Genomic DNA, 72,089 nt, shown 5'->3' on the forward strand with positions numbered 1-72,089 from the left:
CACCGCTAGGAAAGTCAACTTACTTCTTCTACATATTACAAAGTAGAAAATTACAACGCCTGACGTCTAATTCTAAGCACAACGCTAGAGGAATACCACTCGTATCAACTATCTAAGTCGGTTATCGGAATTATCGAACATTCACTTCCTCTATTAAGTATTCTCTAGTGCTACGTCTACTCACCTAGTAAATTCAACTCTAAGAGCCTTGCTGTATTGTGCATATCTATCTTATCTTCGTGCGACAAGTTGTTATCGACGATTTATACCTACTCAACAGTGTAACTTAAGTGTTGGAAATATATATTTTATAATTCTGTGAATCACAGTGTTATACAAACTGAATCGCTCCTATTATCTTAACGGAAATCAGGGGATCGATCAACTCGTGGTGTCGATTAGTATAATCGTAACGGGAATTTACGACTCCCGTTGACGTCTCTCCTCGCGATTGCGTCTCCCCGCGAATGGTCGAAATTACAACATAAGTTATAACGAAATATTATAACACAAAGAAAAGATACCGTTTACTTCGATAAAATGTTAATACTTTAATTTTCTTATCTCGAAACACGAAATTAATAAATAGAATTTTATTAACCAAAATCATAATGTTTCTTATTTTCGCCTGCAGCATAGTAAATTAAGTCTCACAAATAATTTACGTATCTAAATATTCTGATATTTAATTATAAACATAGAACATGGGGTGCGGGTTAATGCACGCGGAACTATAGTGAATCTCGGCACACGGATGCATGTATAGATATTATGATCCGGGCACCCCTGTATTTCGATACACGTGCACCCGTGTATTAAAAAGTACACGAATTAAAACACGGATATATTAACTACACGTGTACATGTATACTTTAGATACACGAGAAATCGATACCGTTAGTTTATACCAGCCGAATGACCAAGGAAATTGCATCACGTGCAATTTTTTATATTTTACTTACTTTTATTAATATTTTTTTATTATAATTTGTATCTGTCTTTTACTATTACTAAAGTAAGTATTTTTATTAAGTTACCTAATAAATTTAATTTCCTTTTACAAATAAAAATTATAATTAAACTTTGATTAGAATTCCTCGCACGAAAGTTAGAAAAACTGATAGAGACAGAAAAAATACATCAATAGATAAAACTGCTTATGATAATATTATGCATTATATTATGCATAATAATGCATTATATTAATATTATGCATTAAGGTAAAATACATAATGAGAGCTGCCAAAGTATATTGCGAGCTTCGTCCAAAAGAAATAAGGATATTCGCATATGAGCTTGCACAGAAATATAAATCTGCTATGCCATTATGTCAATGGGAAAAAAGCAAAATGGCCAGTAAAGACTGGTTCTCTAACTGTATGAGAAGACGCTCAACAATTATTGTGTATTCGACGTCCAGAGCCCACCAGTCTATCTCGTGTACTAGCTTCAATGAAATAAACGTTGATGCTTTTGAGAATTTAAAAAAGGTTCTTGATGATTTCCAAATTCGAGGCGAAAAGTATTTATAATGTTCATAAAACTGGTATCACCTTAGTAGAAAAGCCAAACAAGGTGTTTGCGAAGAAAGGAACAAAGCAAATTGGGGTATTAACATGTGTTGAGTGGGAAGCTTGGTCACTCCAACTTGTGCCATTACTGCCATCGGTAATTTCATACCGCAATTTCGTAACAACGCGATTTATATGTTTGCAATAATTGTGAAACGAAATAATTTATAAGCAGATAAAAGCTCCGGGACAGGGGATGGTTGTAATACTTTCTCCGGTTTCTACTTTATATTCTTCTTCTTATCTTGAAGACAGTTACAATTACGATGACTTATTTATAAAAATGATATCGAAATAAACTGATATTTATAGAAAGGTATCGAGATAAAATGATGTTTCAAGGTTTAGTTCCAGTATGTAACAATCCGAAATCGAAAATAAAACAGATGACCAGGTTAACGATGTTAGAAACACAATTTACTGATGCTCTTAAGAAAATTAATATTAAAGATGTTATTCATATGTTGGCACCTGCATTTGAAAAAATTGCGGCGTCGGCATATTTAAGATCATGGAAGAAACTATGGCCTGATGGCGAAAAATTCACCGAGTAAAACGATTGCTCAATGATTTCAATCATTTACTCGGATGAAAAAATTTAGTACACGATGCCGCTGACTGGCTTATAAATGATAACATTTTAGAGAATGAAATATTACATGATGAAATTATCGAGACTATTAGACAAGCAGACTTGATGAACAATGAAGAATTAAATAATTCAAAAGCTTTGAATGAAGAAGGATTGAGTTGTGAACGAAGAAATTAGTCATGCAGAAAGAAAAATTGCACTTGAAACTGCGATGAGATACATTGAACAGCAAGAGAATTCATCTGTAAGTGATATCTTATTCTTTTAAAAGTGGTATGATATTGAATGCAATAAACGAAATTAAATCAAAGAAGTAAAAAAGATTATCGATTTTTCTGTACAAAATAATATTTAATAAACGTATGTATGTACTGGGTAAGTGCAATAAACATTATTTTATACATTTTGATTATATATTTTTGTTCGGTACATACCTAGAAATGATAACTGATAAAGGTCCGGTGCACGGACCACGCAGCCGGTTAAGCGAGAGTTTACTGTATTGTTTCCTACGAAAATCTTTAAAATGGAGGAGAAAATTATTTTTTTGAGGACTCGAGATGTGTGTGATTAACTCATACATATTGTATCGAATATTAGAAAAAACAAACAATGAAACACTTATGACGTATTACAAATTTATTAAGCTCCTGATCGATCATTTCAAATGTGACTTTCGAAGACCACAAATACGGCTTTCAAAATCATCGGAAAACAGATTAAACAATAAACTTCACATTCTTGATGTTAAAGGGAAAAAACGGGACTGCATTGTCTACTCACTTAGAGAAATACCAAGTGGTAGACGCCAAGCAAATTACTTTTATTCAACGTGTATCAAGGAGCTTGCGATGCATATCGGTACACGTTACTACTCGTTAAAAAAATGTAAGATACAAAACTAATTTTTGTATTATAAATATGTTTCTTAATATCTAATAAACCAGATATGAGAATAAATTACTAGATTGTGAAGTTAAACTATTTGAATATGACACGATTCCTGTTCGCACACTTTCCTAGAAAGACATCGACGAGTTACTGGCAGATAAGCCGGGAAATGGTTCCGGTGCGAAGGGTCAATAGAAAGTAGTAAAAACGTATCCATTTTTTAAATAACAATTAATTGTCATTCGTTAGCACTTATTTTAACAATAATGAATAATGAAAACAGCTAATGTCAATTTTATTATTGCGTTTGCATAACCCTATATATAGTCATAGAAACATCTAAAAGAAGAAATGTGTGAATTTCGAGCTTTGAGAGTCGTGAATTCATAAAAAAAAAAGAAAATGTTTTTAAATTGAAATTGTGAAATTTAATTTTGGTCACGAATTAACGCTTTACAACGGTCGATACGACTTGTGATATACGCGCCAGCGAAGCTATTTTCGAGAAAGCTGTTTTTTTTTTATCCGTTGCTGCAATTAGAGACACATTCATGTATCTTTTCTTGCGAAGTTTTCGTGTCAGCGTCAACAGCATTCACAAAAATCCCGATTTTCTGTAGGGCTCAATTGACAAACGGCTAGCGACCCCCTGGGTCACGCAAACCTCGGCTTAGCATGAGATAACCTCGTGAGCGATTTTTCAGAAGTATAGGAAAATATAATTGTTCTTCACCTCACCACCTAGTCCTCCTTACCTCCATGTATTGACAGTTATGCTACTATTTCTGTATGTCAGTTGTCAGTTTATAAACTTGTTACGTTTAACAATCAAAATAGTAACATAAAAAGAATAAACAATAAATACACAGTTAGTATTAGTTATAAGTTAAAGTATATGCATCACGTCTTTAAGAAAAATTATAATTTAGTTATCAAAAACTTCATTCCAATGTTCTATATGCTGTTCTATATTTGCTGTTCTATAGTTTCGTTATTTGCAAAATGCAAGTTTGCCAATAGCAATTCAAAACGATTACGGGACATTCTGCTGCGTGGAAATGAAAAATTGTAAAGACGGCTCGTTGACCAACATGTAACAGGCGGTGTCTGTACTCATCTGTAGACATCCAAACCATTAGTTCGATAAATTTTATAATTTCTTTGGAAGTGGTGGGTTTCCACTTCCTATGTCAAGTTTGACCGGTCACTTCATATTGATGTAATTTTTGCTCTGCATATCTATTAGTCTCTGTGACTAAAAGGCTTATCACTTTTTCATCAACGAATAACGAAAAGATTTCACTTGCGCTAATGTCAGACGGCAAATCCATCAAAAGTCCGCTTTTTCCGGTGAACGGAAATGTCTGTTGCATTGAATATTGTTCAATGAATTATCAATATAGTCGAATTTCTCTTCTTCGTCTATGGCAAGTTCTTCCAACGTGTCTTTGAGGTCTTCGCTTGCACATGTGTCCTCAATATCCGAGTCCGAACTCGATGAAATTCTATTTATAACTTTTTTTCTAAAATTCACTACTTCGTCATCACTACTCTCCTCGCGTTCAAATATATTTTCACGCTGTTTACTGTGAACATTTTGAGGATGAAAAAATCACTGATATACGTGGCACAAGTATGCTTCTCGACTAAATGAAAGATCTGAGATATCTGCCATGAGATCCCTCGGAATACTCTAGCTGGAAAACTTATCGCTTTCTCCATTTCAAAACTAAATAAACTTTTCTTTAGAATGAATCGAAGGCGATAAACAATGAATTCCCACTTAGCGCTCTATTTACGTTCTGCGTACCGGCGGTCGGATTTCGGCCCCGCAGGAAACAGCCGAATCACGCTGGGCGACGAACGTGTTAAGCGTAATTCGCGTCAAACTCAGCCATACAGAGAAACAGCCCCGTGCAAAATTCAGCCGTAACAAAGAGATTAATAATTTACTTTAATAATTAATAATACAATTGAGTGTGATATATTTTAAAGCACGGTATGACACATAGACCCACGTCACAATCTTCACACTCATAGCGCGATCTTCGTCTTACATCATTCTTTGAACATATGATACAGTTTCGTAACGCTTTTTTAGATTTTGTGGACCTACAGTACGATGGAAAATGTTTTCCGCTTAGTCTGAAGGGATGATCTGCGATAGATTTGTTAGAGCTAATGTTATTATTCGTATAACCGAATTTTTCGAAAATTTCTTTAAGTAATCTAAGGTGGAACGCTCGCATTGTTACTTTTTCTTTCTCTTGAAGCTTATATAAACAATACGCGTTCCAGATTGCCACATCAAGCAGATGGAAAAAATATATTTTATACCATTTGACACCTTTTCGGACTGATTGTACACTTGATATTACTTTGTCCCTATTGTTAACCACACCCATATTGGCAATGTAATCAACAATACAAGACGGTTTTTGAATAATTTCTCCAGTCTGATAGTTTATTTTTTTAGTATTTATATAATCCGCGGAGTGGGAAGTTGACAACATATATACCTCCCGTTTGTCTTGCCACTTGAGAGCGAGCATATTAGACGATGATCGGAAGCATATTTCACCCTTGTTTAGTTTTTCCTTCATTACAGGCATTTCTCTTCTTCGCGGCTTTACGGTGCCGCACGCGTTAGTTTTATTATCATGTAAATAACTGAATAAGGTCGGGCTGGTATACCAGTTGTCAACAAACAATGTGTGCCCCTTTCCTAAATATGAATTCAATAATGTGAGTACAACCTCAGCCGATTTTCCTAGATATTTTTCGTTCATTTTTGTTATTTCGGAATCGCTGTCGGCATATGCAACAAAATTTAGTACGAATCCCGTTTTGCAGTCGCACAATACAAAAGACTTGATATCAAACATATTCCGTTTGGACGGGACATACTGCTGGAATGATAACCGTCCCTTTAACAATAAACTTTCATCCACGCATAAATAGCGGAATGGAATAAAACAATTTTGAAAGGAACGACAAAGCTTATTACAAAATTCTCTAATTTTTATCAGTCTATCGGAATTAACTAACTCAATTTTACTGAAGTAAAGAATGCGTAATAGGAAAACGTATCTGTCTCTATTCATAATTTTGCCAAAAACATCGGTTCGCAAAAATTTATCCTTTGTCCAATATTCGGAAAAATGTAATTTCTTTACTCGCGACATTAGTAAACGAATTACAAAGAAATTGTATATTTCACTCAATGTTGTTTCTCTTTCGTGAGGTTTTAGGAAAGAGCGCTTAGAATTGTCCATCATGAATTTGCGGTATTCATTTGTTTTTTCCACAATAAATGACACTAATTCTTCACAGAAAAATAGTTGGAAGTAATCGATCGGAGTTGCAGATCGATTAAGCTGGATTGTCATGCCAGAATTGTGGGAATCAAATTTATGCACTTGCGGTTTCAAATTTTCATATGACCAGATTATTTTTCCGCATGTTGTCTCTTCGTGAACATCGGAATCTTCTGATTCGGACGAATTTAGTGTTCTCAATTTTTTTCCATTCTTCCTATCACGTTTGTTTTTGGTTAAGTCATTTTCGACTTCCGAGTCTGTTTCTGAATTATAGCAAATTGCTCTTCGTTTCCTATTTTGAAGTGACATTTTGAGGTTGAAGATTCTAAAAAATTAGAAGGATATGAATCGGCATGTTAAAAAGAGCATCTAATAATGGTATATTTATTTTAACAAAAAGCAACAATTGATACTTCACACTGACATATCAAAAGCAAAGACTATATATTACATCTACATATTGTTAACACTCTCAGGAAACGTTGTGAGGGCAAAAGAAGTGTGAAGCAAGACAAATGAAACAGATCATTTACTTCAAACGGTGAATGAGTCAGTAGAGTGAGCCACTATAGTGGCGCTTCATACCTAACAGGTTAAAAATAAACGAAGGTATATTTGACCATCATACATTTCAGATACTTCCTGAACATGGTATTTTTAATACATACCATGAAAAGATAAATAAAGAAACGACCAGTAAATGCTAGGGTTGTGGTGAAGAATCGGAGGATGCACAGTATGCTCTTGAAAACCATGCAGAAAAAACGCTGACTCCTAGAAATCTCACTGATATAGTCGCTGAGAGTGAACAGCTCTGGAAACATTTTAATGAAATCTGTAGGACGATTATGAAGAATAGACAAGAGAAAGAAAAAGAACATGAATTCTCTAGAAGAAGCAAACGCAGCAGGAGTGCATAGAATATTCCTTAATAAAAATCCTTAATTTTATAGCTACCGGACACTATCACACGATGTGGAAACAATATTACTATACTCACTACAGAAGCTATTTTACCTTCGATGGAACTTTGTACTTGATGGAACATTAAGAGTCCAAATAACCTCGATGCATGTGGTAGTAGATAGATGATCCGCCATTTCATGTATAACACTGGATAACTTCCCACAACAGGATGATTCCAGCATGGAATAAATACAATTTTAGTATATTAACGAAGAAATTTTAGTATTAATGTTAATATAAATTAAAAAATAGTAACACACGGATGCGAGGTTAGGTTGCTAACGGAGATAACACGTGGTAATATTCCTGTGTTGTCAATGCTGTCGATGAAACGTGAGACACAATTATTCCACAGTCACTCACTGCATGATGAACCTGCACAGGTGTACATTAATTATATTGCTAGAAGAAAGAAACATCATAAGAGAAACTGTCAATCACGTGCCGAATAAACGATTAAGCTATTAAGTTAAGCATTGCAACACTATGTAGTTATGTATTACGGTAAACGCACAAAAGGCGAATCCACTACTTTGCTCAAAAATTTAATTAATTTTAGCTATATAATTAATTGGTTATAGTAACACTTGAACACATTAGTACACGTGTTGATAGTTGCGGCTATATTAGACAGAACGAACATAGCACAGAACTAGCAGCGCTTGAATGAGATGCAGCAGGTTGTCGAACTATGATACAGTACGGTCGATAAGGTAGTTGAGAGCAAGACTTATTAAATAAATAAAATTTATTAACAAATTATAGCGTCAAAAGGGACAAGATGCCACTATGTAATATACAAACACACTAGTACAAATTAAAATAAAACAAAACTACACTATAGTACGCTGTAAATATTAATAAAAAAACCGTTAATTAGTTGATTATTTGCAATATAATCAAGATTTTCATATTTTATGAACACTAGAGTTATGATTTATCATTCTAAATCCTATGAACAATAAGATCGAGATGATAAGAATATAAGAATATAAATATTTCAAAGTATATACAAAGTCACAATCTAACTTCTTACGTGAATGAGTTCTATAAAATATGAAAATAAACAAGGGGGAAAAATTAGAACTCACTGGTATACATTAAATTGGTGCAAATTAAAAGCACTCGTAATATAAATAACTGTAACCATCCACGCATACAGGAATTTTAATCTCTATCAATGAAAGAATGCACTATCATAAAGCGTTATTTACACTACTTACAAAGCAATAATACACGATGCCTATGCATGAGATAAGCTCAAATCATAAAATAATAATTTACTATATAGGACAATAATATTACTGATAAACACATTGATATTTCACATGTAGAGTAAGAGGTTTAAACGTAATCAATACTAAATGCACCGTAAAAATACACTGAGCGGTACGACATACATAACGATCCCACTTAGTGACATAACAAATAGTTAATAATACTAAGACTCTGGAATTTTAGTGAAATAATACGATATTTCGATTGAACTTGAAGCACGTGTTGACACTTGGGACAGAAGACGGCCATCTTGATACGACTGTGCAAGGTGGCTAATTAATAATTAACACAAGAAAATTATAAATTATTATATCATTCTACGTAAAATATGTAAATAACATGAAGAAGAAACTATCTCAATGAAATTATGTTGTATATACTAACAACAAATAACCAAGACATACATAATATGAGAACGAATAAATATGAATACACATGCATGACAAATAAACTACAATAATATATATGTCGGGTTTACATTAGAATTAGGGTTAGGAGCGTGAAACGAATCTTCATTAGGATTACACATTGTTGTTATGCAATAGAGAAGACATTGACTAGTGCAAATATGATTATTAATACAAGTGTGTATATTCTAGAATTGGTAAGTAACCGCGGTGATTAGACACTAATGACAATAGTCTTAGGATCGGAAACGAATCCGCGGTCAACGGGATAACAAATGTACTTTCTTCCAAAGTCTAAGTTGGACTCGATTTACTTGTCTACGATACAAGTATTACTAAACTAGCTCTTTGTTAAAACGTAAAATATTCACCGAGCGTAAAGACGCTATGTAACTCGCTAGTGAGACCTCACGAGAGAATGACTTTCCGTCGCGATGTTAATTGGTCAATTTCCATGTTGGTGGATAGAAAAGGATGCTAGCCGTCCTTGAGGGAAGGTTGCTAGCGGGAAGCGTCGTTCGTTGGGACAAACACTGTTTGTCTGTTTGAAGGACCTTAGGTAACTAGATCTTAATGTTTATAACAGCCCTCAGGCTAGCTGAACATGTACTGTGGAGATGCGTCGGCATCTGGTAACCATCATACCCGAAGAATAGGGTCTGCGTGTGGCGAGCCACAGGGCAGAAACCGTTGGAATGTTTACTGTCGCGTGCCGCTACAAATATTTCTTTTAAGGAGAGCTATAGAATTACTCCATACCTTTGTTAGACAAAGCGTTCATCCCGTGACCGCGGCTACGTTCGGCGACTGGCTGTCGCCTCGAGCCCAAGTTCACTATCACAAATCTCGAACAAATACAATCGGATCGAATGACGACAATTGTTTAATTACGCCTATAGTAGAATCTAGATTATGGTGTTAAGGGATTTTCCCGAAGTTCCAAAGGAAAAGCTCCGATTTCCTTTCATCTCCGACATATAAATCCAACAGAGTGACGGTTCAAAATGTTACAACAGAATAATGTCTTGAGCGCTAATTTAGGAGAGTTTTATATTGAGGTTTTAGTCCCTTTGGAAGGGTTATCGTCGAACGTGTCTCAGAGGCGGCTATTCCGTTACCGTCCGGCTACTATTTCGATAGTTGTGGTATGCAGGACGTTTCGTCTACCTGGTTACTTTTTCCGAGCGAATGGCCTTCTTGAGCGTGTGATACCAGTTTCTGTTGGGAATGTTGCGGTTGTAGCATCTAACTATTTAACCATGAGCAGTCTATTGGTTACATATGATTTTAAGATGGAGTAGTAGGTGTGTAGTAGGATTTTCTTTAGTTTGAACAAAAGCCTTTCATGCTCTTCAATGTTGACGCTTTCTCTTTCCCATAGCCTAAGGTAACGAAGGACAGGTGATCACCCCGGGTGTTCGACTTCGCATTTTCTTACATTTATAGATCACACTTAAATATGGTATTCGTACGTTGTGCATGACGAATTTTCACTGTACTTCAGTAATTTTCGTTTCTCAAAATAATATCCAAATTCATACAGCATTTAATCAGATTTTCTTCTTCTATACTTCTTAGTGCTCTTATGTTATATAAAAATCTAAATATTGAAGGACGGTGGCCAATTTATTTGAATCTAATAAGCCATCTATGAGAAAAATAGTATCGGGATTATGTGAATGTGAATCTTTTGCTTCATATGCATAAAAACGTTTCTGCTTCCTTGATATGACTTCTTTAAAATTTAATGAAAAATCGTTATCGTTAGACTTGCAAGTTTTTTTATTTAGTAAAATCATTTACTCGATAATTTATAAAGAAATCTTTTAACCCTTTTAAGAGAGATATTTTAAGAGCTAAACTCTAATCAGCTTTGATTTTCTATGGATTTTTGCTAATATTAGAGATAACAAATAGCAATTCGTAACGAATAATTGTTGACAATACATATTGAAAATTAATTTGATTCTGAAACAAAGCCTGCGAATCACTTTTAATTTGAGGATCATCTGCTGCTTCACTTGATTCTTCTAATGCATCTTGTATCTTATCTAAGTTATATGTAACTGTTTTAATAAAGTCCAATCAACATTCCCGTCACGTTTGTGAAAGTATTTTCAAAGTAAAAATTTCGCAGTGCTTTTTTAAAATATTTCACCTTTGGGACGATTCAGAAAATATTACGTACAATCTTTGAATTGTTCCAACATAGGACATTCCTGTTAGAACAGCCAAAACCACATTACCTGATATTTACCCTATATTTAACCTATATACTATATCAATTAAACTATTATTAATATAATATTAATTAAACCTATATACGGTGTATGGTACAAAGAAGGCTTTAGAATTTTCTGATAAAATACTAGTATGGACGCTATTTTCTTTACATCTATCATATTGGCTTCGCTATTATGAGATTATCCTCAATAATCTTTTCAATTCAATATTTAAATTTCAAAGTTCGTTTGCTTAAGATATTACAATTATATTCATCTATTTATTATCAAACGTGGAAACAAATAACAATAAGTGCATGGCTCGGGACAAGTGATCCACTTGCCCGGTCTTAAGAACGATATTGTTTATAATATATCAGTCGTGTATTTTGGGAATGTCGGAACTAAAATAATTCAGTCTTGTTGTTCGAAAAACATCAAAACTGTTAAAAGACGATTTCAAGGATTAAGGATGGAAAATTACGAAAACAATATTCGCGATCATTGTTCCTTAGACTCTACTCTTTTTTCCAACATTTTTCAACAGAAGCTGTTGAAACCTGCTAGCCTTGGTCTATGGCATAGTATAGAAGAGAACTTGATTTATTGCATCCTCAAGTGCTTTCGCTTGCTCTGTCCAGAATCCATGGTGACGAAGGCGAGTATTTTATGAAATTAGACACAAAAGAGGAAAAAGGAACAAAGGCACGTTTCGTCACCAAAGTCTGCGAGCAAAATATAGGATGAGATTTAAACGAATATTAAAATGAATTTTATCATCTACAAACTTATGCTTCAGGATACTCTTGTAATTTTGCCATCGCAAAAAGATCGACGTTGTTCATAGTATATAAGAAAACGGAAAATCACGCTTCGCGGACGGAATAGACTATAAACCGAAAGTCGCTAAATGTCAGTACAGTAAGATCAGGCTAGAGTATTTGAAGATACCACCGCTAGGTGGTTTTTTCAAGGTGCCGTTTCTCGCTGGAAAATTTACGAGATAGAGATGTTATATTCGTAGACAAAGTTGAAACTGTTATCGCTTCTCGGCCTTATGGCTAAGATCAAAGTGTAGTATCTGTTCTTATCAGCTTAATATCTGATACACTTCCCATTGGGAAGTCAGAATATTAAACTGATTTTTGGAATCTGACGGAGGATAGGAGCTTGCTTCGCCTCTGTCGTGAGTCGACCTAGCCTTGCAGTACCGCTAGGATTGGCTCGATAATGCATATATAAACATATAACAAACGGTTTTTTAATTTATTATTAACATTATTTTGAGATTGGTCATAACTAAATACTGTATCACTGCGACGTTATTGTACCTGAATATTGCCTAGTCTTAGTTCTACTTAATTAAGTGAGTAAGAAATAAACAATTACAATCAAGTGTATTAATAGTTTGTGCAAATATTTTGTTTTTATGCAGAATATATTTTTAACTTTTTACATGTTACATGATGCACTTTATGATGTATTATAGTTTTAATATCTTTATTTGTTTCAATATAGAAGAACGCTGTACAGTTGAAAACTACTACAGAGTTCAAATAAAAGTACAGTATAATGATTTAACCCTTTCGCTGCGAACATCGCCTTTAGACGTTTAGCCACATAATATATTTCTCTGTGCATCGTGCCATCCGCGCGACCGATCTCCCACTATTACGTCGGCTGCTCAGAGAGAGCAATTCGTTTCTGTGCGCTCCGCAGCGAAAGGGTTAATCATACTAAAGATAGTCCTCATCGAGCCACCAATATCTATCAACATTTAATTTATGAGAATTAGAAAAATCATTAAGTCAGGTTGGACATTGCTTAGGTCAGCCCAATAATAATCACCCAGAGTATAGATATGTTTTCGTCATAAACAGACCTGTAATAATGATAAATGGTGAGTATTGACAACTCGAAATATTGATCATCGTGAAAACTAAAGTAGGGAATGAGGGAATTAAAGAGAACATTTCTTATGGAATTCCAGTAATTACGGGCCAATCTCATCATAAACAAATCTATTTTCAACATTGCTGTAGAATTATAAAGCATAGTGTCACTCATATACTTCCTAATCGAAGACGTGAATCTGCGGTAAAGGCACAAACTTGCTCTAAAGTACCTGCTTTCAAAGCATCTAATCTGTGCGACGAGACTGGGAGAGATCACACGGGAAATGCATAGAAAATAACAAGCTGAATTAAAATCTTATAACAAACGAGTTCCACTTTTGTATTAGGCTTTTTGATATAGCAAATATATATACCTTATTAATTAAGAAAGCTCTATTAGCTTTTCCTAATTGCATCTTAATGCGATCATCGATCGCAGCGTTGAACCTGAAGTTAATATCAACTTCTAGGTATTTAAAATAGCTCTTATGGAATATCAGCATCTTGGCAATAAAAGTGAGATCATAAAGTTTCAATTTGTGTGAGTATTCAGTAATATTATAATTGGGCTTATGTCATTTAGATATGCACGATCTAAATAATACCGTTTCAGACTTGTCAACGTGTCCTCAGCTTCCAATTTGCAAAATATATTTGAACTTTGTTAAATAAATCTTTTAGCCTTTTGTTAATAAGTGCAAATAATTGATAATAATCGTTAATAAAATAAAATTGTTAATAAAAAAATTTGTAATAATTGAGTGTTTCTCATGACTAATGTTTATAACAAAACCGTCTGCGAATGCAATCTCGTTTTTATACGGATAATTATTAAAGTCAAACAACAATACATCATTAAAGTAAGAAGAGAATAGTATAAGTGAACCTTGCATTGTATTGATATTGCACCTTGTTGGAGACGGTTAGAAATATTAAATTCCAAATTGGGATCCATACCGTCCGGAAAGGACATAGAATCATATTAATAATCATATGAATTAGACATTTGGGAAAGTTTTTGCCAATTAGCTTAAGCTAAAAGAGATAATGTACATCTATTAACGACCTTCCTAAACATTTTGCTAATACTAGGCTAATACTGAGGTAAGAGTTAAGTAGGTCTAAAATTGACAGAGTTGGTACTATCTTTTTCTTTTCTTAGGAAAGGAATTATCTTTACTTTTCTTCAGACATGTAAAAAATATGCTAAATCAAAACAATTGCTTAATATATCTATTATTTTAATAATCTTGTTATAGCTTAGTAACCTAATATATCTTAATAAATCTAAACAAAAAGGTGTAATCTGTGATGTAAAGTAGGAAAATATGCTTAAAACCGATGCTACAGGGAATACTACTGCAATTATAGGAACTTTTAGCCTTTATATTTTTAAATATGGACTTTAATTTTTTGTAAAAAACAAAATAAGATTGGAATGATAAATCATTGAGGATTATCCACAGGATTGATTTCAGATAAAGTACATGAAATTCATAAAAGTAAATAAAAGTATATCTATTTCAAAATAACAATTAATATTGCGGTTACAGCGTCGGTCGACGACATCAAGAGTATACTATATCGGAAGACGTGTCGTAGACTCTAGCGCGAGATATAATTTTGTCTATAACAAATATTACAATATTTTGATGTTCTATAATGCAATAGTTATTAACGCAATTAGTTTCACCAAAAATTTCATAATTTTGTCTTCGCAACCCTATATCTAATCGCAGAATCATCTGAGAAAAAAGATGTGTATCTTGAACAGGACGAAAAAGAGCTGTTTATCGGTTTTAGAAGCAGAACACGGACATGTGTGATTGCATAATTTTAGAGCATAAACATTTATTGCACCAAATCACGATTACAATAAGCACGTACGAATAAAATAATAAACTACATACAATACGATAGAGCACGGTAAAACGTATACAATGTTTAATTTCTCATAACTACTGTTTACACAATCTTGACGCAACTAATCTTTACTTCAGAGCAGAACTGTTCACGTTAGGGCGGTTCGCTATAATCTAACGATAAAACAATCTAACGATCTAGCGCTTGCCAACCAAAAAGATTGCCTTCAGTCGTACAGCCCGGTGTACGATCCGCAGACAATCGTCACAACAATATGTGTAGATTTCTAAGATTTAAAGTTGTGAAATTTGATTTTGGCCACGAATTGCCGCTTTCCGGAGCATTCTGCAACATTTGGTATAATTTATAACAAAACTATTTTTGAGAAAGTTGTTTTTATCCATTGCTGTAATTAGAGACTCAGGCATGTATTTTTTCTTTAAAAGTATTCTTGCCAACTTCAATAACGCTTTGCGACAGTCATAAATTTCGAGTGTTGAAAAAGCTCGCTTATCGGAGGTTTAGCAACATCTCACATCAAATATCTCAAGCTAGAAAGAAATCCCACTACCTTTAGTATACTATTCTTTATCAAATGAAGAAATTGTAAGTGGCAAAGCCGGAATCAGTGTTTGAGGTGGATGTAACACACTAAAATTTACTTCGGATATTATTAGAAGAAGATGGCGATGACGAAATTCTTTTAGCACTTTTTATGAGAAAAAATAAATGTACAAAATTTGAGATAGAGGGATTTATGATATATATCAATAAGGAACCATTTGGCTGAATAACGAAAAAACATACAAAGAGTTCTTTAGATTATGCGACGCGGTCAAAATCAAATTTCACGAATTGAATTTAAAAACATTTTGTTCCTATGAATTCACAACCTCCCAAAGCTTCGAAATCCACACATATTTCTTCTTTCAGACGATCCTGTGATTACATTAGGGTTGTGAAGACATATTTTAAGTGAAACTAATTGTTTTAACTCGTAATTATTGTTAAAATAAGAATATTTAATGACAATTAATTGTTATTAAAAAATGTATAGGTTTCACTAATTGCTATTAATTTTTACTAACTAAAAATATATTTTTAGCATAAGAATATTTAATAACAAGTAATTTTTAATAATAATTATTGGGTAAAAATTAACTCTTAAAATAAAAGTATTTAATAAAAATTAATAGTTACTAATTCGGCTGCTATGGTCGGATCGCAAAATAGCTTCCAAGCCAGTCAGATGCGTATGTCACGTCGAAGACAGAAGAAATCACGAAACCGATAGATCGGCAGTTCGAACGTTTCACGAATAAGGTGAAGGAATTGAACTTCATATAAGATGATGGAAATTTTATTGTATAAATCCAACGGAGTGACGGTTCAAAGTGTTACAACAGAATAATGTGTTGAGCTCTAATTTAGGAGGGTTTTTATATGGAGGTTTTAGTCCCTTTGGAGGGGTTATCATCGGATGTATAACAGAGGCGGCTATTCAGTTGCTGTTTTGTTATTATTTCGATAGCTGTGGCATGCAGGATGTTTCGTCTACTTCATTACTGTTTCTGAGCGGGTGGACATTCTTGAGCGAGTGACACGTGTATCAGACGCAATGCAATACTTGAAACTTGCTTGTTGAAAAATAGAAGCAGTGCTGTCCATGATATTAACGCTGTGGTACATGTGTCAACACAAACATGGCATACATATATTGGAACTAGTGCGGCTATGGACATCGCCCATGTGATTCGAGTTTTAACAAACGTAGCCGCATATGGCGCGGGGGTACCGGAAGAAATCCGTCCTTAATTAAAGCCTTAATTAAAGCTTACCGTCACGCCGACGAATATTTTTTCGTCAATTCTGAAGTTTCATAAGGCTGCTTTCTAAAATATTGTAACAAACTAAAAAGAAAACACTGTTTGCAAAAATTTTATCATTTCTTTAATTTTTGTAGTAATAACTCCTAAATTCATAATAAAACTAGTAGATGATAAGTAATATAGACGCAATGGGAAGGTTATCAATTCTTCACCGGTAGTGTGTATTTTACAAAACAATGAGTATAAGTATTTTCTTACACCATTAGAATATGTAATACCACCAGAAAACGGCGGTATAATATACATACGTACATTGGCAGTTCGAATGAAAATAGGAAAACGTTTGAGAGGCGTTCCCTACATACTAAACAAGATAATAATCAATATTGACACTTAAAAATAGCAGAAAATATTCTAAGGCTCGATAAAGTTTTTGAACTAATGCATGATCCATTTTTTAATATTACTCGTACTTTATTCATACAAATTGTTATGTATTCTATGGCTTCTTCCAACATATATATATGTCGAAGATGAAAGGACATCGGAGCCTTCCCTTTGGAACTTCGGGAAAATCCCTTAACACCGTAATCTAGATTCTATTATAGGCATAATTAAACAATTGTCGTCATTCGATCCGATTGTATTTGTTCGAGATTTGTGATAATGAGCTTGGGCTCGAGGCGACAACCAGTCGCCGAACGTAACCGCGGTCACGGGATGGACGCTTTGTCTAACAAAGGTATGGAGTAATTCTATAGCTCTCCTTAAAAGAAATATTTGTAACGGCACGCGACAGTAAACATTCCAACGGTTTCTGTCCCGTGGCTCGCCACACGCAGACCCTATTCTTCGAGTAAGATGACTGCCAGATGTCGATGCGTCTTCGCAGTACATGTTCGGCTAGCCTGAGGGCCCGTTATAAATCTTAAGATTTAGTTGGCTAAAGTCCTTCAGACAGACAAACAATCTTCGTCCCAGCTACGGGAAGATAGGAGAGACCTATTTTTCAACGAACGGCGTCTTCCACTAGCAACTTTCCCTCGAGGGCGGCTAGCATCTTTTTCTAACCACCGATATGGAGATTGACCAATTAGCAGCAACGCCAATTTCCCTCACCTTCCGAACGAAGGCTATCCTCGACGAATCCAAGGATCTCGTGTCCTTAGACACACCCCATCATAGTTTTCCTGTGCAGCATCATCGTGACGAAAAGTCATTCTCTCGCGAGGTCGTATTAGCGAGTTACTTAGCGTCTGTGCGCTCGGTAGATATTCCACGTTTTAACAAAGAGTCCGACTTAGATTTTGTGAGCATGTTCATCCATCATCCCGTTGACCGCGGATTCGTTATTGAACCTAGGATCATTGTCATTAGTTTCTCGAGTATCTAATTACTACGGTTACTTGTCCAATCCTATAATAATCGTATTTGCACTAGTCAATGTCTTTTCTATTGCATTACGACACTGTGTAATCAAAACGAAGATTCGTTTCACGCCCCTAACTCTAAATTCCAACCTTCTCCGACATATATATGTATATATAGTTTCATAGTTTTATACGTACGACAATAAATATGTCAACCCTATAATTCATTATTATAAAAGTATATCAGATTTGCCGGCGAAACTGTGTTTAATATTTTTTTTTTTACTATTAAATGATTCAATATTAGATACGTTAATATTACCCGAATATTTACATATTACATTTTCAAATATTATATCGCTTCCGTTCTTGTCCCAGTAAGGTTTTGTCACGTTATCGGAAGAAGGAAACATTACAAATAAAAGAGACCGAAAAATTTCTTTGGAAATCGTTTCATAAGTAAACAGATTAGGGATATATGTGTTTCCAGGACGAGATTTATTAATTCATTCGTACTTCAGTTAACGATAATATCGTTAATATATTAAAAATTTATTCCTGATTTACTGTGCGAGATTTACTTTAATTCTATTTCTCCATTTTCATTCTTTCACAATCAATCTTTACAACTTTGCCTTCACAAAGGCTTGAGAGAACTATATTCATCAAATTATTTCTTGACGTCCATATCCATCACATGAGATTTTGATAAAGTTTTTCTTAAGACATGTCACTGAAAAGCATCCGTAAAAAAGATTCAAAAAATTTTTCACCTGCTCTACATAAACTTCAGCTTGTTATAACTTGCAGATCTATTAGGCTAATCCTTCTTTCCAATTTTTTTTATGTGTTTGTTAGATAAATAAGCCTGCTGGAAGAATCTGGCAAATAAAATGAAATAGCTGAGGTACATCAGCATAGCAAGTTTGATGTTCAAAGGCGTAACGTGACATTCAACTTGGGCACTGTGTACATAGTAGTAAGCTGATGCAGTTAAAATGCAACCCACAACCATTTGTGATAGCTGTAGCGTAGTAACAAACATGGCGACCCATTTTGGTATATTGAACCGCATTGCTTTCAGTGCATAATAGGAGTACATCCAGGCATGAACGAAAGAGTTTACCAAGCCAAACCACTTGCCATTTCCTGTGGCCTCTGCATAAGAGAACCAGGTATAGAGAAGGACTGTTACGTGATGGTACCAATGTAGAAAAATCAACGGTTGCTTTCGTAACACAATGAAGGCTGTGTCGCCAAATTCTACTAGCTTCGATAGGGCAAATGTCCACGACCAAAAACCGAAAACTGGATCTTGAGTAAGATGGCTGGAAAGAATATAATTACATTTCTATTATGATATAATATTTTGGAAATATTGTTATATGTTATGAACATGATATATAAATTGAAGTTATATAGTATGTTTCTTAATATCTGTCTGATGTTGCGTATTCTTCATATTACAAACAATTTACTTTTATGTTGGAAGTGGCTGAATTTATTTCAAGTACAGTACAATAATAACAAATGCAGTTATTTTTGTTATATAATAATATCAAAAATAAAAATTCCCATTTATCCATATTTTATACATTTCTTTGAAGTTTCTCAATTTTCCAGAGCATCGAACAACATTTTGCAATAAAAGTTAACAAAAAGACGCGAATTTCCAGTATTAAAGAATATTTACAGATAAAATTAAATTACAGATTAAAACTGTTTAGCTGAATTCCTTGCTTGAAGACAACTGCTACGTTTAAACTATCTTTCTAAACGTAATAATTTCTGGGATATTCCGTAAAATATGTTTTCAATCTCAATTTTGCAGGATATTTTTGCTCCTTCGACATGGATTTTCCCGTGTAAAGATAATATGTGTCAAATATATTACGAATCCCCTGTTAGATACGTATGCTATCGCAAGGCGGATTGAGCATGTACAGATACTTTTAGCATAAAATTAAATTCTGTATGCATTTACATTTAAAAAGTTTCGGGCTAATATTATTAGAAAAAAAAAACAGTTTTTAATGTAAATGAAGTTTTATTATCTATTATTCAACACACATCCCTTCCTTGTCACATATTTCTGAATTGCTTCTACAGTATCCAAACTCTACCCTTTCCGTGGCATCATCAATGGAAACGGGAAAATAATCCCAGGCAGCCCATCAAACAACTGAAGGGCATTCTAGATGTGCGACCGATGAAAATGAGGGTCACAAAGTCAAAAGCGTAAATAATGTCGATCGCATTTTTTTATTCAAGAGGATTGATTCACTGTGAATTTGTACCCCCCCCCCCTCCCTCGCCTCAGCCAGACTACAACTAGATCATTTTACATTAAAGTACTTGATCACCTTTAGGAAAGAAAGAGAAAGAAAAAAAGTCAGGCGAAACATATATCAATTACGAGAATGGTTTTTCCTGTACCACACATTTTTGCTTGAAAATCGATCATGGCAAAGCTGAAGGTGATACTGAAAGGACAGCATTTTGGCGATATAGAATCATTTCAGACGAATGTGACAGTTACTCTGAATATAATTTCAAAAAGACACTACATATATGCCTTCCAACCTTTCGGTTGAATGACCGATCTGAAATGTATATAGAGAGGGAAGGAATATACGTTAAGTAATAATAAAATTTCATTTATCTTAAAAGTTGTAGTTTTTAATAACATTAGTTTCGTAACTTTTTGTGTGCACTGTATAAAAAGGCCTCAATCAATTTTTTTGTTCAGGGTGAGTCAAAATTATCTGTTAGGATCACCACACCGTGATTCTACATTCTCGGTTTAATGGTAGTTGACGTAAAAAAGTTACCGCAGTTTTGATCTTCATTTTGATCACAGACAAGTCGAGGTCAAAAGTCAATTTTTTTTTATTACGGAGGCTAGCCTTGCAAAAGTGCCAATGTCGCAAATCAACCGTTCTCTTGAAAAATGATAAAGTTCTATTGGCTACTACATTGGCCACATTATGTCTACATTTCATTCATATTACAGTTAGGGAGGAAGTAAATAACGTGATATCGAGGAAACAGGGAGTTATTATTACTTAGCACGTGAGATAGCGCATCATAAATACAACAAAGTCAACTTTATGATTTCGCATTATTCTAAAATTACTTACTGCATGAGAAAATCTCTTCATACAGCAGTTACATGACGCCGAATAAGGCACCACTTGGTGTTATTAGTATTTTGCAGTAGAACACGTATAGTACACATGAAGATCAAATATGTTTTTTTTTTTTTACAAAATTAAATTTCCTTATACGTTGGTCGATATACCACGTTATTTATTATACGGAAATATTAACTTGCTCATGCCACGAAGCGATTAGTTCAAGACATATTTTAATAAATTACACTTTCCAAACTGTTACGTCGCCTAAAACATCGGCGCTGCAGCTCTCGCGACCGAGCAGCCGATGGCCTGCGTAACGTCATTTCGACCCTCAATAAACCTAAGGACCAACCATAACTGTTCTCTTTCATTGTGTACACATGTGTCTTCATTCAATCCGTTGTCCTGAAAGATTTCTTAAGGCTAAAAATATTTTCGACGCACATCTGGTTTTTAGAGAGGTCCTTGGGTTTATTAGGCGCAATTAAAAACACGGAGAAAGCGGGTACGAACCCATTAGGAAAAACCGAATAGCTATCTAATAGAACAGGCTGGGTTTTCCCATGCACAAGGTCACTCACGAACCACGTTGGTAGGAGGCTTCCTACTCATCACTTCTCCTACGACTCTAGGAAGGTCAAGTCGAAGACTTCTCCTGCTACATCAGGAGGGTCAAGTCAACTTATTTCGTCAACACCGCTAGGTCAAGTCAACTTACTTCTTCTACATACTACAACGTCGAAGTCTAGCATCAAAATCTAACGTCTATCAAGTATCCTCGAGTGCTACGTCCACTAACATACGAAATTCGACTGTACGAACCTTGCTCTACTATTCATATCTATCTCATCTTCGTGCGACAAGTTGTTATCGACGATTTATATTTACTCAACAGTGTAGTTTAAGTGTTGGAAATATATATATTTTTATAATTCTGTGAATCACAGTGTTATATAAACTTAATCACCCCTATTATCCTAACGGAAATCAGGGGATCGATCAACTCGTGGTGTCGATTAGTATAATCGTAACGGAAATTTACGACTCCCGTTGACGTCTCTCCTCGCGATTGCGTCTCCCCGAGATTGGTCGAAATTACACAAACAAAGTGACAAATGTAATGTATATCTGCTGTAATGCATCGATTAATGCATAAATTTTAAAGAAACGTAAAGAAACGTAACAATAATTTTAAAGAAACGTAATTAACCTTCATGTGGCCTTTACGTGATTTCTAGCAAAATAACAATATGAAATCATACCCTCTTCTGCACCATTCATCTCTCGTTTGAAAGGCATGAAAATGCTGTAATTTTAGAATAATGTGAAACCATGAAGTTAGTTGCTACCTTAAATTCCAGTTTCCTCATTAATAAACATATTGTTAATAATGCCAGTAAGAGCAAGTAGAACAGCATCATTCTTCAAATGAACGATTAAAATGCGACTATGCTTATTTTTAAAGTTCAACGTCGTGACGAGTAAAATAGGACGCAAGCAAAAAATATTTGTCCTTTTGAGCATGAATTTCAAAGTCTAGGTTAATTTTGTGGCAACTTTCTTGCGTCAATCTTCGCCAAACCGAGAGAGTAGAATCTCGCTGTGGTGTTCATGACATACAATTATCATTGTCTTGAAGTCTGGACCCACCTACATAATTTGCTACATTTTGCGTATGTAAATACGATTAAACTCTAATAATTGCATCATTCTGGTATGAGAATTTAATAACGAAAATAAACTCAATCGAATGATGAATTAATAGATGCAAGTTACATTCTTTAAAACTTTTTTTTATAAATTCATTTCATGCATAATGCTTTGAATAAATATCCAAAATTTAATTTTTATTTGGATAATGTTTTCAAATATGAGAATTTATATTTACATAATTTATATTTCATAGATAATATTTGATTAATAAATAATTTACAAGATATTACATATTCTGTTGAAAATATTTTAAGAAGTAGAATATAAAACTGATATTACCTAGGTATACAGATGCTGTGGTAAAATCCATGATGCCTTAATACATGAAACATACCCGGCATGCTTCTAAGAAACCCAAAAATGGAGTATATTGCAAGCAGTGCACTCCACAAAATAAGCATGGCTCTCAATTCGTATTTTGGCCTATTTGACATGTAATGTTTCCCGGCAAAAATTAGGGCGACATAGATACCACAATAATAAAAACAGTTCGGAAACTGGTTCTTAAACCACATTTGAGTATCCCAGAAATCGAAGTTTTTTTCGAAGTCGAAGATATACGAGTAATTTGGTACAGTGAGCGGCGTATGACCCAGGTTGTTCATATTGGAATATTTTTTCTACTTGCTGATTATCAAAAGCTTAGGGAAGAAGATACAGTCTTCGTCTTTGTTGCCAATTTACTGAAAAGAAAGAAAAACAATTACTGACATTGCTTTTTCAAATGCAGGAAATTAAATATTTTCAAAAAAATATGCGGAAGATAATATACAATTTTAACAGAGCAAGTGATTAATTAAATGATTAAACAACAGTATCGAAATATTATTGCACGTTCGAAAAAATTCTTATAAATCACTGAGAATATATAAGTACCGAAATAATTGCAGCTAATGCGATTATAGCGCTGTGCCTTAATGTATGCATATGCATATATGTAGTATCGTGGAAAGATTATCTAAGAAAGACCCGACGAAATATATACAATGTTGCGAGAAAGCGTGTTCGACCGACAAGCCGAAAGGATCGAAAAACTTTAATGGGCCTAATGGATCATCAATATATCCTCAGTGCTTCGGTTAAATAGTTACTTGGAAGAAAGCGTAAGTGACCACGATCGCGGGCGGTTACGGAACGCATGCGTGCTGGGGCTATGAAAATACGACAAAGGATGCTTGAGGGAGAAGAACGATTAATCGTCAATTGTTAATTGAGAGTCTAGTTGCGAGGAGTTAGTTAGTTGCAAGTCGTCAGTTGAGTCGAGAAAGTTGAGTCGAGAGAGAGTTGCGTGCGAGTTGTGAATTGGTTAATTATTAGTTGCCGAGTTATTATGGGTTGTTAATTATTGTGAGTTTGGCTGTCGTAGTTATATTATATTACTGCGTTAAGTTCATATTAGATAATCATCGTTTTCTGTTTAAACCATTGTAAATAGGTTCATCTATCAATAAATTTATCATATAGGATAGAAATCATCGGAAATTCTAATTTCTAGTAATTCTGATGATCATTCTATATTATATATGTCTATATGTTTGTGTGTTTGTGCCCCTACAACTTAAACACAACTTAACCGATTGTGGTTTCAAATTCGATCTACAGTTCTCAAGAGATTCGTACCTGTCACGGAAGTGTTGTAGGTTATACAGCACATTGAGGAAAACAAAATGACAGGCGATATTTCTGATCTCCGGGAGGGAAAGTGTTCATTTTCTTTTTCATTATAACAGATTCACCCATAGGTTTTCGAAGGTATTAAGAAGGATTAAATAAAATAAATATTAAAATAAAATGATATCCGACTACGCAAAACTAAAAAAATGATAAAAAAAAGAGACAAGATATATGTGTTTCACTCACTCAGGTATATGAAGCACACATTGAAATAGGTTGAAGTAACTGACAATTTTTAATCAGATCGAATGCCCGACTACGGCATTTCTAAATGTTATTTATTTGCAAATTTGGTAACTATATCAATTACCTAAAAATATCTGAATGTCTACCTTATATTTCTGAGTAAAGCGCATGTATCCGGTTTTTTTATTTCTTTCAGTTTTGCATAGTCCGGTATCATTTTTTAAAAATGTACAGTAACTCGCGAAGGTATTTAAACGCTTTTCAAAACAGAATAATTTTTTGAAATTGGGCTAAATGATTTGAATTTTTTTTGAGAGATCAGAAGGATTACTTAACTGGAGACTTGCGAAAAAGTTATGAATAAATTGCAGTTGTTCCGAATCAGAAAAGAAATTTGTTAGAATTTTTTTATCTGGCTCTCTAGTGAAAATTAAACAACAAATTTTAAATTGAAAATTTAATCGTTTGTAGCAACATTAACCAACTTCGATGAATTTTTCGACAAATGACATAACTCTTTAGAACGTGTTGTTTAAATTCTCATTACAAGCCCAGATAAAAAATTTGTAAAAAGTGTTTTTTACTTTTTTCTCCGCAATTTTGTTCGATTACATTCTTTTTCAACATTTTTTTCTATACGTCACCCAATCAACAAACCTCTCTCAAAAAAAAAAAAAAAAAAAAAAAAATTCAGATCATTTGGTTCGTTTTTAAAAAAGTTATTCTATTTTGAAGGGTGTTCGAACACTTTCGTAAGCCACTGTGTATATTTTATTCTTATTAGTTGATTTTAGCTTGATACGTGCACTACGTTCGAGCGATATGCGATCACTACTTTTCAGTTTTGTGGATAAATTATTTCTTAATGAATTAAATCCTATCAAAAAAGCTGGAATTTCGGTCGGAAATTGGTAAAATAAATACTTGCACATTTTAGTGTTGAATTCCTCCAAAAATCCATTGTCCATTCGTCCCCTTCGACAATTTTGTTATTACCATGCACAAAGTGTTTTTCTACCCATAAAGTAAACTATTCACTAGAAAGGTTCTCCCAATCGGTAAATGTATTTGTGGCAAAACATAATTCGTTTATTATGATTTTTGTGGAGGTGGTCGAACCATTGCTTTGTGTTGGAATACGTGTATTATGGAACGATTGGAAGATGTACATTATGAAACTAAGTATCCTTATAAGTATTAATTTTTAGATAACACTTGTCTTTATGTTTCCTATTTCGACTTTTGGTATAATGTGTATTATAACATCTAAACATTAACTTTTCTCGATCAAATTTCACTTCATTCTTGCATTTAATACAATTCAAGATGTCATGAATTATTTTCCGGCAAATCAAAAAATCTACTATTTTTCATAGTCGCTACTTTATGTATATCTCAGAATTCATATAACTTCATAGCAAGGAGATCGGTGAGCAATAAAATGAGTTTGGTTTTGATACAATATCGAATTTTGTTTGAAACCAATGAGGAAAATGGAGTGGAAGAAGAATACCTGTGTTTACGTAGCCGTGGTCAAATCAAATGGTTTAACCCAAACCTAACCCTAACATGGTCTGCAAAATATGAATTACAGGGTGGTTGGTAACTGATGGTACAAGCGGAAAGGGGGTGATTCTACGCAAAAAAAAGAAGTCGAAGAAGAAATTTTTCTTTTTTTTTTTAATTTTTCCATCCAGACAACGATCTACAGTGAGATCCGTTATAACGAGACGAGAAGTGCACGCGTACCGAGCGAAAATTCAAAGTCGATTTTCTCGAAAACAAAGCCTCAAACGAAAAATTTGTATTCTATATTTTCGACTTCTTTTCAAATATTTCATTCAAATAATGGCAAAACCTTAACCCAACAATACGTACCATTAATTCAATAAAATGCTGCACATTTCTAGTTTTTAACGTATTTTCAAGATTCGAATCCCATAGTTCATAAGAAAATGATTTATACGATATAATGCAAACACATTAAATCTTTGCTATGGCAATACCGAGTGATTAATCAACGAACCATTTGTGTGAGCGAATTAGATTATTTTCAAATTTTTGTAGGATGTTAAAGATGGTCATTATTTCTGATATTGACATAATATATTATAATAAAACTTAAGAGTGAAATAATTCCAAGAAAAATGATGTACTTATTCAAGCAAATTAGAGTGCATAGTTATATCAAAATATCTTCTATTGTTGTACAACCTCGTTTCAAAATAGTCTAGCCAAATTTATATTTGGGAGTAACATTGTAATTAAATTAAAAATTGGTCGTTTCTAATTTTCAATATACTTCTGACATTTGAATCTGAGATAAGATATTTAATGAAGGAAAAAATTTAATGAGCTTCACATAGTCGGGGTCAATTAAACATGGAAATCAATTTTATCCGTGGTAGTTCTGAATAACTAACTAATAAACTATTTTTATATACGCAGATGAATTCATCGGGTCACTTTGAGATTCTATTACTTTATAGGATCGTAAAAAAGGTTGGTAAAAATGTTGCATCTTGAATGAAAAATTAAGCAAGAAACTAATTTGATATTTCATATATAAAAACGATTAATAAATATTTAGTCTCTTTCCTTCCCTTTCTTCATCGTTCAATAGCAAATATTTTGTCATAAATCTTGAAGTTTTCAAAGAGATGTCATGCGATGATGACAAAACACCGTTTATTAATTAAATTTTAAACCTGATTGTCCGAACCGCACCGTCCCTTCCTCTATAGTAAAAGACTCACAACTGAAAATTGAACAGTTGAGAGCGTGATTCAAGGGAGGGCGGTAATCTTAAAACCTTTAACACACAAAGAAATCGATTTGGTTTCCAAACATTATAATACAAAGTTCGAAGATTTCGCTGCAGCATAAGTTATCGACGAGTAAAGATAAAATTTACGCAAACGTAATAATACACAATTTAGACAATACGAAGTTCTTATGATTATTGTAGATATAGTCCTACATTTACCATAATCGACTAACCAATTCGTCAATTATCCTTTTCACTTCCGGTACTAATTTAGTTATAAATGATTCTAGAATCCGAGAGCTTGGATCGAGTAATGTTAATACATTTATTAATAATTTGGGAGAATGTTGGCCCGAACTTTTCCATCTCATATTTACTTTGAAAAAAAATTCTGAATCGTTAATTTTCTTGTCAAGAAATAAAATACTTGAATGTTACTACTTACAGTTGAACGCGATTTTACTTCTTCGAAACGATGAAACACTTCGGAGCCCAGTTTTTATTTCTACGGAAATATTTTTCGGATCCAAGTACCTCTGCACTTCCTCTTCGTACGTGTGTAACTCAGCAATGAGAAATGGTATACTTGGATAATGAACATTTGTAACTGACGTAGAGCGTCTAACATCCCACTCCTGACACTATATTATTACGTATGGATAGAATAGAATTAATGTAGACACATGTACCTTGGATTGAGCTATTTTTACCGATTTAACTTACATTTATGCAATACATACGATTTCAGATAATGACGCACATTGAAGGTTGTATCGCAACTTTTTTTTTAAATAAGTATCGATTGAGAGCAAAGTGTGAGGGGTCAGAATTTCGACCTTAAATAAAAGTTAAGGTGCCGAATACTTCTATCGTGGTCGGTCTGTCAACTATCCCCTTCACTTCAAGTATTAAGTTATTTGAAGAATTGAGAACACATCCGAAAAATTTAATACGATTTATCTTTAAGTTGCATCGCAACAAAAGCATACGTTGTTATTTATTTATTTATTTGCATGTTTAAATATTGGTTAAATATAGATTTATAGACTTGAATAGAGATCTCTATCACACGTGTAATTAAATTCCTAGCTTAGTCGACGCATTTTCATACCATTTATTCTCCTCAGTTCCTACAATTGCAAACTTTCATATCATCTTTGGCAAATGATAGCAAATATTTCGGTTCGCAATCACCAAAGCATGAGAAACAACATTTTCTAATTTCTTAATTTGTTGTGGTGGAATTGCTTCGATAAAAGTGACATTTGAAAAGGTTTGGATGTACACAGATAATACATGATCGTTCGAACAGCAGCTTGTTTCTGGTTTACTTGCGCTCAATGTTACACACTTTGGAGAAAAAGTAAGAAATAAAAGGAGGAAGAAAGAAAGACACGAACAAACTGAGGAGAGATATAAATAATAGTCAACAATTCCTAGAGTGATTTCTAAAGTGGGCTTCCCTCAATAGAGTAGATGCGTACTTAATATGATAAATATTTTGCCTAGGAAGAATCGCTCGCCAGGGCGGAGTTTCTAACTTAGACTATACAAAGCTACGTGATTTGACATTTTTATAAAAATATATACATATTTACTTTGCTGTGAAAGATTAAAAATCTTGATTTGTAATGTTTAGATTAGATTTTTGGAAAACATCCGTAATTTTCCTGTCGTAAAGTCAAACACCTTGATGTCAATACATACAATTCAGCGCCATTCTTTTCCTTCAAAAATTAATACCAGATCACCAATTTGGATTCAGAAACAAACACTCCACCATAGAGCAAATGCACAGGCTCATTAACGAAATAATACTAGCATTACAAAACAAACAATACTGTACAGCCCTCTTTATCGACATAGAGAAAGCATTTGACAAAATAAACCACTACAAATAATCCTACTACAAAAAATCAGGAAACAATTCCCGGAGCAAATATACCAATTAATAAAATCTTATTTAAGCAGCAGAACCTCCGTAATAAAAATCAAGGATACATACTCTGAAGTTAAAGACATCAAGGCAGGGGTTCCACAAGGAAGCGTCTTAGGACCAATACTATACACACTATACACGGCCAACATACCAACAACTACCAATAGCAAAATACTGACATTCGCGGACGACACAGCTGTGCTAGACAGACACACTAACCCAGAAACAGCAGTGAAATTACTATAAGAACATATCACAAAAATAGAAAAGTGGCTACAAGTTAAACAAATTAAAGCAAACCCCAGTAAATGCAACCATATTACATTCACACTGCGAAAACAGACACCACCAAACATCTTTCTTAACGGCACGCACATAATACAAACAAGGCAAGTCAAATACCTAGGACTCCACATAGATACACAACTCACATGGAAACAGCATATCAAATCAATAACAGACAAAATACAGACAGCAAGCAGACAAATGCATTGGCTAACAAGTCGAAAATCCAAATTAAGCATAGAAAATAAATTAAAATTATACAAAACGATCGTAAAACCAATCTGAACGTACGGAATATCACTATGGGGGACAACGGCAATGAGCCATATAAACAAAGTAGAGACAATACAAACTAAAATTCTTACAACGATAGTAAACGCCCCATGGTACGTTAGAAACGAGGACATACGGAAGGATCTGGGAATACCAACGGTCAAAATTAGCAGATACGCAGAAAAATACAAAGAAAGAATAGGTACACCTCAAGCATGGAAAGAAGACTGAAAAGGAAACACCCAGCAGACCTCACAAGGGACACAACCTAACAAACACGAAGATAGTATCCCGCTGGGGGTAGTCACCCACATGATAATCAAACGGTTAAAAAATTCTACCAAATGTCCAAATTGGACAAATTGTGAATGAAAAGAATTAAATAAAAAAAAAAAGAAAATTCTTTTCTCTCAAGACATCATGTGTGAAATTTCAACCTATCATATAGGATGCTTTTGAAATAGCTGTCTAAGATTAGTGTCATGTTCTATCATTTCTGAGGATGAAAAAGTGTCAAATAGGCCGGAAAACTTCTTACAGAAATAAAAATATATTTTTCTTTTTTTTTTTGTGACAGGCTATTTTAAGAATGCTTAAAACTTATTTAAAGAAATTGTTATAAGTGAATTCCTTTGCAACATACAGGCACTTGTTCATACACGAAGTGAAATCTGTCCATACGATATTACAATAAGCTATCTTGCTATCTATATTAATTATCAAACGTTTCTTTCTTATCGAAAGAATCTTTACGGGTTGCTAATCAGTCACGGGTGACCACTAGATTGAAGAAAGCGTAAAAAGATTTCTTTATTTCAGAGATGACAAAATCAAATGCAATTTCTATATTCAATAAATGACATTGCAATAGTTACTGCAATTGTTTGTTATATTATTTTATTTCTTATTCTCTACTCTCGGACAAAATTAGCATTTACACTATCCTGATGCCGATGTAGATGATAATGGTGTGGTGTATTCAGCACTTGCGACAATCACTTCTAAAATTGTTTGCTATAATTTACATTACAAATTTGCCTTTTATAATCGTTCTTCTAAAAACGGTTTTATTAAGGAAAATTCTAATATATCTTCTTGATCGTCATTTACACTATATTCATCGTCACTTACTTCGTTCATTCCTAACATCTTATTTTTTTCTAAATTTTCTCTATTTAGATTCTCCATATTGCCAAAGCATCTCTGATAAGCAAAAGTAAAAATAAAAAATAAAAGTAACAAAAATAATAAATGCATTTTCTTATCTCCTAAATGTACTTCTACGGTACTTCAACTCAAAGTTTCAAAAATGTATTAAAACTTAGTTATGCCTAAGCTTTAGAAAAGTTTACACATAAAGCATTATAAATCAAATATCACGACAAGCTAAATGGTTATGTAACCATTACATTATATAGATGGTTGCGTATACAAGGTGAATCTACTAACTTGGTCAAACATAACTCTGTTTCTATAGCAGGTAAGAACCAATTGTATAGGGAAATTTTGCACTGTTTATCAATCTCTATTATTGTGCAGTACAATTTTTTTCAGAAGTTCATCGATGCAGTTGCAAAGTACAATTACACCTCCCTTTTAAACGGGATCCTAAAACTTTTTTGCATCGATTGACTCCTTGTGTTATTCTAAACAAAAAAATATTAACATGCAATTTCAAAAATATTAATATTTCGTGAGATATTTGAGAAATTAAAGTTCTTCTGGCTATAAAGATAGCCCAAGTCGTATATAGCAACGATACATATAAAAACATAAACTCAAGTATGGCTGCAAAATCGTGCCCATATCAGAAACCTTGCTTAAACTAATTGCTAACAATTTAACAACTATGATAAAGATTGATAAGTAATGAAAAATTTTTCTTTATTACTTCAGTCATTTCGATATTGACTTTAGGAACCCCACGGTAAAAAAGAGATTATTTTGTAGCTAAAATTTCAAGGGATATGTTCGCATATTGTTAAAAAAACATCTATCTAAAAAATTGATAAAATAACAATTTGTTTATGTTTTCAGCTCAAAATTAGTCTTTCAATTTTAAAGAAAAATTATTGAAACATGTAAAACCCTAATTAAAATCTATAGAAGAAGTGAACTCAATTTGATAAGTAGTTTTTGGAATAACAATTCATACGTAGTTGCAGTTATGACTCGTTTTCGAGGAATAATAAGTCTGACAGAATAATATGTAACAAGATTCTGTTTTCGCAGTGTGTATAGTTATCTACTGTTCGAGTCTGTCTGTTTAAACAAAACAGTTCGTACGCCGTATAGGCTTTCAGTGTATTGTTAGAGTGAAGGTTTTATTGATGAAATAACTGAAGTGACTTAGGATTCGAATCTGAGATAACGTTGAACCTTATACGTCGTGTCCATCAATAAGATGCTCATGCGATCTGATTAATCTTCTATCTGATTAATTCCGTAAAGTATTGTTCATTTGTTTTCCTATTAGTAATACCTTGTCTATGAAACATGATTTTTAACAAAAACTGTTTTAGAAAAATAGATGAAATCAGCTCCATACATTCAGATTATATACAAAAGAGCTACTATAAAAAAAAAAAGAAAGTAAATAAGAAGTATTGGGCTCGCCCAATTAATAGTATCCAAGAAAAAAGGGATAATCATTCCAAATACTATCTGAACAATGCGATTTTAGTAAATTCTTTATTGTCAAATTATTACTCTACATACTGAATAATCTTATGCGGTACTGTGATGAGTAGATTGCGGAAATTTGATGATACAAACATTCACACAATTCATAGAGTATGCAAAAGTACAGAAAATAACCAAAGTAAAGTATTTATTCCAATATTTGTTAGATGAAACCAATTTTTACTTAAATTCCATTTCTCTAATTATGTTCGAAAAATATAAAAATGCATAAAAATCCGCAATCTAGCAACTACTAATAACTAGTGAATACTAGTGCATTTTTTCTATGTTTTTTCAATTATTTGGATATTTGGTAAAAATATCATCGACGGCTGACCAACCAAGAATGCCGAAGACCATTATCGCGATACTGTATTTTATAACAATCGCAGTCTGAACGTTTCCATAGATGAAAATGACCAATCGATGTCTATGATACTCTTATTGCGATATATATCGCCACATGAAGCAACTCTAAAACATGTATGAATTACAAGAAATAAAACAGACAACAAGGACGTATTATCGTAGCTACTATACAATAATTCTGCATAGTTACAGAATTATGGTGAAAATATTTTCAATAATTAGCTATATTACGTCTATCATGCTTAATTTAAAAGAAGGAAGTTGACATCTGCAAGCTTCAAAAGAAACGATTTACTAATGAAGACTTATAACAACTAATGTTTATCCCGTTACAGGTGGAAAAATTGCAACATAGGGTGTAATAATAGATAATTATAATATATTTTTGGTGATTCAGAACAGCAATGTTACGGATTAAGTCAATAACGATGGTCTTGATCTAAATAATTTATTACGACTAGAATTAACCGAAGCACTAGGACCGATATTCTGTACTACTAGAACCGATAAACTGAGCGAGTAGATGTCTACTTTCGCAATTGATATAAATAGTGGGGTACTGACGTATTTATTGTTAATGTATTACGTTAATCAGTATACGTGACTTTGTCTCCGGATACGGTGACCTTATTTCTTTTCTAGTGAATACGCATATAGATCTCCATGTATAGGTTGCATATAATATTTCATTTATTACAACGAAAAGCATGCTATGTATGGTCTTATATTAGGGAAGAGACCCTGCAAAGCTTAAAGTTTCGAGTTTCGAGTTTCGAGAATTCAAAACTCTCAAACCCTAAATAAGAAAAAGTATAAAATAAATAAATCGTTCGCAGTGTGAACAGAAGATTTACCCCTTCTGCTCGCTACTAACATCTTTAAGTTCTGGAATGATAATGCAAAGTATCCAAATTTTTAAAATGTATCGAAAAAATGGTATTCTTTGAAACACTTTTCAAATGTTAGTGTTCTTGAACGAGAATACGTATTCGATATATTTGTATACTGTTATGTTTTTGTCTGTGTTTTGTTTAATAAAGATTTGTGCAAAAATATCGACCTCAGTTCTTAAAGCAAAATAATCTTCTTAGAAAACAAAATCAGCATTTCAAATTTTAAATTTCGTAAGTTTCGTAAGTTTCGTAAGTTTCGAGAATTGAAAACATAGGTTCTAACCCACCTCTAGTTTATATCATAATTCCATTGGATGATTAACATTTCCTTCATACTTACATACATATATCATTGAAATATTAACATACATTAGCATTATTCATGCAGAAGTGCCTTTCAAAGTACGACATTAAGCGACATTGATACCATTGATGTTATGTAACATAAGAAACGCTTTCTTCTCACCTGTAATATTCATTACGCGATTCTCATAGTGTCTCGTCCCAAACACTATTCGGAACATCATTTCGGAAAAGAACTGTAATATCATATTAAATTTTTGAAACACCCATTTTCCAGATTTCGTGATAAATGTATTAAGTTAGCTAACAATCAATTTATCATTTTAGTTCAGATTAATGAAATTTTCTGAGCAACTTTCAAGCAACTTGATATCACATTACTTTTGTAAATTTACTACATATTTACGTAATACAACCACTTATTTGCCAAATCGGTTAACTCTACGAAAGTAGAAGTAGAGAAAATTGATGAAACTATATAAGATAAAAAGTATATCCACTTCGATATGCACTACGATCAACAGGTGTCATAATAATCAAAGTTCAAGAATCAATTGCATAATTAATCTAGATATAGCGAATATGTATTTACACGGATAGACGGATACGGCAACACCGATTGATACCGCTACTTCACTGTCCTAAAAATAAGTAAAGTAGCCGTCCCGTCGAAACATTTGTAGTTTTTCTGCCCAACTGTTATGACTTCGCTATATCCATACTATTCTTTGGTATAAATATAATTATTTATGTGATACACTTTTCCCGACAAGAAATTCATCTCTTTTTTTTATCACTTTGATTTAGAATTTACCGATATTTATCATATACGAAAAAGTATTCAGCCAATAATCATATCGTGCTGATAACGCAAATAACTAGGCTATCGTTATAGTAAACGCAAATTCACGCAATGACGCCAACCATGCGCGAAATTATCTTCAGAAAAAAGTGTCCATCCTTGTAAGGTCCAAATATTAAGGTAGCTACTATGAAATGTGACGATTAATTGAAATGATGAAAAGGCGAGTAACGAATCAGTATTCTATATTCGTGTAAAATTAATCTAATATATGTACGTGCATGCAGCTGTTTAGGGTGGCCTACTTTCGTTCGTGTAAAGTGGTTTACTCGTGTTTCATCTTATTTTAGCTTCAAGAATCAGCTCTCAAAAACTTTTTACATCTGTAGCCAAACAACCTGTATAGCATTAATAAAACTGTAACACTCTGTCCTAAGAGAATGGTTGAGTTACGATCTATAGTTCCTTTAAAACTTTTGTTCCCTGTGATACTACAATATGCGATAGAAAAATTTGATCTTGAATTTCAAGGTGCAAACAAATTTTCCACGGACTTGTTTTTACAAATCGCCACCGGTCCAATGATGGTATTGCATTATAATGCAACTTACTAACACTTACTTTTTTTCTATCCTTTACATATAAGAAAAATTATTCAAACTATTTGCAAGAATTGCAATGGTGTAATAAATTATAATAATTATATTATTAATTATATTATTATTATTTATTTATTGGCTGCAACCTTTTAACATGAATTCTACTTAAAAATTTGATTAAAATAAAGATCGGAAAATTTAATAGATATATACAAGAATAGAGATTAATTTCACTATACGAAATTGATGTATTATTCTTCTTAATAATCCTTAAAAATTTTTATAATTTTCTAATGACTTCAAAGTATTTGTAGCGCGACAATACCCCTCAAAAGTAAGATACGCGAAACTCGAAAGCCATATTCTTCGTACATATTTTAGATTCTCCCTTTAGAAAGAAATTTCTTGACTACTCGTACATTCTACGCGGACATAGTAACGAACAATTCAGAAATGGACAGAACAGCAGTTTTACATTATAATATGCCACATTTTGTATGCCGTAATTAGCGATATTAAATATTTCAAAATTCTTATAATAGAATTTCTTTTTGCAAAAAGGTTTTTTTTGACATTATATTACAATTACTATTACTATTACATTTTTAACAACTTTTTAAGAACGGTCCTTCTGTGATTAATAAAAAAGTCAGTACGCAGCGACTTATTATAGACATTATATGTTAAAACTATTAGATTTGAAGATGAGTATTTCTATTTCAGTAGGGCTAGATTGTTTAAAAATTGTTTAAAAATTGAATCATGTATAAACAATATATCAAATAACGTATCGTCGATATTTCAAAGGAATTTTAAGCAAATCAACCTACACTGCAAATATCTTTACTTCATGCTTTAACACTTACGGATGTGGATGTATATGCAGGAATAATCAAACAAATGAATTCTTACGTACGTGATTACGTAATACTTGATTAATTGAGTCCTGGCTTTTGCTCGTGTTTGCGTAAGCTGCTGTAATCGTTATTAGTAGAAATCATTAGAGATTACATTATAAATTCATTGAAGTAAATCATAATTTGTTGGCTTCATTTTCTTAAATTTTAATGGCTTGTTTCTTGCTTATCCTCTGATAGAATGTTTTATGACGAATACAATGATCTACAGTACATACACAAAGAAAAAACATTTCCACTAACATTTGTTAAGGATTTATAAATAACGGAATATAAACTTTAATATTGTCACGTCTCGCGCTCCACACGAGCCGTAACATGACATAGAAAGGAACACATCATGACTCGCAAATAGCGTAAGCTACAACTTTAGACAAATGGAATTAAAAACAGAAAACTTAAGAGAAATAAAAGATACGGCGCGTACAAACACTTTAATACCACAATAAAACAACAAACGTATAAACACACAATTATAATATTGTTAAAACCTGACCGAAGAATATCGAAATCGGAACAAAAAGCAATGAGACGTCCCCTGGCACGCTCCGCCTAGCGCACGCTCTCCCCACCTAGTAACTGTCACGCGCCAAAGAATCAAAGATCGGCATCAGCAAAAGGTAACATCAGGTCAAGGAAAGTACGACTCATCATTGGCGGAAATTAAAATGCTAAAAGAAATGCAATAGCAAGGACTTTAAAAAGGGAAAGTTCCAAAACAGTTGTCACGTGACAAATATTCCCTAATATTTTTTAGTATAAATAAGCGTAGCCACTTAAAGTTTTCAGTCAGAGTTCAAAATCAAGTTTAGTTCCAAGTTAAAGTTAAGAAAAGTTAGAGTTAGTTATCAAGTTGTCAAGCAGTTCAAGAGTTCCAGTTGTCAAGAAGTAGTTATCAAGCAGTTCAAGAAGTCAAGAATTAACAGTCGAGAGTTTGTAGTTTTAAGTTTTAAATTTTATTGAGTTCTTCTAAGTTGAGAGTTTTCAGATATCAGTCAGTCAGTAGTCTTCGCGAAGCGAAGAATTGTTTTGCCTAGTTTTTGAGTAACATCAAGAAGTAAAACCGGACACTTGTTATTTATAAACGAATTATATAGTCAGTCTTCAAACAATTGTACTAACTTATTACAATATTCTAAGAGTGCGATCGATTATACCTATACACATAAACAAGATGAGAATCTAAACATTGTAACATTCTCTTTTTCAATTTCGAACCTGTACCATATGTACTACTCGAATAAAATTATTCAACAATCAAGAAGACATTGAAAAGACTTTAATCCTTCCCTTGCTAGTACTCGTGCACATAGCGGGTGAGCCGAAACGTGGAATCTACTTACTTGATACGTTAGTCAACGCTACTCATACGGTTATGAATTAGAATATCAAAGACACAACAATTTGGAAATTAAAGATACTGTCGCGCTTTAAAAAGATGCGACGAGTTTTGAATCCATTCAGTTGCCACAAAAGTATTGGGAGCACGACCTTTTGGGATATTCAGAATAGTGCCGCGCTTTAGAAAGGCGCGATAAGTTCCTGAACCTATTCCATTCAGTCATTCGCCTCGTTTCGAATAATACTAATCGAAATAGTTGATAACTATTTCTGGTGGCGGCAGTTACCGTTTTGATTCGAGAAATCTAAGATTCGATATCTAGAGTAACAGATAACGGTTACGAACACCGAAGATCAAGACCAGATTGTAACAATATAAATTTTATTATAAAGCACCCATTACTATAATAAATAGATATTATATGCATTATATAAATTCAAAAATTAAATATCGATATATACATATATGTAGGTAGCAGAGTTTGTAAAGTCGCGGCGTGACTTTATATTTGCTGGTCCGTATCATCTGTTTGTAGTGCAGAAGATAAGATAGGTGTAGATGTAGTAGGTGTAGACATTAGGTAATAAGGATGATTGAAAATGATTTTGAAGATTTCCCAGTTGTAGAATGTCCAGGAAATTCAGAGATACCGAAAAATTGATTCCTTTTATCAAAAAAACAGGTTCAGGGCATAGAAATACACAACGAGAAGAAAGCATATAAAGCTTTTTCAAAAAATGAATTCACTCATACAGTAGTAAACAAGAAGATGAGATACATGCATAGAGAATAGGATCAACATGGCACCCAGCTAAATGTACCGACAGAAATGTTTATCTAACGTTTGGTTGAATATCAATGGCATCGTGAGAGGAAAAATATTCAACATAGACCAATTTGAATACCTTATAAAGTGTATTTTAAGATTGGTTTTCTACATCTGTGATTTTGTGCATTTCTGATAAGTTTTGCCTGTTCCGCCAGAAAAGGACGTAGCATTCGTACTCAGGACCTCAAAATGAATCGTATGATGCACTTTATGTACAGAAAACTTTTTGAATCACTTTTCTTTTATCTGTAACTATCCGTCGGGCATAGTTTTCGAGATATTCGCAAAAAGCTATTGATATCGTTACAGTGAATTCTGCTTATATTGTGCTCTAATAATAGCGTACGCGTCGGTATTGGTTACCAGTAGCCTTGTGGCGGACAGGTATAATGACATAACTAAAATTTAATTCTTATCTTTTGTTTATAAGCACATATATATAAATGAGACATAGGCAAACTTGGGTAAAGCACAACGTATATGAGTTTGAGTTTGCTGTTAGTTTTTTTAATTTTGTCACTACGAGGCGACCAGCAACGCTTGCGTAAAATAATACCAATTATTTACTCGCTTATTATTTTTATAATTAATATATTTTTCATTAAAACATAATTAGTACAATTAAGTTGTTGTTGATTCATAAAAAGCATCCTCGTTTGTTGCATAAACAGAAGAAAAGTAATTGTTCACGATGAGATCATTCTATCCAACTGCTAGCAACTAATACAGGCGTAAAACCTGCCACAAATGCACAATCATAAGCAGCAACGATATATACTGTTTTTTGCGAGTGTCTTGAAAATATGGTTGACCAACCAATCATTGTGTCAATTATTATGGGTCACCGGACCATTTAGCATGGACCAAATCGAAAAAGCGTCAGACTCAAACCCAATACATTTATGATATTCATCTTTTATTGAGTTATAGCAGACATCTTTTACAGTCTCGTATATGGAGTTCCGCATAGAGGTTTAAGTTCGCCCAATTCTCGTTTCTATATACTATGAACAAAAGATAGGCGGTTGGTAATCTATGCAAACGCGTAGGCTGTTACATTGATCTCACTAGCTGAATGAAAACATTTATAAAAAATCCTTTCTGTTACGTCGCCTAAAACATCGGCGCTGCAGCTCTCGCGACCGGGCAGCCGACGGCCTGCGTAACGTCATTTCGACCCTCAATAAACCTAAGGACCCACCATAACTTGTCTGTTTCTTTGTATTGTGTCAACATGGGTCTTCAGTCAATCCGTTGTCTGGAAAGATTTCTTAAGGCTAAAAATATTTTCGACGCACATCTGGTTTTTAGAGAGGTCCTTGGGTTTATTAGGCGCAATTAAAAACACGGAGAAAGCGGGTACGCACCCATTAGGAAAAACCGAATAGCTATCTATTAAAACAGGCTGGGTTTTCCCATGTACAAGGTCATTCATGAACCACGTCGGTAGGAGGCTTCCGACTCATTCCTTCAAGTATCAGCATGGGTCACAACCAATCGACATCGCGGATCGTTGCCCTCACTTTTCCTGGCGAATAGCATGAATAACGAATCCGCGTTCTTCATGCAAAGGGCACACCCACACCGAGCTTTCTTCCGTGCTAGCCTAAGGGCGACAAGTAGTAAGAAAAACAACGTCGAAGTCTAGCATCTAACTCTCCCGTCTACCAACATACGAAATTCGATTGTAAGAGCCTTGCTCCCCTATTCATCTCTATCTCATCTTCGTACGACAAGTTGTTATCGACGATTTATATCTACTCAACAGTGTAGTTTAAGTGTTGGAAATATATATTTTATAATTCTGTGAATCACAGTGTTATATAAACTTAATCACCCCTATTATCCTAACGGAAATTAGGGGATCGATCAACTCGTGGTGTCGATTAGTATAATCGTAACGGGAATTTACGACTCCCGTTGACGTCTCTCCTCGCGACTGCGTCTCCCCGCGATTGGTCGAAACTACACTTTCTTTCCATTAAATGGTAGAAACCGAAATAACTATATAATTTTTCAAAAAGAGATAAGTATTGACTTCAAAATGGCAAAATCTAGTAAAGTTTTGTGGCGGTATAGATATAAGTAATTACATTACATGTCTTTATATTCAATAAATGAGTGTAATAATTACAATTTTAAACTTACAATTGACATCGATGTTTATGTGAACGAGGATTGGATCACGGTCGAAATGAGCACTGGAATTAAAAATTTGAATGCATTAGAATGGGGCCAGTACGATGTTCCTACCTTTTTGGTACCGTTCTTGCTTCTTCTTTCCTTAATTTTTCTCAATTCTTCTGACATCTTATGATTTATGATTAAATAATAATAAATAATGTTATTTAGAAGTAACAAATATAGTTAAAATAATCTGTTTAATCAGTGCTGTTTGCTTTAATATACTCTTTACCCGGTTCCTTAAGTTATGAATCTTCCGCTGCATTTCTTCTGCAGTACACTCGTACTTCAACCCAATTTCAGACAATAATTTTTTTTCTCGATTTCTGTAATCCACATGCTTTCTATCCCAAAACACCGACTGTTGCTGGTACAAGTTAATTGATTTGAAAGTGCTATTCTTGACCATTCTTTACCCGACGACATTTCGACAATGCAAGTAACTTTGGTTTGAAAGCGTGGTTAAAAAAATGTCTCCGTTTCTAACTTTTTTCGCTTTTATAAATTGTATTAAACGAGAGTGTCGATCCAATTAGCGAAGCAGTGATGTCCTTTTCCCTTGAACAGTTTATCTAGTCCAGAAGCACATTCGCCCAGGGTGTGGCGGATCGGTACCAACAGGACGCCGACAGGTCGAGGCATCAACGCGGCGCGACACCTCCCGGACGATCCGCGGGTACCAACCGTCAATACCAGAGGGCTACGACGACGAAGAGTCTGCCCATCTCGCTAGTGGTCGAAATACGGTATCACGATAAAAATACCGCACCTAGCGAGACTCCCTCTACGTCTAAGGCAGGGACTACCGGGCATAGCCTTACTGACGAGTCTACCGGTAGTCCCGGGACGAAACGTCAAACTCTCTCTCTCTTGTCATCTGGCAGCAACCACCAATTACCGACTTTTCCGCCACAAGGGTTCGAAACTAGTTGCTTCGAAAGCAACTCTCCGACAGTAGAATTACTTTGTAGCCACTTGAGAGGAAGCTACAGAGGGAGCGCCCTCCGCCAGGTGAATGACCCGCTTGGACAGTTACTCTCAGGCTCCGAATCCTCGAATGTGTTCTCCAGGGTAACTCAGGATAGCTTTTGTCGTAAATGGACTACACATGTAATAATACAGTGCTATGTAAACGTGAGTGTTGATTTAAGAGAAAAACAATCGTAAATTGTTATCAGAAGTATTACGTTTGTCGCAAGTGGGCACTATGTTTGCATTTATACTAATTATACGAAATTATACTAGCACGACTTTGAACTAACGAATATCGGCCCCGTTGTATGTATCTCTCAAATGGATATATATGTCGGGTACACATTGGAATTAGGATTAGGGGCGTGAAACGAATCGTCGTTTGGTTTACGCATTGTCGATAAGCAATAGAGAAGACATTGACTAGTGCAGATACGATTATTATGGAATTGGACAAGCAACCGTGGCAATTAGACACTCGAGAAACTAATGATAATGATCCTGGGTTCAATAACGAATCCGCGGTCGACGGGGTGATGGATGAACGTGCCCACAAAATGTAAGTCGGACTCTTTGTTAAAACGGTGAATACCCACCGAGCGTACAGACGCTAAGTGAGTCGCTAATACGATCTCGCGAGAGAATGACTTTTCGTCGCGATGATGCTGCAGAGGAAAACTATGATGGGGTGTGTCTAAGGACACGAGATCATCGGATTCGTCGAGGATAGTCCTCGTTCAGAAAGTAAGGGAAATTAACGTTGCTGCTAATTGGTCAATCTCCATATCGGTGGTTAGAAAAGATGCTAGCCGCCCTCGAAGGAAAGTTGCTAGTGGGAGACGCCGTTCGTTGAAAGAAATAGATCTCCCCTATCTTCCCGTAGTTGGGACAAAGACTGTTTATCTGTTTGAAGGAATTTAGGTAACTAGATCTTAGTGTTTATAACGGCCCTCGGGCTAGCTGATCACGTACTGTGGAGACACATCGACATCTGGCAATCATCTTACTCGAAGAATAGGGACTGCGTGTGGCCACGGGACAGAGACCGTTGGAATGTTTACTGTCGCGTGTCGCCAGAGATATTTCTTTTAAGGAGAGCTATAGAATTACTTCATACCTTTGTTAGGCAAAGCGTTCATCCCGTGACCGCGGCTACGTTCGGCGACTGGCTATCGCCTCGAGCCCAAGCTCATTATCACAAATCTTGAACAAATACAATCGGATCGAAAGACGACAATTGTTTAATTACGCCTATGATAGAATCTAGATTACGGTGTTAAGGGATTTTCCCGGGGTTCCAAAGGGAGGACTCCGATGTCCTTTCATCTCCGACATATATATAATATGTAAGTAATGTAACTATCGTAGAGTTACTTCCAAAGTGCGATGCAATACCATATAATGAAAATACTGTCTTGGGAGAAGTTGTTTGAATATGTCGAATAAGTAGTTTTAGGAAACGCATAAATAACATTTTTTGGAATCTATATAAAAAATATCTAGTAGATATTAATAGATTAATAATCGTAATAACTTTAAGCATTATCAAAAGCAATAAAGAAACTTCAAAGTCAAGTAATTTGTTGGAATTCTACATTTTTATATCTAATATACAAATATTAACGATTGCTAAGATAATCTCTGTGAGGTACGGCATTGTAATTTTAAGTTGTGGAAGGATCTCAAGGTCGTGGAGAACAACGTGCTTAGCCGTGTTAATACAAAATTCTCCCTATCTGAACATAGTTTATAAAATTGTCTGATGCTTACATAATAAAAGTTACATGATTTTAAGTATGGATATGTTTAATATACACATACATATAAGCGTGTTCGAATGCAAATCGATTCATATTATTAGTCGGACATAATGGTGGTCGAGAGATTATTATTTTGCTTATAATAGTATTATTAGGAACTCGTTGCTTTTTAATAAAAAGCTAATAATTGTGCATTATGTGCATTAAATAAATGAAACTTATGTCTCTGATGACCATAATAGATGCTTCAATATAAAAAAAGGAAATATAAAAGGAAATAATTAATTGAATAACACTACCATAAAGAAGTAGATATATAAACGAATAATCTCTCGAATATAGTACGAAAATAGTACAGAATATTAATAAGAATTACAGTACGTTGACGTTTACTATTACCCAGTAGATCACGAGCAATAATAATGCGAGTTTAGCTAATGGAGACCGAAAAGTTGAACTTGGATGCGATTTGGTCTGATTTCGCAAACTTATAAGCAATTGCGTAATACATTCTGTAATACGTTCGCCTTCAAACGCAAATTATAGAACGTTGACATAGACAAATCTCAATTTTTTTCTTTTTTTTTATTTAATTCTTTTCATTCACAATTTGTCCAATTTGGACATTTGATAGAATTTTTTAACCGTTTGATTATCATGTGGGTGACTACCCCCAGCGGGATACCATCTTCGTGTTTGTTAGGTTGTATCCCTTGTGAGGTCTGCTGGGTGTTTCCTTTTCAGTCTTCTTTCCATGCTTGAGGTGTTCCTATTCTTTCTTTGTATTTTTCTGCGTATCTGCTAATTTTGACCGTTGGTATTCCCAGATCCTTCCGTATGTCCTCGTTTCTAACGTACCATGAGGCGTTTACTATCGTTGTAAGAATTTTAGTTTGTATTGTCTCTACTTTGTTTATATGGCTCATTGCTGTTGTCCCCCATAGTGATATTCCGTACGTTCAGATTGGTTTTACGATCGTTTTGTATAATTTTAATTTATTTTCTATGCTTAATTTGGATTTTCGACTTGTTAGCCAATGCATTTGTCTGCTTGCTGTCTGTATTTTGTCTGTAATTGATTTGATATGCTGTTTCCATGTGAGTTGTGTATCTATGTGGAGTCCTAGGTATTTGACTTGCCTTGTTTGTATTATGTGCGTGCCGTTAAAAAAGATGTTTGGTGGTGTCTGTTTTCGCAGTGTGAATGTAATATGGTTGCATTTACTGGGGTTTGCTTTAATTTGTTTAACTTGTAGCCACTTTTCTATTTTTGTGATATGTTCTTATAGTAATTTCACTGCTGTTTCTGGGTTAGTGTGTCTGTCTAGCACAGCTGTGTCGTCCGCGAATGTCAGTATTTTGCTATTGGTAGTTGTTGGTATGTTGGCCGTGTATAGTGTGTATAGTATTGGTCCTAAGACGCTTCCTTGTGGAACCCTTGCATTGATGTCTTTAACTTCAGAGTATGTATCCTTGATTTTTATTACGGAGGTTCTGCTGCTTAAATAAGATTTTATTAATTGGTATATTTGCTCCGGGAATTGTTTCCTGATTTTTTGTAGTAGGATTATTTGTAGTGGTTTATTTTGTCAAATGCTTTATCTATGTCTATATGGCCTGTGGATTTGCTTTATAGTGGAGTGTTCGTTTCTGAATCCAAATTGGTGATCTGGTATTAATTTTTCCTTCTATATTATTGGTTTTATGCGGTTGTATATTATTTTCTTTAGTATTTTAGAAAACGCAGGAAGTAGTGATATTGGTCTGTAAGATGCAGTTTGATGTGGGTCTTTGCCTGGTTTAGGTAACATTATGTCCTGTGCTAGTTTCCATAGTTTAGGAAAGTATTGGATTCTTAATATTGCATTGTAAATTATTGTAATTAGTCGTACCGCTTTTGGAGGAAGGTGTTTTAGGATTTTACCATTGTTTAGGTCGATTCCTGGTGCTTTATTGTTTTTTGTTTTCTCGATTATGTTTCTAATTTCTTGTGCTGTTGTTTTAGGTATGATATAGTGTTTGTCAGTTGAGGTAATAGTGGTTAACGCATCTCGTCGGTATGACAATTGTGGTTGCTGTTATTGATATTATGTGGTGTAAATGTGTTGCATAGGTGGTTGGAAAATTCTTCAGCTTGTTCTTTGTTGCTTCTTGCCCATGTATTATCTGCTTTTCTGATTGCTGGGACTAGTTTTATTGGCTTCTTTATTTTTTTATTGCTTTCCATAGGGAGTAGTTGGTGTTCTCGTGTGCGGATAGTCTCTATGAATTTTGTGAACTTGTTGTTGTGTTCTTTTATTTTGTTTTTTATTTCCTTTGCAAGTTTACTTAGGTTGTTACGTCGCCTAAAACATCTGCGCTGCAGCTCTCGCGACCGGGCAGCCGATGGCCTGCGTAACGTCATTTCGACCCTCAATAAACCTGAGGACCAACCATAACTTTCTCTTTCATTGTGTACACATGTATCTTCATTCAATCCGTCGTCCTGAAAGCTTTCTTAAGGCTAAAAATATTTGCGACGCACATCTGGTTTTTAGAGAGGTCCTTGGGTTTATTAGGCGCAATTAAAAACACGGAGAAAGCGGGTACGCGCCCATTAGGAAAAATCGAACATCTGTCTAATAGAACAGGCTGGGTTTTCCCATGCACAAGGTCACTCACGAACCACGTTGGTCGGAGGCTTCCTACTCATCACTTCTCCTACGACTTTAGGAGAGTCAAGTCGAATACTTCTCCTACGACTTTAGGAGAGTCAAGTCGAATACTTCTCCTACGACTCTAGGAGGGTCAAGTCGCAGACTTCTCCTGCTACATCAGGAGGGTCAAGTCAACTTATTTCGTCAACATCGCTAGGTCAAGTCAACTTACTTCTTCTATATACTACAACGTCGAAGTCTAGCATCAAAATCTAGTGTCTATCAAGTATCCTCTAGTGCTACGTCCACTAATATACGAAATTCAATTGTACGAACCTTGCTCTATTAGTCATATCTATCTCATATTCGTGCGACAAGTTGTTATCTACGATTTGTATCTACTCAACAGTGTAGTCTAAGTGTTGGAAATATATATTTTATAATTCTGTGAATCACAGTGTTATATAAACTTAATCACCCCTATTATCTTAACGGAAATCAGGGGATCGATCAACTCGTGGTGTCGATTAGTATAATCGTAACGGGAATTTACGACTCCCGTTGACGTCTCTCCTCGCGATTGCGTCTCCCCGCGATTGGTCGAAATAACATAGGTGTTTTTTGTTTTCTTTTGATCTATGCTTTTGCCATTTTGCTTTCGCTTTTCTTTTTTCTCTAATTTTTTCGAGGATGTCTGGCGGAATTATTTTTCTTTGTCTATTTGTTGATTCGGGTATCGTGGTTGCCCATGCTGCTTCCTGAATAGTTTCAGTAGGTGTTGTTACTGCTTGTTCGATGTATTCAGGTGTTTTCAATCGGATGTTACAGTTGATTTTGCCCTCAATTATTTCTTTAAATGTTTGCCATTTGGTGGTTTTATTGCATAGTGTCTCGGAATTGTTATAAAGTATTGGATGTTTCCGTATGTAATAATTATGGGTGTATGATCGGAGGTAAGCTCAAGGCTGGGTGCTATATTTAGTTTATTTGCATTTACTCCCTTTGTAACTGCAAAATCAACTAGGTCAGGTATTTTGCTCAGGTCTGTCGGCCAGTATGTCGGTCTTCCTGTGGACAATATATTGAGGTTATTGTTTCTAATGTATTTTTTCAGGGTTCTACCTCGAGGTGTGGTAATTCTTGATCCCCATAGCGTGTGCTTTGCATTGTAGTCTCCCGCTGCGATATATTTGTCACCTATGTGTTGAATGTACTCTTCCCACATTTGTGTTGTCATTTTGTGTCGCGGTGGTACGTATACTGCTGACAGCTGTAAATAGTTGCTGCTAATTTGTACTGTAACGGTGGTTGCTTGGATATATTCCTTACTAACTTGGCTGTGTAAGTGATGTTTGATATCGTTTCTTATTATCACTGCGGTCTCTCCGTGTGCTTTTCCTGAGGGGTGTTTGGTATCATATATGGTGTAGTACGGTATTTTCATGTAGCTTTTTGGAGTGAAGTGTGTTTCTGAAACAAGTAGTATATCGATATTATTGTTATACATGAATGTTTTAGTTTCTAGGGCCCTTTGTTGTAGGCCGTTAAAGTTTCAGGCTGCTATTTTAAGCGTGTCCATTTTTATTGTTTGCTTAGCATGTTTGTAAGTAGTTGTAGCATGAGTGTGATTTGTTGCGTTTGCTGTCTAAGGACTGCGTTTTGTTCTCTTATCATTTTTGTTAGCATTTCCGTGTTTTTGATGGATTGCTTTAACAGTTCTTTGATTTCTGTAGCATCGTCGATGTTATTGTTCTGGTTTTGATTATCGAATGGTGTTGACTGTTTGGCTACTTGCGCGTAGCTTCGACAACCAAATGTGTTGGTATTATTATGGTTGATGTTCATTACATGCTGTACGTTTGTCGATGTCTCGGTTACTGTGCTATCCTGTTGTGTGTGGTAGTTATTGTATGTCCTGTTTCGAAGCGGCGGAAAAAGTTTACTTTGAAGTTGTTTTCTGACTAAACTGCCTTTGTAGCTAGCTGGGTGATTTCCACCGCAAATGTAACATTTTACATCATTTATTTTTCCCGTGTGCGGGCAGTTCATTGTTAGGTGCTTTCCTGCGCATTTGACACACGCCGGGTTTCTGTTGCAGTAATTTTTTGTCTGTCCACATTGTTGACACCGCATACATTGTGGTATGTCTTTTTTGTGTCTGGGTGGCTCGACTGTAATTATTGTGTTTAAAATTTTTTTAATGTCGAAAATTTCTTTGTTGTTATTTTTAGGTTCAAGCTCTATTAAAAATAGCGGTAATGGTTGTTTGGTATCAAATCTGGTTATATTATTGATCGTTCTTACCTGATGTCCGATTTTGGCTAATTCCTCGTATATGTTATTTGTATTTGTCTTAGGGTGTAAACCTCTGATTACTGCTTTGTAGCTTTTATAATTTTTGGGTTGGTAAGTATGATACCCAGCGTTTTTTTTGTTTTAGTGCCTTTGTCACTTTCCTATAAATTTCTGGGGTGTTAGTTTGTACTTTTACCTGATCCAATTTAAGTTGTTTAATGGTGTAATTTTCTTTTCCTGCCGTGATGTTTAGCAGATCAATGAGGGGGTCTATTATTTTAGCATCTATGTAGATTGGTGGTGGTTTGGGAATGTGTGTTATTGGTTTTTCAGCTGGGTCTGAATCCATCTCTTCTGGCAGTGAGCTGAAGGAATTTTGTAGAGGAATTTCCTATAGCCCTCCTAGCATTTGTGTTTGAAGTTATTTTTCGTTTTTTGCTGGGAGTTACATTCTTCCAGCTTTCGTTCTGATGTGGTAGATCATTGTTGATATTATTCTTTTCGTCATTATTTCGTGTAATTCCCATTTCTATTTCATTAATAACTGAGCAATCCTGAACTTCGCTTGTTGGTTTATTTGGGTTTGTTTTATTTATAGCTCTGTTTATAGAATATGTTTCGCCTTTATTTAGAATTTTTATTGGTGATATTTTTTGCATGTTTTCCATCATTTAGCGATTGGTTCTATTATATGTCACTTTGTTTCCCCACTTGTTGCACTTACGGAATCACTGATTCACACGACCGTATAGCTCGACTGCTCGAGCAGAACTGTCGTTTCATATCTCGAAATTATTTTGAGTAAGATTCACACGCATTGACGTCTTGACTTCAGATACGAAAATATATAAGAAAAAGTATATTTAAACTATTTAGTATATATTTAAAAACTTGAAGGTAATGTTCACAGGACATTTCAAGGTCATATAAATGCCAACACGATATGTATCTTCTGGTATGCTACAACCTTTATTTGATCATTTTTTTTCCTATTTTGTATATTTTCGCAGGTACTTAACCGTGTAGAGATAAAACGGACACACTGTATATATATATGTCGGAGTGGCGTTGGGGTCAGGATTGTGGGTGTTTGGTGAGTCTTCATTGAAATTAGCCATCGTTGCGATATAATAAAGACACAGTTTATTAGCACAGGCACGGATGATACAAGTTTAACAGTCGACTGTGGTGATTAGGCACCCGCGATACTAGTAACAATGGTCTCAGGTTCGATAACGAATCCGCGGTCAACGGGATGATGAATGAACGTGCTCGCGAAGTCTAAGTCTGAACAATAATAATTCGTAAAGACGTTACTCCTTTAGTCGATGAGATCGCGTGCAAGAATGCCTTTTCCGTCCCGATGATGCCACAGAGGAAAACTATATCGGGGTGTGTCTAAGGGCACGAGATCATCGGATTCGTCGAGGATAGTCTTCGTTCAGGGAGTAAGGGAAATTGGCGTTGCTGCTAATTGGTCAATTTCCATATCGGTGGTTAGAAAAGATGCTAGCCGCCCTCGAGGGAAAGTTGCTAGTGGGAGACGCCGTTCGTTGAAAGAAATAGATCTCCCCTATCTTCCCGTAGTTGGGACAAAGACTGTTTATCTGTTCGAACAAGATATTAACAAGATATTAACAAGATATTAGTGTTTATAACGGCCCTCGGGCTAGCTGACCACGTACTGTGGAGAGACATCGACATCTGGCAATCATCTTTCTCGAAGAATAGGAACTGCGTGTGGCCACGGGACAGAGACCGTTGGAATGTTTACTGTCGTGTGTCGACAGAGATATTTCTTTTAAGGAGAGCTATAGAATTACTTCATACCTTTGTTAGGCAAAACGTTCATCCCTTGACCGCGGGCACGTTGGCGACCGACTGTCGCCTCGAGCCCAAGCTCACTATCACAAATCTCGGACAATTACAATTAGGTTGAATAACTACAATTGTTTAATTACAGCTATAGTAGGCTCTAGGTTACAATGTTGCGGGATTATCCAGCATTCCAGAGGCTCCGGTGTTCTTTCCTCTCCGACACGGCCATCCTGACTATCACACGTCCTCGTGTGTAGCTAAAATATTGTATTTTTTTTTAACATTAGACTCGACGTAGCTGATATTATTTACCATTCAATTAAATGTTCCAAATAAGTCAAAGGTCCATTTCGGCAACGAGATTCTGTTCAGGGGTTTGACAAGCAAGGAAATGAAAGAGAACTAGAATTAGTGGCGTTATAATTTATATTCAAAGTGCTAGTTGCATTCCGTGAGTTATCAGTCAGACCGTAACGACACGACAGATCATTTTCGATTCCGTACACGGGTGAGTCTCAGATTGTTGGATCGTGTTACTACGTTGGGCGTATTACGAAGGCGCAGAGTGTCCCACTGGACGTATTACAAAGGCGCAGAATGTCCCACTGGACGTATTACAAAGGCGCGGAATGTCCCACTGGGCGTATTACGAAGGCGCAGAGTGTCCTACTGGACGTATTACAAAGGCGCAGAATGTCCCACTAGACGTATTACAAAGGCGCAGAATGTCCCACTGGACATATTACGAAGGCGCAGAATGTCCCACTGGACATATTACGAAGGCGCAGAATGTCCCACTGGACATATTACGAAGGCGCAGAGCACCACACTGGATGCACAGCCGCAACGTGGTATTAATGATCCTCTGAGGTCCGTGAACTTGCATCGTTATTATCACCGTCGTTGTCATCATCGTAGACGTCTAACTCAGCGGGAACGCTGCTGTCTGGCATCTTCCTCAGTCTGTCATGTCTGTCCTTATATGATCTTTTGCCGTCCAAGGTTTCTAAGGTGTACCTATCTCCTTCCAAAATCTCTGCTATCCTAAATGGACCCCTGAATTTCGGATCTAGCTTCGTTTGGTTTCTTTCCTCGTTTTTACGTAACACAAACTCACCAAGGTTAAACCTAACTACTTGAGCCTTATTTTTGTCGAACCTATCCTTATCGTATTTGGCACTTGCTTCTATATTTTTTATCGCCTGTCGCCGTACGTGGGAGATATCTACTTCTCTTTCTTCGATGTTGTCGGGTACGGACAAGCCGTAGGGTCTCGCTGTTTTAGCGATTAACAGTTCCAATGGGCTCGACTTAGTCACGCGGTTGGGGGTAGAATTTAAAGCTAGTTGTGTTTGACCGATCGCGTCTTGCCAGGACCGCCCGGTCGTTTCTATTGTTGTGAACGTATTTTTTAGCGTACCCATGATACGCTCTACCTGTCCATTGGCCCTGCTAGCACCGGTTGCTATTAAGTGGAGTTTAATATGTTTATCTCTACAAAAGTCTTGAAATTCTTTGCCCGTAAAACATCTTCCCTGGTCCGCTATTATCCGACAGGGGCTGCCGAATAAGAATATAGCGGACTTGAGTGCTTTAATGGTATTAAGGGAGTCTATCTTACGGGTGTGGTGCAAGTATACGAACTTGGTGAAGGCGTCGACCAGCACAATGACATATTCCTTCGCGTCGTTTTTACCGCTTAGTTTGCCCGTGATATCCATGTGAACCGTGTGCCAAGGTATGCTGGTCTTAGGTATGGGGTGTAGTTCGGCTTGTATTTTGCCGGAACTGGCCTTAGAAACTCGACAAGCATGACAGTTCTCAACGAATTTGCGAACGTATTTCGCCATTCCTTCGAACCAGTAATACTCGTATAGTTTCTCGAGCGTTTTATCCCATCCTAAGTGCATGATTGACTGGTGTACATGGCTGATCACGGACCACCTAAAGCCTCTTGGGACAATGGGCAAGCAGAGAGTTCTGCCCCTTCTTTGTATTTTACGGTACAGGGTGCCGGATCGTAGTTCGTAGGTGTTCGCGATGTCTTCCGCAAGCTCGTCGTTCCGCAACTTATCAACAATTTCGGTGATTTGGGGGTCGCGACGTTGTTCCGCTAAGAGCCAATCGTCGGAGATTTCGGCCAGATTGATTTCCTTTTCGGCGATTTTGTCGATCTTACGGTGATCCGAGTCTACGGGGTTCCGCGAAAAGAAGTCGGCGTGAGCCATTCGTTTGCCTTCCCGATACATAATGTCGAAGGTGAAAGTTTGCAGGTAGGCCCACCATCTGTAAACCCTGTCACTTAAATATACCTTATTACTGGATGCCTTTAGGGAATTGCAATCAGTGACAACGAGGAATTCTCGTCCGTGTAGGTAATGACGGAAATGTTTGACGGCGTTTACGACCGCCAACGTCTCCAGTTCATAGGAATGGTATCTGGATTCCGCGGGGCTAGTCTTTTTACTGTAATATTCTACTACTCTATTTTGACCTTCGACCTTATGCATCAAAATGGCCCCATATCCTTCAGAACTAGCGTCGGTATGTAGTTCTATCGGGTAGTTGGGGTCGAATATCATTAACACCGGTGCTTCGGTCAGGACGGAAATTACCTTTTGCCTTATTTTTTCATGTTTATCCGTCCAAGCTATGCTTTTGTTACCGGAAGTAAGCGCGTACAAGGGTTTCATTATCTGTGAGAATTTAGGGACGAATTTTCGGAAGTAAGTGGCTAGATCTATGAATTGTCTGAGCTGTGTGACGGTCGTTGGCGCAGGTAAAGTGCTCAAGGCGTGTATTTTACCCGGGTTGGGGCGAACTTCTCCGTCACGGATTACATTCCCCAAACAAAGTACCGAGGTCGTTAGGAAAGAACATTTTGGAAAGTTGAAAGAGAATCCGGCTTTTACGAGGGTATCCAATACGGTGTTCAATCTTTCTAGGGCTTGATCTATCGAGTCGGCAATAATTAGAACGTCATCCAAGTAGACAACGACGTATGAATACGCAAGGTCGCCTAAGGCGTTGAGAATGGCTCTCTGAAAAACGGAAGGTGCATTTTTCAATCCGAACGGCATGGTTAGGTACTCGTACTGTCCGTCGGGTGTAACGAACGCCGTATACTCCGTCGAATTAGGATGAATAGGAATCTGATGAAACCCGCTGGCCATGTCTAAGCTAATGAAGTATCTCGCCTTTTGCAATCTCGCGATCTGATCCGCGATGAGGGGTAGGGGATACCGATCCGCGACCGTGTTTTTGTTTAGCGCTCGAAAATCTACACACAGTCTATCTGAGCCGTCCTTTTTCTTCACGAGTATCATGGGGCTCGCGAACGGCGAACTACTGGGCCTTATGATTTTTGCCTCGACTAACTCGCTGATTCTCTCTCGCACTGTTCTTCGTTCTTCCTCGCTGAGTCTGTAGGGACTTCTTTGTACGGTGATGTTGGGATCAATTAATCGAATCTCTAACTGGCCCGTATTTACGCGAGTACGCGGGAAGCCCGTAATAAATGACTCTTTAAAACTTTGGAGAATAGAAATCAATCGGCTCTTATCATTACCACATACTTCGGTGTCTACTTTATTAAAGTTAATCCCATTTTCGACGGTTTTATGGCAAGCATTGACTGTCTTCGTTTTGCGGATATCGAGGCCGTTGGGCGTAATAATTACATCGAATCCTTGGCTTACTATCTCGCTACCAATCATAACATCGTACTTTAAATGACTATCGTCAAGGACGTGGAAAGCTATCTCCAATGTAAAATCGCTAATACGTACGACGGACAAAATCTGGGACGTACTTTTAACGCAGGTATTTCCGATTCCTTGCATTACTATTACATCTGTCGTTCTCTTACCGGAAAATTTCGAGGCTACAGATTCTTTAACTAATGAGCACTCGGCTCCGAAATCGAAGTAAAACGGAAACGACTCACCCAGATGACTCAAACTACCAACTGGCGGCTTCATCACACAGACGTCGACTCGGGGTTTGTTCTTGGGGCTGGATTTTCCGTCTTGTTGTTGCGGACAGTTTGGTGCGATATGGCCCTCCGCCTTACACTTGAAGCAAACCACCTGGGGCGAAGTTGCCGGTCGTCTTCCTTCCGGGCGTTGCGTATTTCCTCGCTGTTTTCTCTGCATCCTACGGCGGCACTCCGCTATTCTGTGTCCTTGTTTACCACAGTAGAGGCACTTCACGTGGTGGGCCGACAGCTTGCGTCTTTTGGCTTCGGGTTCCGCCGGTGGATTTCTTGACGAAGATGTCGGTTCCTCCTCGTAACAGAAGGGTCTCATCTCGTTTCGAAATTGGTCCTCCGTCTTGATGTCGCTCGTGAGAGCCAATCGTTTAAAACGTTGGTCACGCATGCTTGCCAGGAAGAGAATGATGGCGGTAAGCATTTCATCCTTCGTAGAATGTCGCCACCTCGTCTTCAGGAGGGAATAAAGACGACAGTAATAAGCCCCTAGAGATTCGTCCTTTCCCTGTGGTTCCTTGGATACTTTCATTAACGACGAGGACGTTGTCTCTTGGCCACCGAAATGCACAAGGAATCGTTCCTTAACAGTAGACCAGGTTATCTCTTCGTCTATCATCGTTTGCGTCAGCCAATGTGCCGCGGAACCTTCTAAAGCTTCACTTAAGGCAGAGTATAACGCACTGTCTCGTAGAGGGTTGTCCTTCACAAGCCGACTAACGGCCAAGCACCACGCGGCTGGATCGGCGCCTGCTACTTCGCGACATTGTAACTATCTTTCTTTGTAACTAATTTGTAACTATACTTTCTATCGCGCGTTTTGGTGGCAAAGGGACAGCAACCTCAGCGCTAATGAAGATGTCCAACGAAAAACTACTGAAGGACGAAACCACGGGAGCTTTCGGCATTCGTGCCCGTTCCTTCTTGAAGGAGAGGTGGGCAAATTTAACTATGGCCTTTTTCAATTGACTGCACAAGATCAGCGTATTGAACGAATAGCACTTAATGTGAGATGTCAAGACCGAGGATCAATTTCTAAATGAAATGAGAGATTTCTCTTACGCGAAAGACAATCTGTTCGTCAGACAATTCATCAGCGGGTCCTGAAACTAAACGACATAAGCCATCTGACTACCGGATTAAATGCCTCTACTGTGGTAACCACGGATATAAAATAGCGGAGTGCCGTAAGAGAATAAAATTTGAGCAGCAGAAGAACATACGAAACCCAGAGGGAAATCGACCAGCCACATTGTCAAATGTGTTTTGTTTCAAGTGTCATGAGGAGAGTCATATCGCGCCTAATTGTCCGTTATTGCGGAAAGGAAAAAATAACAACAGCACACCGAAAGTAAACTGTAATTCCAATAACGAGAGTCGAGTCGACTTCTGCGTAGCGGAAGCTTCAACTGGTAGATCAAGTCATCTGGGTGAGTCGTATCCATTTCATTTCCATTCTGGAGCCGAGTGTGCGCTGATTTAGGAATCCGTAGCCTTGAAATTTTCCGGCAAAAGAATGACTGATATAGTTACGCCATGCGGCTTGCCATTGGCCACAATCTTAACCGTCGATCGTGGCACTACAATGTCGCAGACGGATCGTCGCGTCTGCCCGGCAAATAAACATTGTAGTGGCAAGCGCATGGTTCATTAAGCAGGGCGACTTCCAGAAACGTCGACTCGTGGCCGTTATTTTACCTCGCGTAAAAGAATGTGGCGTGATCCGAACGTAGTGGGGGTCGTCTTCTAGAAAAAACGAAAAAGATCGAAGAGCGATCAGAACTTTTCGAGAAGTCGAACCGTCAACACATATCATACGTCGCGCATTACTCATCAACCAAAATGCAATTATATTTTTGTAGTTAATAAGTTGTTGAATTAAACATTAATTTATTGGTGTTAATATGTGCAATTTTATTGAACTACCCTTATTATCATAATAGAAATAAGGGGATCGATCAGTTCGTGGCGTCGATTATTTAATCGTAATGGGAACTTACAACTCTCGTTGACGTGCTATCTCGCGATCACGTCTCTCCGCGGACAGTCGAAACAATAGTAATAATGCGAGGAATAGGAGATACTTGTATTAAATGTACATCACAAATTTTGTCCGTTCACGTATTAATGGTTTTACATTGAAGATAACTTTTCATATCCTTGCTGATAGTTATTTAAAGTACGATATCATGATTGGTCGCGAAATTTCAAGCCAAGGTTTTGACGTAAATATTACGCGAAATAGCCTCGTAAAGTGTATTTGTAAAGCAAAGACAATTAATGTAGCAAAACCGCGGAAGACGAGATCAATATTTACATGGTCGACACAGATGTAATCGGTAACGATAAAAGTCGATTAATTTCTATTCTCGAAAAAGTCAAAGATTCGTTCATTGCGGGTTTCCCACGTACTCGCGTAAGTACGGGTCAGTTAGAAATACGGTTAATTGATCCTAACGTCATTGTACAAAGAAGTCCTTATAGACTTAGCGAGGAAGAGCGAAGAATCATACGTGAGAGAATAAGCGAACTAATTAGAGCGAAAATCATAAGGCCTAGTAAGTTTACCATTCGCGAGCCCTATGTTACTCGTGAAAAAGAAAGACGGCTCAGATAGACTATGTGTAGATTTTCGAGAGTTAAATAAAAAATACGGTCGCGGTTCGGTATCCCCTAACCCTTATTGCGGATCAAATCGCGAGATTGCAAAAGGCAAGATACTTTATTAGCCTAGATATGGCCAGCGGGTTTCACCCAATTCCCATTCATCCTAATTCGATGGAGTATACAGCGTTCGTTACCCCCGACGGACAATAGGAGTACATAACGATGTCGTTTCGGTAGAAAAATGCACCGTCCGTTTTTCAGAGGGCCATCCTCAGTGCCTTAGGCTACCTCGCTATTCATACGTTGGATGACGTCCTAATCATTGCCGACTCGATAGATCAAGCTTTAGAAAAATTGGACACCGTATTAAGTACCCTCATAAAAGCCGGATTTTCTTTTAATTTTTCTAAATGCTCTTTTCTAAAGACTTCGGTACTCTATTTGGGATATGTAATTCATAACAGAGAAGTTCGTCCGAACCTGGGTAAAATACAAGCCTTGAGTTCTTTACCTGCACCAACGACCGTCACACAGCTTAGGCAGTTCATAGGTTTAGCCTCTTATTTTTGAAAATTCGTTCCTAAATTTGCACAGGTAATGAAACCCCTGTATGGACATACTTCCGGTAACAAAAACGTAACTTGGACGGATAGGCATGAAAAAATAAGGCAAAAGGTAATTTTCATGCTGACTAACGCGCCGGTGTTAATGATATTCGACCCCAATTACCCGATAGAACTATAATACATACTGACGCTAGTTCAAAGGGATACGGGGCTATTTTAATGCATAAGGTAAAAATAGAGTAGTAGAATATTACAGCAAAAGAACTAGCCCTGCGGAATCTAGGTATCATTCTTATGAACGAGAGACGTTAGCAGTTGTAAACGCCGTCAAACATTTTCGGCACTATCTACATGGACGAGAATTTCTTGTCGTCACTGATTGTAATTCCTTGAAGGCATCCAGTAATAAAGTATATTACACGTTGACTGCCACGACACTCGTATTCGGGTGTCAGCAAAGTTTCTGGTTAGGCCGCGTAACCCATATTCGGGTGTCGCTTATTTGACTACTTGCGAAGGATTGTCGTAGGTATTTGAAAATTCCATAATAATAAATTGTTAATTAATAATTAATTGTAATAATAGTTGAATTGTTATAAAATAAAAATACGGAAATGGTTTGTGGCGGATCGGTACCAACAGGACGCCGACAGATCGAGGCATCAACGCGGTCGTAACACCTCCCGGGCGATCCGGGTACCAACCGCCAACACCAGAGGGCCACTACGACGACAACGAGTCTGTCTATCTGGCTAGCGGTCGAATATACGGGCGCATGATACAAATACCGCACCTAGCGAGGGAACGTCTAAGACAAGGACTACCGGGCATAACCTTACTGACGAGTCCACCAGTAGTCCCGGGACGAAACGCAAGTTCTCTTTTCACCTGGCAGCAACAACACTTCCTACAGGTTTATTAAAAAAATTATTTATAATGTAAAACTTTAAAGCATTCTATACATAGCTGAGGTTGGTCGGGCTATTTCAACAATAAGTTGTTGTTTTCTTCAATTTCTTTTGTGCCTTTGTTCGGTCCATTCGACGTCTTTTATTTGAATAACATAGTTTGCATGCGCGTCTAATACTTCTTCCAGAATCATTTTTCCGAACGGCGATATTATGCTGACTCCGTCGAAGACAAGGATTTTTTGTATTTTCAGACAACCCTAATAATTTTGCAACTAATAATTGTCTAAATATTCTAATATTTATATTTTTTCTTACTGCAATTTTGTAAACCGTTAAAGCGTTTACAACAGAAATTCCGAGAAAGAATTGAATGCCAAGTTTTCTGTACCATTTGAATCCTTTTCTAATTGTGGTGGCATAAGAAACCATTTGGTCGGAATAATCTATACTACACTTTCCATCATTATATTCAACAACAGCTAGTGGTTTCAATGTTGCGAACAAACGAAACGAAAGATCATTCTTGAGACCACCACTTGAGTGATTCGCATTACTAAAATATCGATGGGAGCGCCTAGCAGAGAACGCTTGGTACTGTTGTACGCGTGGCCTGACGAAGAGTTCTTTGAAAACACGCGTGGCAGTCAACGTGTTAAATGACAGGGTTTACAGGTGGTGGGCTTACCTACAAACTTTTACGTTTGAATACGTATGAATTACGATCCGGTACCCTTTATCGTAAAATACAAACAAAAGGCAGAATTTTCTGCTTGCCCATTGTCCCGAGAGGTTTTAGATGGTCCGTCATTAATCATGTGAAAACCAGTCAATTATGCACTTAGGTTAGGATAAAACACTCGAGAGGTTGTATGAATATTACTGGTTCAAAGGAATGACGAAATATGTTCATAAATTTGTAGAGAACTGTCTAGTTTCTAAGTGAAATTCAGGTAAAATACAAGACAAAATACATCCTATACCTAAGATCAGCATACCTTGGCATACAGACTTCACATAGACATAACAGACAAGTTAAGTGGTAAAAGAGATTTGAAAGAATATGTTATTGTTATGGTCGATGTTTTCACTAAATTTGTATACCTGTGTCATGCTCGTAAGATAGATTCTCTTAGTATCATTAAAGCGCTTAAGTCTGCTATATTTTTATTCGGCAGTCCTCGCCGGATAATAGCGGAACAAGGGAGATGTTTTACGGGTGAAGAATTCCAAGATTTCTGTCAAGGTAGACACATTAAACTTCACTTAATAGCAATCGGTGCTAGTAAAGCTGATGGACAGGTAGAGCGTATTATGGGCACGCTGAAAAACATGTTTACAATAATAGAAACGACTGGGCGGTCATGGCAAGACGCGATTGGGGAAATACAATTGGCTTTGAATTGCACCACCAGCCGCGTGACTAAATCGAGCCCATTAGAACTACTGATCGGTAGAGCAGCAAGACTTATTGCTATTCGATAACATCGAAGAAAGAGAAGTAGATATCTCCGATGTAAGACAGCAGGCAACAGAGAATGTAGAAATTAGTGCTAAATACGATAAGGATGGATTTGACAAAACTAAAGCTAAATAAACGAGGAAATAAAATCAAACTAAATTAGATCCAAAATTTAAGGGCCCGTTTGTAATAGCAGAGATTTTGGAAGAAGATAGGTATACATTAAAACATTAGATGGTAAACGATCCTATAAATACAGTCACGACAAATTGAGAAAAATGCCAGATAGTTGTATTCTCGCTGAGTTGGATGTTTGTAGCCATGCAGAGAACAATGACCATGGCAATATGAGTACCCGGATCTCGGGGATCTCTCACGTAGTGCTCACGTAGTATCGGTGGGAAACTACGAGATTAAGACATGGCATCAGTAAGATAGCCGGACAGACGAAACACCGGCCAAGATAAGACGACGCACGTGCCGCAGGTATCTTTGACGTTTCCACTGGCATCAGCATGGAAGGTTCCAGAAGCTTCAGCAAGGATAAGTTGCCACACGCGCCGAAGGTACATTGGACGCTCCCACTAACATCAGCATGGAAGGTTCCAGAAGCATCGCAGACGAAACTTCAGCAAAAGATAAATGATAGCAGCAGCAACATCCTCTCACATAGGACCGGTGGGAAGCTTAGACTGCAGCGTTGCGATTCCCATGGGAGCAACCTGTCACGTGACAATTATCCCATTGTAGACTTAGATATAAATAAGCGTAGTGACATAATGCGAGTTGGTTACTATCTTTATCGTCATCGTCACGCTGTCAGTATATCGTCGTGTCTCTTTACAATCAAATCACGTGTTTAACATTGTACAATTAAAAGTTTATCAAGTATCTAATCTTCAAAGTTACTATCTTTACCATCACCGTCACGCTGTCAGTCTATTGCCGTGTTTCTTTACAGTCAAATCAAGTTTTACATTTGTATAATTAAAGTCATTTGTATAATTGAAGAATTTCGAGTTTAGAGTTGTCATTTTGTCAATCGAAGAGTTATACCATCAACTCGTCGATCAATTGCCAATTACTAATCAACCAGTTGGTCTTAGTCGAAATCGAGTTTGTAAAAATTTTATAAGTGTTAATCGCGGCGACCGTTGTGCCGAAATAAGTTGTCAAGGTGCGAGCAACCAACGAATTAAATATCCAAGAGCGATCCACCATACACCTACAGTCGTGGTAGGAGCTTTAATTTTATATCCTTCCCTCCGATAAATCTGCGGTTGTACACCACTCGCCATAGAAATAAAGTCTATATTCAGATAATATTCGAACAGATCGTTAGCATATTATTAATATAAATCATTCGAATCAAATAAACCTTGTATATCGAAAACGATTATTTATTTCAACAACTTTAATGCTATGCAGTGTCCCGGTACTCCTGCACATAGCAGGTTAGCCGAAACGTGGAACTTATTTGCCATTTACGTCAACGCTAGTTAACGTTATCCATATGCATATAAGTTACTGAATAAAGATCAAGAGAATACAACGATTTGGAATCCTTCAGGCAGGACTGCGCTTCGAGTAGGCGAGACATGTCTGGGATTTCACTCGAATTGTTACAGAGAGTGCGACGCTTAGATTAACTCGAAATTGCGCTGCGCTTCTGGCGAGCCAATTCCGTTAACTATTATCAGTCGTAAAATACAACGATTTGGAAGCCTTCAGGCAGGAGTGCCCTTCGAATAGGCGATACGAGTCTGGGATTTCATTCAAGTTGTTACTAAGAGTGCGACGCTTGGATTAACTCAAGATTGCGCTGCGCTTCTGGCGAGCCAATTCCGTTAACTCCTACTAGTCGCAAGTTACATCAGCACCCTTAATAATAACAATACAAAAGAAAAGAAAAAAATATTTTGAAATAGTCCTTAGACTATTTCTGGTGGCAGAAACTACCGTATCGATCGGAAATTTCGAATCTAGACTTCAAATCATTGAGGACGTAACAAAATAAAATTTTTTGGTGCCAGCGGTGGGATACGCTCCACAGAGGATTAAAGTTCTTACGGTTATCGACAAAATATAAATAGAAAATATGGCGACCGCACAATACTAACTGAATGAGAATACGCTCTTGAAGAGAACGCGATACCAACGTCCGACACCTCTGAACAATTACAACCGTAACAACGCTCGTCCCCTGAACAATAACAACATCGGGAACAACTACTAGGATCGAAGATTTGTACCGCCATCGCAGAATCACCCAACTGCTCCGGGACAAAATACGATAACCTGTGACTATTGCAAAAATCCTTGGCATTTAGTAAAAGATTGTTACAAATTCAAAGCCCGAGTAGACGCTGGAGATAATCGTACCCTATGCATCGGGACAATCGGGAAACGTCCTTCGGGAGAACGGGGCGAGCCTCGAAAGAACCATGCTCTGAATCGCCCAAGAGTACAGGCGGCGACAAGAAGACCAGTACCTACAGCGAGGAACAGAATGAATACAATGCCGGCTGTAAAACCAAAGAAACAACCATCAAATACTGTGGGAAACCATCCTGCAGCCACGCGAAGAAACAAGCAGAGGATAAAAAATTTCAAGACCAAAAAGAAAAGAAAATACAAGGAGTATCGACCAAGAATCACAAAGAGTCGGACTAATATCCGGATTTTTCCAAACCCTTCAACCTCACGACAGACGCATCAGGATACGCAATAAGCGGAGTATTGAGTCAGGAACCGATTGAAAAGGATTTGCCAATCGCGTATGCCTCTAGACTACTAAATCCTGCAAAACAAAACTATTCTACCATAGAAAAAGAATGTCTAGCAATCGTCTACTGCGCGATGCATTTCAGACCATACCTGTATGGTACGAAATTTACTATAGTAACAGACCACAAACCGTTAGTAGTAGAGAATTTGGAAATGGAAACTGAAATTATCAGACTTCGAGTTCGATATCCAATACAAAGAAGGACGAACAAATGCAAACGCAGATGCATCGTCTAGAAACCCAGGAGTGTGCCTGCCAATCAGGAAGCGAGAAGAAGACTCGTCAGTTCGATATCCACATTTAAAAAAATTTCAATTGGATACCTCAACCGAGGACTCTCCCATATTTGAAGCTAAACCACGCGTCTTGCCTCAGTTCTATGATCCGAGAAAACAAGGAAAAGCCTTTACTCGAAAGCATCTCACCATAGAAGAAACACCCGTAAAATATTTTGGCCAAGCATTAGCCGAAATCGATGTAAACACAGGCAAGGAAGTAGCCGATCAAGAAATAGAGGACATCGGAACAACAAGCGAAGAAGAGCCTTCTACGGCAGACTCTGAACTAACACGGCAACGAGGATAAGACGCGAGATCTATGGTACTTGCAGGACTAAAAATTTCGGAAACGCGAGACTCAGTTACGATAGTGAATGATCATAAAGTGATATTCGTCGATATACAGGGCGCTCCGATAGATAAAGGAGCCTTAGAAATGAAGGAAGCAGAGAAACTGCCGCATTATGAAGATCTAATGTTGGGAAGAGCAAGATTGAATCAAGATTCCGGAAAATACATCGTATCCTCACTCGTAAAGGAAGACCGAAATATTCCTATAACGCCAGAAAATTTACTAAATTCATTGAGATCCTTACTGGACGTAGTAAACGAAAAACAATTAACGTCCTTTAGCATTAGCAAAGGAAATTTGGAAGAAATACCCTGGTGACACACAATCAGGAAATTGAAGGAAGTATTTATGGAAAAAACTATAACTATCATCATCTGCACTGGGGAAGTAATCACCCCACCAGTGGAAGCGCGAAGCAACATAATACGAGAGAAACATGAATCATGCGTAGCGGGACACTATTACTGGGAAAACATGAAGAAAGAGATTCAAGAATATGTAAGAATCTGTAGAGAATGTCAGTTAAAGAAACTAACAAGAAAAAAGACGAAGCAACCGATGGTGCTCACAGACACACCAGGTAAAGCTTTCGACAAAATTAGTATGGATATCGTCGGTCCATTGCCAAAGATACAAAAGGGAAATGAATATATATTAACTATTCAAGATTTATTGACAAAGTATTCCATCGTGATTCCGATGGAAGGGATCTCTTCAGCTGAGATAGCGGACGTTTTCGTAAAACGATTCATTTGCCAATTCGGGTCACCGAGAGCCATTCTTACCGACCAGGGAGCGAACTTTACATCTTCGCTAATGAAGAAAGTAGCAAAGAGATTTCGCATCAAACAATTACACCACGTCGGCATACCATCCACAAAGCAACGGTTCAATTGAAAGATCTTACCACGTGTTAACCGAATATCTCAAGTTACACATCGAAAATTTCAGAAACTGGGACAAATGGGTGGAATTAGCCATGTTTTCTTATAATACCTCTGTACACGAAGGAACGAAATTCTCCTCGCACGAATTAGTTTTTGCGCACTTGACCAGAGAACCCACTGGTGAAATGATAATCGAAGAGGATATAGAACCAACATATGCGGAATATCTCAGAGACCTGTTCAATAAAATCAACACCGTGCAGCAAATGCCAAGAAAAAATTTGATGAAATCCAAGTTAAAATCAAAAGAATATTACGACAGACAAATCAACCCGCAAAATTTCAAAACAGGAGATCTGGTATATCTACTAAAGGAACCTAGCAAAGGAAAATTTTCTGATCAATATACAGGAAAGCATAAAATTTTGCAGAATCAAAACGTCAAGATTGAAGTGAAGGGGATTCCGCGTATAGTACACTTGAACAAGTTAAAACTAGCACACAACTGAAATAGACAATAGCCAGAACGATTTCAGGAAGCAACGTAGTACGGTAGTATATAGTATAACGCTGCTTGTCGAATAATGAAGATAGCGGAAACCTAAAAGAAAAAATGGAAATTACTATGTATTCTGGCCACTATTTCAATATAAAATACGTTAATTCAATAAAATAAACAAAGATATTGGAAGAAATTAAAACGAGAAAAATACCTTATAAATCAATGAGGCTTGTACACAATTAGTTATCGTAGAAAGAAATGTATCTGCAGGAATTCCACAGAGGTTGGTTATGGGTCCATTTTTGTAGAACATAGTATACGACTCTCAGCTGAAACAAATGGATAGATTAACCTCAATTGCCTTAGTATAAAAAAAAGAGAAAAAATATTAAATATTTATAACAATTTTAAAGTTAAACTAAAAGAAGCAATGATAACGGTCAATAATTGATGTTTGACAACAGACTTACAGTTGGCCAATGAAAAAAAACTGAAACCACTTTACTTACAGGTATGAGAATACCGAAGGTAATAAATATTAAGATTGACAGTTATAACCTGAGAAAATAAATGAAAAAAAAAAATAAATAAGAAAGAGAATGTTATAAAATACTTTGGAATAGAAATTGATAATAGTAGGAAATTCACTACTCACGTCGAAAAGGTATACACAAAAGCCAACACAGTTATGAGAAGCTTACTACCAAATTTAAGTGAATACGTACGGAGTATTGAAGCAGATACTATTGGAACAGCAAAGAAGGCAATAGGAAACTGAAAAACCAAGAAGAAATTTGTGACATTATAACAATATAACTCAATGTCGACGCAATAGTATTTGCAAACAAGAAAAAGGACTATTTTACTATGCGGATACTTACGAAATATGGCATTTTTTTTTATACTTACAGATCTAACATAAATAAAAGTAGTCATAATAAGTGTTGACAATGTAACGAAGAACCAGATGATGCCACATGTACTGTGTAAATATCCTACGTGAGCGATGCAGCGTATAGACTTGAAGAATAAAGTTGGAGAACCTATAAGCAGTAATAATATAGTGAACAAAGTTTTAACTAACAAGATATGGACTAGCTTCAAACTGTATTATGTAGTAACAACCAATTAATAAGAAAACAAAATTGGCCAATAAGTATAGAAAGCGGTTAGAAATAAATCAAGATAGGTTAACCGAATATCAACAACATAAACGACTGGAATAAGAGGATAATATATTACATTAACCTATATAATATTATTATACTAAATTTGATATATAGAATATTATAATACACAATAGTAGTCGTTGACACGATACACTGTAAACATATTAAATTAAACAAATTAAATGGCAATTTTAATACTTAGAGCTGTAGGATAAATAAAAGTACTTATAATAAGTGTTGAGAGTGTAACGAAGAACCAGACAATGCAAAACACGCACTGTATAGATGTTCCAAGCAAGTAATGCAGTGTTCAGAAAAAAAAAAATAGAATTGGAGGACCTATAAACAACAATAATTCAATAAACAAGCTCTATCTAATAATATATGGATTAGCTCCAAAAATTATACCATACAATTACGAAATAACAGCAAATCACAAGTACGAAGTAACGACAAACTAATAAGAAGAAAATAGAAACAGCCAATATTTATTCTAACCTATTTCTATATTTATAGAAATAGGTTAGAAATTAATCAAGACAGGTTAACTGAATATCAACGACAACATGATTGAAATAAGGGATTATTATATTGTATTGACCTATTATAGTATTATAATATTAAATCTGGTGTAAAGAAATAAGGTTATACTACTAGTTATTATTATATTATATTATAAGGTTATATTATTATATTATAAGGTTATACTAGTGACTGGTGATACAATACACTATGCACATATTAAATTAAACCAATTAAACAAAGCTTTATATATATAAAACACTCAAAACCAAGCAGTGTAACAGTGCTAATAATAATTTATAGATTTCAACAGCAATACAATCCACATGCTATTACATTAAAATAACACACATTATATATACAGATTATAATGAACACAAAAACAATATTATTGTCATTTCAATTTTCAATTCCACTAAAATAGAGTTAAAAATATGTAACAGATAAATAATCATTCCGGCATTGAATAAAAAGCTATAACACACCGAAAACATTCAAAGCGGCCATTTTGGAAGTAATGCTGATCGTCACAAGCACGAAGTAGCTTTTACGCATGCGCAATGAAATACATACAATAATTATGTACACTAAAATAAATACAAAATAATATTATTCCCACTTCAATTATACGTTATCTACTAAAATAAAGTTACAAATAATTAACAGATAAATAATTAATTCGGTATTAATAAAAGTCACTATATACTAAGGACATTTACAAGCGGCCATTTTGGAAGTAATGCTGATCAACATATGCATGTAGTAACTTTTATACGTTGCAAAATAAATTATATTTTCGATGAAGAAATAAATATTTAATAACATGATATTACAAATGGAAGATAGTAACGAGGAAAAAAATAAATAATAATTAATATGTCGGGGATGAAAGGACATCGGAGCCTTCCCCTTGGAACCCCGGGAAAATCCCTTAACACCGTAATCTAGATTCTATCATAGGCGTAATTAAACAATTGTCGTCTTTCGATCCGATTGTATTTGTTCAAGATTTGTGATAATGAGCTTGGGCTCGAGGCGATAGCCAGTCGCCGAACGTAGCCGCGGTCACGGGATGAACGCTTTGCCTAACAAAGGTATGAAGTAATTCTATAGCTCTCCTTAAAAGAAATATCTCTGGCGACACGCGACAGTAAACATTCCAACGGTCTCTGTCCCGTGACCACACGCAGTCCCTATTCTTCGAGTAAGATGATTGCCAGATGTCGATGTGTCTCCACAGTACGTGATCAGCTAGCCCGAGGGCCGTTATAAACACTAAGATCTAGTTACCTAAAGTCCTTCAAACAGATAAACAGTCTTTGTCCCAACTATGGGAAGATAGGGGAGATCTATTTCTTTCAACGAACGGCGTCTCCCACTAGCAACTTTCCTTCGAGGGCGGCTGGCATCTTTTCTAACCACCGATATGGAGATTGACCAATTAGCAGCAACGCCAATTTCCCTCACCTTCTGAACGAAGGCTATCCTCGACGAATCAGATGATCTCGTGTCCTTAGACACACCCCATCATAGTTTTCCTCTGCAGCATCGTCGCGACGAAAAGTCATTCTCTCGCGAGATCGTATTAGCGACTCACTTAGCGTCTGTACGCTCGGTGGGTATTCACCGTTTTAACAAGGAGTCCGACTTAGACTTTGTGGGCACGTTCATCCATCATCCCGTCGACCGCGGATTCGTTATTGAACCTAGGATCATTATCATTAGTTTCTCGAGTATCTAATTACCACGGTTACTTGTCCAATTCTATAATAATCGTATCTGCACTAGTCAATGTCTTCTCTATTGCTTATCGACAATGCGTAAACCAAACGACGATTCGTTTCACGCCCCTAATCCTAATTCCAATGTGTACCCGACATCAGAAGTGGGATAAGTGCCGGTTATAACAGTGCAAGAGCTTACGACCATCGTGCGCGAGTTAATTCTGTCGCTAGTGCAAAAATCGAGTGTGGAACCTAACAATTTTTCGCCGCCGCGTTTTAACCCTGAAACCGTGGGCTTCGACTTCGCTGCATGATGCGCAGCTGTCAATTTGATTGTGGAGGAAAATCCTTACAAAGCAGTGCCCTGAATATAATTTCAATAACGAACGTCGAATCGACTTCTACGTAGTGGGAGCACCAACTGGTGGATCAAGTCATCCGGGTGAGTCGTTTCCATTTTACCCCGATTTCGGAGCCGAGTTCTCACTAATTAAAGAATCCGTAGTCTTGAGATTTTCTGGCAAAAGAACGATTGATACAGTAGTAATGCGAGGAATAAGAAATATTTGTACTAAACGCACATCTCAAATCTTGTCCGTTGCAGGTGTTAATGGTTAGAGATAAGTTTTTCATGTCCTCGCTGATAGTTATTTAAAAAATATGATATCGCGATTGCTCGTTCATTTCAAGCCAAGGTTTGACGCAATATTACACAAACTAGTCTCGCTATGTATAAGACAAAAATAATTGATGCCTGTAATAAAACCGCTGAAAACGAGATCGATGTTAATGAAGTTGACAATGAGGTACATGGTAGCGATAAAAGTCGATTAATCTTTCTTTTCGAAAATTCAAAGATTCATTCATTACGGGTTTCCTACGTACTCGCGTAAATGTACGTCGCGTACGTGAAGACGAACGATGGTTCAGATAGATGATTAGTAGATTTTCAAGAACTAAATAAGAAAATACGGTCGCGGATCGGTATCCTTTACCCCTTATTGCGGATCCAGTCGCGAGATAGCAAATGCGAGATATTTTACTAGTCCGACATGGCCAGCGGATTTCGCCAAATCCCTATTCATCCTAATTCTAGAAAATATACAGCACCGGACGATTTGGACAATAAGTTGTTGTTTTCTTCAAGTTCTTTTGTGCCTTTGTTCTGTCCACTCGACGTCCTTTTATTTTCATGATTGTTCTTCCGGGCGGCGATATTGCGCTGACTCCGTTAAAACAAGGATTTTTGCATTTTTTTAGACAGCCCTAATAATTTTGCAACTAATACCTTTCTAAATATTCTAATTTCTTCCTTGCTGCAATTTTAAAACCGTCCAGGCGTTTGCCACAGAGGTCCCCGGAAGTAGTCGTACCAAGCCTTCGGTACCATTTGATCCCTTTTCTAAGAAGGCATAAGAAACTATTTGTTCGGAATGATTTATGCCGCACTTTTCTTCGTTGTATTCGACGACGGCTGACGGTTTTCATGTTGCGAGCGAACGAAGTGAGAGATCGTGCTTGAGATTCCTTTGGCCTTTTTCCATTTCCAATGTACGTATGGCAGCCAACGTGCCATTCGTACATTGTTGTTTATTTGGATGATGTTCTAATTGTTGCCTACTCCATAGATCGAGCTCTAAAAAGACCATACACCGTATTAAATACCCTCGTAAATGCCAGATTTTCATCTAATTCTTCTAAATGCTCTTTCCTAAACATATCGGTACTCTATTTGGGACATGTAATTCATAACGGAGAAGTCCGCCCCAACCCGGGTGGAATGCAAACCTTGAGTTCTTTACCTGAACCAACGACCGCCACACAGCATAGACAGGTCATAGGTTTAGTTTCTGACTTCCGAAAATTCGTCTCTAAACCTTCACAGATAAACACGAAAAAAAGGAGGCGAAAGGCAATTTCCGTTCTGACTGATGCTTTGGCGTTAACGATATTTGACCCCAATTATCCGATAGGATTACATACTGACGCTAGTTTGGATGTATATGGGGTTACTTTAACGCATAAGGTTGAAGCTAAAAACAGGGTAGTGAAATATTACAGAAAAGAAACTAACCCTGCGGAATCTAGGTATTATTCATATGGACTAGAGACGTTAGCAATCGTTATACGCTGTTAAACATTTTCGCCACTATTTACATGATCGAGAATTTCTTGTCGTTACTGATTGTAATTCCTTGAAGCCATCTAGAAATGGTGTGAAACTAAATGACAGTGTTCACAGGTGGTGGGCTTGCTTACAAACTTTTACTTTTGACATTATGTATCAAGAAGGTAAGCGCGAGGCCCACGTAGATTTCTTCTCGCGGAACCCCGTAGACTTGGATCACCGTACGATCAACAAAGTCGTAGAGAAGGAAATCAATCCGACCGAAATCTCCGAAGATTGGCTATCAGCGGGATAACGTTGCGACCCCCAAATTTCTGAGATCGTCAATAAATTGCAAAACGAGGAGCTCACGGAAAATATCGCGAATACGTATGAATTACGATCCGGTAATTCCTTCATCGTAAGACACAGAGAAAAGGCAGACCTCTCTGCTTGCCCATTGTCCCAAGAGGTTTTAGGTGGTCCGTTATTAACCATGTGCACCAGTCCATTATGCACTTAGGTTGGGATAAAACGCTTGAGAAACTGTACGAGTATTACTGGTTCGAAGGAATGACGAAAATATGTTCGTAAATTCGTAGAGAACCGTCATGCTTGTCAAGTTTCGAAGGCAAGTTCAGGTAAAATACAAGCTGAATTAGATTCTATACCTAAGACCAGCATACCCTGCCATACAGTTCACGTGGACATAGCGGGCAAACTAAGCGGTAAAAGTGATTCGAAAGAATATGTCATTGTTTTGGTCGACGTCTTCACTAAATTGGTATATCTGCATCATACTCGTAAAATAGATTCCCTTAGTATCGTTAAAACACTTAAGTATGCTATATTTTTATTCGGGAGTCCTCGCTGGATAATAGCGGACCGGGAATATGTTTTACGGGTAAAGAATTTCAAGACTTTTGTAGAGATAAACATATTAAACTCCACTTAATAGCAACCGGTGCTAGCAGGGCCTTCGGACAGGTAGAGCGTATTATGGGTACGCTAAAAAAAAATACGTTCACAACTATAGAAACGACCGGGCGGTCCTGGCAAGACGCGATCGGTCAAACACAACTAGCTTTAAATTCTACCCCCAACCGCGTGACTAAGTCGAGCCCATTGGAACTGTTAATCGCTAAAACAGCGAGACCCTACGGCTTGTCCGTACCCGACAACATCGAAGAAAGAGAAGTAGATATCTCCCACGTACGGCGACAGGCGATAAAAAATATAGAAGCAAGTGCCAAATACGATAAGGATAGGTTCGACAAAAATAAGGCTCAAGTAGTTAGGTTTAACCTTGGTGAGTTTGTGTTACGTAAAAGCGAGGAAAGAAACCAAACGAAGCTAGATCCGAAATTCAGGGGTCCATTTAGGATAGCAGAGATTTTGGAAGGAGATAGGTACACCTTAGAAACCTTAGACGGCAAAAGATCATATAAGGACAGACATGACAGACTGAGGAAGATGCCAGACAGCAGCGTTCCCGCTGAGTTAGACGTCTACGATGATGACAACGACGGTGATAATAACGATGCAAGTTCACGGACCTCAGAGGATCATTAATACCACGTTGCGGCTGTGCATCCAGTGTGGTGCTCTGCGCCTTCGTAATATGTCCAGTGGGACATTCTGCGCCTTCGT

The 72,089-nt window shown here is 36.4% G+C and overlaps 2 protein-coding genes, 1 long non-coding RNA gene and 1 other non-coding gene across 22 annotated transcripts; 1 reads left to right on the forward strand and 3 right to left on the reverse strand.

The window, feature by feature from the left end:
* Window positions 1-4,988: 4,988 nt before the first annotated feature.
* Window positions 4,989-9,448, reverse strand: LOC138187981 (piggyBac transposable element-derived protein 4-like). Of its 16 annotated transcripts, XM_069129328.1 has the most exons (5): window positions 7,601-8,530; window positions 7,392-7,495; window positions 7,043-7,188; window positions 6,793-6,959; window positions 4,989-6,699 (listed from the first exon to the last, which is right to left on the reverse strand). In XM_069129328.1, the coding sequence occupies exons 4-5, from the start codon at window positions 6,798-6,800 to the stop codon at window positions 5,016-5,018; spliced, it is 1,692 nt and encodes a 563-aa protein (XP_068985429.1). In that variant the 5' UTR covers window positions 6,801-6,959; window positions 7,043-7,188; window positions 7,392-7,495; window positions 7,601-8,530; the 3' UTR covers window positions 4,989-5,015. The 16 variants fall into 16 exon arrangements, with proteins under 16 accessions (XP_068985429.1, XP_068985426.1, XP_068985427.1 ...); XM_069129325.1 differs by lacking the exons at window positions 6,793-6,959; window positions 7,043-7,188 and adding an exon at window positions 8,669-8,806 and having other exon boundaries at window positions 7,601-7,715; XM_069129326.1 differs by lacking the exons at window positions 6,793-6,959; window positions 7,043-7,188 and adding an exon at window positions 8,564-8,798 and having other exon boundaries at window positions 7,601-7,715.
* A 2,840-nt stretch (window positions 9,449-12,288) lies between these two features.
* Window positions 12,289-12,480, forward strand: LOC138188560 (U2 spliceosomal RNA). The gene has a single exon (XR_011175549.1). It is a non-coding gene; the product is annotated as a U2 spliceosomal RNA (small nuclear RNA).
* Window positions 12,481-18,723: 6,243 nt separating this feature from the next.
* Window positions 18,724-28,288, reverse strand: LOC138188097 (very long chain fatty acid elongase 6-like). Its single transcript, XM_069129577.1, has 3 exons — window positions 28,127-28,288; window positions 23,334-23,737; window positions 18,724-19,532 (listed from the first exon to the last, which is right to left on the reverse strand). The coding sequence occupies exons 2-3, from the start codon at window positions 23,657-23,659 to the stop codon at window positions 19,025-19,027; spliced, it is 834 nt and encodes a 277-aa protein (XP_068985678.1). The 5' UTR covers window positions 23,660-23,737; window positions 28,127-28,288; the 3' UTR covers window positions 18,724-19,024.
* A 36,282-nt stretch (window positions 28,289-64,570) lies between these two features.
* LOC138188109 (uncharacterized) lies at window positions 64,571-66,568 on the reverse strand. 4 transcript variants are annotated; one of them, XR_011175361.1, is made up of 4 exons: window positions 66,500-66,568; window positions 65,827-66,425; window positions 65,129-65,691; window positions 64,571-65,016 (listed from the first exon to the last, which is right to left on the reverse strand). It is a non-coding gene; the product is annotated as an uncharacterized LOC138188109 (long non-coding RNA). The 4 variants fall into 4 exon arrangements; XR_011175363.1 differs by having other exon boundaries at window positions 65,827-65,960; window positions 66,365-66,563; XR_011175362.1 differs by having other exon boundaries at window positions 65,129-65,475; window positions 65,573-65,691; window positions 65,827-66,563.
* Window positions 66,569-72,089: the final 5,521 nt, after the last annotated feature.

The sequence above is a fragment of the Bombus flavifrons genome, chromosome 16 (assembly GCF_040668555.2).
Source record: "Bombus flavifrons isolate JBK064 chromosome 16, iyBomFlav1_principal, whole genome shotgun sequence".
Classification (NCBI taxonomy): Eukaryota; Metazoa; Arthropoda; class Insecta; order Hymenoptera; family Apidae; genus Bombus; species Bombus flavifrons.

Excerpts from the sequence above, each read along its gene's own strand:
- LOC138188097 (XM_069129577.1), bottom strand. The coding sequence starts at position 23,659 with ATGAACAACCTGGGTCATACGCCGCTCACTGTACCAAATTACTCGTAT. Across the intron at positions 19,533-23,333 it reads CACAGCATCTGTATACCTAG|CCATCTTACTCAAGATCCAG; the intron begins GTAATATCAGTT and ends TATTCTTTCCAG.
- LOC138187981 (XM_069129317.1), bottom strand. The coding sequence starts at position 7,522 with ATGCTGGAATCATCCTGTTGTGGGAAGTTATCCAGTGTTATACATGAA. Across the intron at positions 6,700-7,391 it reads AGTACAAAGTTCCATCGAAG|AATCTTCAACCTCAAAATGT; the intron begins GTAAAATAGCTT and ends CTAATTTTTTAG.